General features: G+C 35.8%; 2 pseudogenes; both read right to left on the bottom strand.

The window, feature by feature from the left end:
• Positions 1-3113: 3113 nt before the first annotated feature.
• LOC106843205 (UDP-glucuronosyltransferase 2B31-like) lies at positions 3114-32800 on the bottom strand (annotated as a pseudogene).
• Positions 32801-63069: 30269 nt separating this feature from the next.
• The window catches only part of LOC106843206 (adenylyltransferase and sulfurtransferase MOCS3-like), a 1943-nt pseudogene continuing 1813 nt past the window's right edge, over positions 63070-63199 (bottom strand).

Genomic DNA, 63199 nt, shown 5'->3' with positions numbered 1-63199 from the left:
TGATCTCTTTCCTTGTGATTTGTCTATTCAGATTGTCTGTTTCTTCTTGACTCAGCCTTGGGAGGTTGTAAGAGTCTATGAATTTATCCATTTCCTGTAAGTTATCCATTTTGGTGGCATATAGTTTTTCATAGTATTCTCTTATAATCCATTGTATTTCTGTGGAGTCTGTTGTTACTTCTCCACTTTCATTTCTTACTTTGTTTATCTGAGCTTTCTTTCTTCTTTTCTTTGTAATTCTGGCTAGGGGTTTGTCAATTTTATTTATCTTCTGCAAGAACCAGCTCTTTGTTTCATTGATCCTTTCTACTGCCTTTTTGTTCCAATAGCATTTATTTCTGCTCTGATTTTTGTTATTTCTCTCCTTCTTACTTTGGGCTTTGTTCTTCTTTCTTTAATTCAGTTAGGTGTAATTTGAGGTTGCTTATTTGGGATTTTTCTTGTTTGTTAAGGTGTGCCTGTATTTCAATGAATTTCCCTCTTAATAAAGCTTTTTCATATCTTATTCCAACTTGTGTTGTGAGTTTGTGGTTAAAGTTACAAGATTGTCTTGTTTTTCGTGTTTTTCTTCCCTTTATCCTAATGCTATAGTTGAATATTTGCTATCCTATTCTGATTCTGTCTGTTTGTCTCCTTACTCTGTGTTTTCTGACCCCTTTCTCCCTTTTTTTCTTTTTTCATGTATGAGGGCCTTCTTGAGGATTCTTGTAGGGGCTGTCTTGTGGCTACAAAGTCCCTTATCTTTTGTTTGGGAAAGATTTAATTTCTCCCTTATATCTGAAGGATATTTTTGCTCGATAGAATACTATTGGTGAAGATTCTTGTCTTTTAAAGTTTTGAATATGTTCCATTCTCTCCTAGCTTGTAAGGTTTCTGCAAAAAAAATCCACTGAAAGCCTGATAGGAGTTCCTTTGTAGGTTATTTTCTTCTGCCTTGCTGCCCTAGTATTCTTTCTTTATCATTCATTTTTGCCTGTTTTACTACTATATGCCTTTCAGTAGATCTTTTTACATTGATAAATGTAGGAGATGTGGAAGACTTTTCAACACATATTTCCCTCTCTATCCCTAGATTAAGGAAGTTCTCTGCTATTATTTCTTTGAACACTCTTTCTACTCCATATTTCTTCTCTTCACCTTCTTGAATACCTATAATTCTTTTGTTGCATTTCCTCATTCAGTCAGATATTTATTGGAGACTTTCTTCATTACTTTTTAGTCTTAGTTCTCTCTCCTCTGTCTGTAGCATTTCAACCTTTCTATCTTCAATTTTGCTGATCTGCTCCTCTATGATGTCCACTCGAACATTCAGGGAATCTATATTTTGTGTTCTCTCTTCCATTTGTCTTTCATCTCTAATATTTCTGATCGATTCTTCTTTATAGTTTTAATCTCTTTGGTGCAGTAGCTGCTGAATTCATTGAATTGTTTCTCTACATTCTCTTTTACCTCATTGAGTTTTTTGATGATAGCTATTCTGAATTCATTATTGTTTAGCTTACATATTTCTGTGTCTTCAGGACTGAGTTATGGTTGTTTGTCATTTTCTCTCTGGTCTGGAGATTTGATGTAGTGTCTGATGTTGGAAGGTCCGATCCTTCTCATTCTGATATTATTTGGTTGCAGTTAACACCTATCGCCACTGGGTGGGGTTTGAGACCAGGTATTCTGAACCTTCTGCTTTCTGCTGAGATCCAGGCAATGGAGCTGGTGGTCAGGCACCGGGCCGGTAGGGGAAGGGGCGTTTTCTCTGGCATGCAGTCCAGGATTTCTCCATCAGCTCTTGCTATGTGGTCTCCTGGGGTCTTGGCTTGATGAGGTCACACCCTGGGCAAGCTTTTGCCCCATTAGAGGGCTTCCTTCTAGGCTGCAAGGGCCCTAGGAAGTCCTTGGTAGTCCCATGGATGCACAGCCCCTCCCCTGCTCCTTCCTTCACATAACCTCCTGCAATAGCAGTCTTTAGGGGAGGGAGAAAAGTTCTCTCTTACCCCATTCCAGCTCCTCTGATGGGGGCTCCAGCTTCTTTGTCCTCTGTCGTGTGGGTGCATCTCTCTGTGAGCTTTTTGTGTTGTTAGGATGTCTTCTGTTGGAGAATGGATGCCTCTTTTTGTTGTATGTTGGAGGGGAGAGAGTCTTGGGCAAGTTCATTCTGCCATGATGTTGATGTCACCTCTATTTTTAAAATTTTAAAGTTTTTTTTTACATTTACTGTACTCTAATCTAAAAGCCATTTTTGCGAGAAGATGTCATGAGAATCTCATTGCTTAGTTGTCTTATTTATAATTGAGTAATCATGTCTGAATGATGTTCAAAGTCCCCCTAATCACACATTGAGCTTTTATTTGTATTTGGGTCTGTTTTGGATTCTAATCTCTTGATTCATCTGTGTATCCATGTCTGCACCAGGGCCACAGTGTTTTAATAACCATAGTCTGCTCTAGTGTGCATTCTTCACTTTCAATCTTTTTCTTATTTTTGTGCATTTAATATTTAATAACAACAGGATAACATTTTTGTGCCTTTTGAAAAATACTTTTAGGATTTTGAAATAAATGCAGTGAGCTCATAGAATTATTTGGAGAGAATGATTTAAATGTTGAGGTTACCCATCCAGGTATATGGTAGTTCTTTCCATTTTTCCATGTCTTTATGTTCTTAAGTAAATCTTTATATTTTTCTTTCAATGTATATTTCGCTTTTCTTGTTAGGATTATTGTTTATTTTATTATTTCTGTTGCTATTGTGGTAAATTCTACACTATTTTATGACATTTTTCCCCTGACACTTAGGAAATCTATTAATTTTTTAGTATTGATCTTATATTTGGCAATCTTATAGGACTTAACGTATGATAATTTTTCAGTTGTTACATATGATTTTTCTCAGCAGACACCATATTACCCATAATTGATGACAGACTCTCATTCTGTGTTCTAAATTGTATTATTTTTACATATTTTTTTTATTGAATTGGCCAGGACTCCCAGTATAATACTGAATAGTTTAGAATGACAACTAAACATTCTTGCCCAGTTCTTGACTTTCATGATAATCCTTCATGGGGTGGGGGGGGGTGGGGGGTGGGGGGTGGGGGGGGCGTAACTTAGCAAAAATCAGAATTCGTGTATGTGGTTAAATAGATCAAATAGTATTTATGGGCTTGTATTGAAAAAGAAGTATCCCCTGACTATCAGCCTTCTTTAACCATTTCAGTTTTTGTTTCTTCTGATGGTTATCAATCTCTAAATAATACACTTATGTAGCTGTTTCTAGGTTTATCAAGTTTAAATAATGTATGCGTGTTTAGTTCATTTACCCAATTCTTATAAAACTTTTTGACTCCCTCCAAATCAGCCACATTTTTAATCTCAATTCCTCCTCTGAGGAACTGCAACCACTATCTCTTTTTCTTTAGAGACAGCTTGACTGTCTCTTCATTTTGTAAGATGAGAACATTATTTCTTCTGTCCTTCCCTCTACCTCCACTAACCTCCTGCCTCCACCTACCAACTGTGAAATAATGTGGCTGCTTGTACACTGTCAAGGTTGATAACATTTGTATTGTTTTGTAACCATAGTGAAAGCTTCTGTAATTTGTAGGTTGAGTTTTAACACAGTCAATAAATATCATTTTCTTTACTTTGTATTTGAAACTACCATTTGCTCCAAAGCCAAATAATACTATTTACTTTTTTATGTGTTCCACATCATGACACCCATGCTCCTGAATGGATTATATTCCTAGAGTAAATTTTAATTGAATTTCTTTCTCTTCAGACCCCATCTCCTTCCTTTCCATCCTTATTCCCCTTTCCCCTCTTGTAATTTTCTTCATCTTGTCCTCACTTTTTTTCAGTTTCTCAATCATCCTATCTTTCACTCATTCTTAACTAACGTCTTCTACCTGGAGCCATCTGTCTTCCTCCTCCTCCTACCTTGACTCAGCACAGCAAATCTATTGTGAATTCACTGTTTAGTGGTTCCAATTTCTTTTGTTCCTTGGTTTAGAGTTTTGTTTCATTGGAGTAAATTCTTCATGTAACTTCCTAAGAAAGTTTGGTAGTTGTGAGTGTTGTTCACCGTATATTCTTCTCTTCTACACATACCACCCACCTTCCAGGCAGATGATGGGATTATACTTTTCTGCTGCCTTGAAGTTAACTTCCTTTGTGCATTAAAACTGCCTATTTCCCTAAGTGAGAGTCATCAAATATGTTCCAGATAGTGGCAGTTCTGTCAGCCTGGTTTCTGAGATGAGGATAATTTGACACAGAACTCTCAATAGACTTCCAATGGACATTAACATGAGAGAGAAATAGACCATTATTATTTTAAGCTAGGAAGATTTTTGGCTTACTGTTGAAGCATAACCTAGCATATCCTGACTGATGTAGGAAGGATATGTGAGTTGATTTGATTCCTAGAACATTTGAAATTGTATTATTTTCTGATGCTTGATAGTTAATTTGGAGAAAGATAAAATTCTAAATTAAAAATAATTTTCCCCCAGAAATAAAGACATTGCTCTAATATCCTCCAGCATTCCTTGTTGCTGATGAGAAGACTGATGGCAGTTCAATTCCCATTTCTTTTCAGGTAATCTTTTTTTTTTTTCTCTCTTCTCAAATCTTTTAGAATCTTCCGTTTATCCTCATTTGAAATTTCACAGTAATGAATATTGTATTCTTCCATTTTGGCTCTTCATTGACCATTTCTTTTTGTGTGTGTGAGGAAGATTGGCCCTAAGCTAACATCTGTTGCCAACCTTCCTCTTTTTGCTTGGGGGAGATTGTCCCTGAGCTAAAATCTGTGCAAATATTCCTCTATTTTGTACATGTGATGCTGCCACAGCATGGCCTGATGAGTAATGTGTAGTCCACACCCAGGATCTGAACCTGAAAATCCTGGGCTGCTGAAATGGAGCGCATGCACTTAACCACTACATCAGCAGGCTGGCCCTGCCATTTCTTTTTAAAGATCACATATGTGTCTGTACTCTAGAAAACCTTATTGCATTATTTTGCTAATAATTTTCTCTTGAACTTTTCAGTTATTTTTTTCTTCGGTTTATCTTAGTTGGACCCTAGATTAATACTCTCTTTATTTCATTTCTCATTTTCTGTTGTCTTTGTCTTTTATTTCTACATTCTAAGAGATTTCCTTTATGTTATGTTCTAAAATGTCTTGATTTATGTATTTTAATTTCAGCAACTATATTTTTATCTTCTAAGAATGTCTCTTTTAACTAGTTATTCTCAGCTGAAATTGAGAGAAGGGCTTGCAAGTTAGTAGTTTGTTTCTGGAACTGATCCCATGAAACCGGAGTGTGAGACAACAAAATTGACATAAGGAAGGAGGAAAAACCAGGACCAGGGTGCACTGTCAAGCTCATCACTGCTGTGGATAGTTGGTCTATATCCTGCTAGGACCACCTGAAGGAGTACCTAGGCGAGAATGTATTTACTGGCTTTTGTCTCCTTTGGTCAAGGTTTATACCTGATGCTAACTCCCTGCACTAACAGATGTTCATATGGTGAGAGTCAATACAGCTTCTCACAGATGTTCCACACAGTAACATCAGAGAAACTCAGGGGCAGAAAGCACGATTATGCAGTGTCTGGCTATCTCTTCAAGGAAGCTGATTGACAATGCAATGGCTGAAGGAAATGGTGAGGGAACAGTGAAGATGTGAGGTGGGGCAAAATAAGTGATCATTATATTCCACCTTTTGCAATGCTCTTATCGCCTGGTACCTTCTAAGTCCAGTCACAGAGTTTTCAGTATAGTGGCCAAATTCAGCCTTTGCAAAGGAGAGTTAGTAAAAACAGTGTTTTGACTCCACTACTACAACTGGTCCTGGGGGAATAATTAGAATTTATCATCTTCCTCCTATACTAGAAATTCTATATTTTCCTCTCTCTGGACCAGAAATTTGGCTGGTCTAAATTGCTAGTCTCATGGGATGACGTGAACCTTCATCCCCAAGAAGGCTTACCCTTCTTGGGTCATGGTTGCTACAAGTATACTCTTAGAGTTATCATTAGGCACTGAGTTGCCACCCCTGTGGATTTTAGGCATCCCTCTGCATCTCCTGGGTCTTGGAAAAATCCCTTTCTTCTCTGTTGTGTAACCATGATCCTAGCCCCTTATTGTAATCAGAGTCAGTTGTCCCTACTAATAGTAACTATTTTCTTTGCCTACTGTCCCATGACATGAGGAGTCCAAAATGACCACGTGGTAGTCATAGCTTTAAGTTCAGTGGAAACCTTACTGTGAACCCTGATAGAAATGTTTCCACTACTACCCCCAGAAGCAGAACCCAGATGAATGGGGGGATTCAAGATTTTCAGGCTCATTCCCCACCCCAGGTCTCAGAGTCCCATTCTTTTTCTATCTAACTTTGGCACCGGAGCCCTATTGAGGTTGTGTGTTGAGTGTCCTTTGTAGCTCTGTTATCTTTGCAAGTAAATTCTAAACCTGGTTTGCTGCTGCTGCAGAAGAAAAGAGTCTCTTTAAACACCGCCAAGGAGAACTTCTGACTTTCACAGCATATTTTGATTTGATATTTGTTTAAACTGAGCCTATTTTCTTTTTAAAAGACATCTAAAACTGTTAACACAAGCCATTTAATCTGTAACCTATATAATTACCATTGTCCCCATACCTAAGTCAATACATTACCTTCCCCACGTACCTCACCCTGATTCCTTGCTCCCTTGTGTGTCATATAAATTGTGATTTTACTGAATTCTAGGAGTTATCACTGTCACACACATCATGAGCAATGAAATTGTTCTTGCCAGGTAATCAGTGAATTATCCAATTCCAAAGTCTTATCTTGCAGGTCTACCTTTTAGAGCTAGTTCTGGTACAAACTGTCTCGGTTTGTGTTCACCTAAAAAAACAGAACCTGAGATAAGGACCAGATAAGGATCAGTTTATTTTGAGAAATTCCTAGGGTACAGGAGTAGGGGACAGGGAAGGGTGAAACAGGAAGAAAGTACAAGTATGTTACTAAATTATTCATCACTGTGAGCAAGTGGGACTTAAGCCCACTGGGACCCAGTAAGAAGCTGTCTGGAATATACCCACAAGTGACCACTTGAAGGATGAGAGAGAGCTCCTATTGAACATACTGCTAGATTATGCATGTATGAGTGTATGAGTGCTAGATGAGTTCCTTCAGCAGTTCCATGCACTGGCGTCAAAGAAACCCTAGTGCAGAGAGTGAGAGATCTATGCTGTCAGATTATAACTGTAGAAGCTCCTTGCCACAGCAAAAACTAGAGAAAAAAATGGCCTGAAAATGTTTGAGATGGGACATAAGAGGTGTGAAATATACAAGAGCCCTCTTTTTTCTCTTGTTTCATTTTTACAGTATGTTATTCTTTATATGATGAAATATTTTTGACTACCTCTGAGGTTACTAATAGAGTTAAATATTTATATTTTAAAATTCTTTTTTGTTCACTATGTCTGTTTATTCGGAGGGGGGGTGGTGGTGGTGGTGGTGGTGGTGTGCTTATCGTGTCCTTACTCTGACATTTTATCTTTCCCCAAATATTTGCAGATCTTGGTTGTCTGTTAATATTTAAGAATGAGGCAATAGAACGACTCACTGGGATCTCTTTGTACCTGTGAAGGACTTATTAAGTGTCTGGCTTTCACTTTTATGCTGAGTAACTATTACTAGACATTACTTAAGAGGATCCATGAATGTCAGAATGAGAAGAGCTTTACTTGGGTGTGTCACATCAATTCCAGTTACTTTGTTTTACCCTGGACATTTTATTTCAATTTACTTAAAAAAAGAACTCTAGTTTTTGGGGGGGTCAAGGGAGTAGGTAGGGTTTAGGGACCACAGCATAGGGGTCTAGCTTCAGGCTTTCTATTCTCTCACTAATTTTTTTTCTGAATTGGGATTCAATCCAGGATTATGTGTTATATTTAGTTGTCATATCTCCTTAGTCTCCTTTAATCTTGGATAATCCCTAGGTCTTTTTTTGGTCTTTATTAATTTTGACACTTTTGATGAATTATTGGTCAGTTATTTTGTAGAATGACCCTCAACATAGATTTGCTTGATGTTTCCTTACGATTAAATTCCAATTAGACATTTTTAGCAAGAATACTGCAGAAGTGATGTGCTCTTCTCAGTGCATCATTTTCAGGAAGTGTGTGATATTAATGTATCTCATTAATGATGGTATTAACTTTGATCACTTGGTTAAGATGATGTCTGCTGGTTTCTATACTGTAAAGTTATGATTTTTCCTTTTGAAATTAAATATCTTGTGAGGAGATACTTTGAGACTATGTAAACATCCTGTTTGTCATCATGCTTTTGCCCTCTTGTTTTAGTATCCACTGGTAGAAAATTCTTGCTTGAAAAAAATATTACTGTGGTGTTGGCCTAATGGTGATTTCTATATCCATAATTTCTTTTATAATTATTAATTGGAATTCTACTGTAAGGAAGAACATCCCCTTTCCTCCATTTATTTTTGTTTCTATCAGTATAGATTTATGGTTATTTTATTTATTCTATGGGTTATAATCCATAACTATCAGCATTAATATTCTTGCTCAGATTGTTCCAGATTTAATTCATTAGAATTCCCATCAGTTGCCCCCCCCATATCCTTTTGACATGTTACCATCATTTTGTGTACTTCTTTAATTTCTCATGCTACAAGATGTTTCATGCTCTCTTGTACCTTTCTTGCCCCAGGACTAAAATCAATCATTTGGTCAAGAAGCCACGGTTTCTTTTATTAAGGAATGGTATTTAGAAACTAAGATCTGGATACTAGGTATGCTCATTGCTACTGGGATGCCATTGCTTCTAGGTCTTCTTAGCAGAGAGAGTTGAGAAATATGTGTATACATAATTTTTATTGGCCACTTATAATAAAAACATTTGACCATTCTAACAAAAGGCAGAAAAAGGAGAATGCAGTAAGCAAAAGTATGAAATCTTAAGTTGTTACAGATAAGTGCAAAATAATAATTTAATACATTCATTTTCATTTTCTGCAGTATTATTTACATTAATTTAAATATGCATTAAACTCACCTGTTAAGAGACAGAGATTCTCAGTTTTTTAATCCAGTTATTTTTGTTTAAAAGAGAAGTAATTAATACAAAGTGACATAGCATTGTTTTATATGTGTATATCTATATATATGTGTGTGTGTGTAGCCAATACTAACTAAATGAAAACTGATGTAAAACTTAATATAAAGATAGAAGAAAAGATGCGAAGTATGAAATGTGATAAAGAGAAACATTTCTGTGGATAGAAGTAATTCAGTAAGAATTAACAAATAAGAAAAATTGTGACGTTTTAATATACCTCAGAAACTAATAGATCAAGCAAACAAAAATTAGTATGAAAGTTGATTGTTTTGGCAAAAAAAGTTGAAACTTGATTATTTTGGCAACAAAAGTAATAAGATTCATCTGTTGAATCCTACAGCTCCAAATACATATATATATTCTTTTTAAGTGCACATGAAACATTTTATAAAATTGACCTTTGGCAAGGTCATAGATGAAATTTCAACAAATTCTGAAGTATTTCTATGAGACATCTCTGTCTATGGTGCAATAAAATTAAAAAATCATTAATTAAAAGGTTAAGTAAAGGGGAATGCCCTTCCTCTAAACATACACATTTAAGAGTTGCATTCAGTGTCGTGGACTGAGGTGATCATAAATGACTCAACCCCTTCCCACTTTTGCTCCAGGCACATATACATCCTGAAGAAAAGACAACATAGAACAACATACACAGCCAAGTATAAAATCAATAAAGGATATCCACCAATTGTTAGCATAAGGAATTTTGTGAGTAGATGCTTATAGAAACTATAAAAAAATCCACACAGTGCAGTGACTTTAGGCTAAAAAAAAGTTAAATTGTAATGGAACTGGTGATCCAGTAGGCTGCAGCAGAGGCATTCAGGTATCATTCTGAAGGGATGCTTTCACAATACAGGACATGCGGAATGCTTACAGAATTCAATGCCTATTGAAGATTAACTCATGCAAACCACACGAGGAAATAACTGACTATTCAGTATAGGATGATTTGTACCCAAGGATTGTAGTTAGAGAAAAAATCAGAATGAGATTTTAAAGTAAGCATGTTTGAAATGTTCACTAGTAGTTAACATAAGAATAAAATGGAGTGAGAATGATGAATATAGAAAACCATTTAGAAATTCTAGAAATCAGAAATTCATTGATTATATGAAATATAACTGATTGTATGCATTAAAATGGAACTGAATGGATGAATAAAAGAATGTACAAGATCAGTTGTAGAGAGAATTAGTGAATTTTCTGACTGAGATTTGACTCATAGAGCCCCCTAGACCTAAAGGCTTTAGGAATTTCCAGTAAAGTGATTAAAATATGAATATTGTTTACCAATATCTTACATTTGGATCCCTCCTGATTATCTGTTATACTTCTAAAGCTCTATTGTTTCTAATTGTTTTCCTGGCTTTAAACACCCATCCTATGCTCCATGGCAGTATTTGAGATCTGATTTAATGTGTTTACCTCAATTTTTTTGCATGTTATCATGACTCTTGCAACCTGCATGTCCTCATGGTTGATCAACCCAGCTCCAAAGTTTATCTTCTTTGATGTAGGATTTCTGATTAATTTTTCCCAGTTTATCTGACTTTCATTGATCTTGTTTCTTTGCCAGTTACTCTGAGCCACTGTCATCCATGACTCCGAGATTCTAGATTTTTTACCAATAACACCTTTACCCTATGTAACTTCTCTATACCACAGAAGAATCAGTGTAAAAACACCACAGTGGAGAAGGAGTGGGGCAGTACATACAAAAAACCCCTGAATGGACAAAAACCAAAGAGATGGCTAATTAATAATTAGGGATTTGCCAATGAATAAAATACAGTTCCATATATTTTGGATTGGTGAAATTAATCTCCACTGTAGTAGAGGCAGCAAATAACTTGTCACTCTAGTGCTGGTTTGATGGGTGTTTGAGTAGAGTGGCAATGGGTGCAGAGATGAAGGCTAGAAGTGGGCCCAACAGAATAGACTCCCTCTAACCAAGACTGAGTTAGCTGCTACTGAAACGAAGAATCCAGCCTGCTAGTATGTCTGTTCTGATTATACATTTGGAGACCAGAGAAGTGACCACTAGTGGGGCTGCAGATCCAATGGGCCTACTCTAACATCACCTTTGTCAGGACCTCTATATACCCCCACTTTCAGAAACTTCAGTTTTAAAAGAAATCTATACCTCCATTCATCTGAATTTTACTATGTTGCAGTGCCAAAAGGTACAAAAACCTTTGGGATGCTGACAAATGAGAAATTTAAAATATTTGTCTGCTGTACCAGTTTTCAATCTGCTGTCTCTCAGCTCCAAATTCAGCTTTGTGATAATTGCCTCTAGACCCTATAAACATTTCTGCTTCCCCAGCTGGCTGAATATTAAGCTTCATCAACAGAGGACACTGGAGTGACTCTGCAAGGCAGTAGTGTCAGGGAGACATATCTCTTTAAAGGCCACACTCTTCTTTATTATTATTCTGTAATTTCTGTGATTATTGTTGGCTTTTAAGAACTTAATATATTAAATAATATACTTTAGAATACTAGAGAATATACTTAAAAATATGAGAAGAAAACTGATAGTATACTTGTATTATTTATCTTTTAATAAACATTGAATTCTACATGGGAATTAATTCAGAAAACTTCTAGTTATACAGTTAAGTCCCTGACATAGGTGGACTCAGTTTCATGTGTTATTTTCAAGATTAAGTTCATAACCATTTGATTTTTGTATCCAACCTCTGTGGTACTTGCATATTCTTGCCTTTAAGCAGTATATTTGAAACAATTAGCAAAGAGTTTATAAAAATAAAGAAAGTTACATCAATTTTATCATTCTATGTGACTACTGGGAGTTCTTGTGTTTAAGTTTTTTTTGACTACTGAGACATTTGAAAACTTCTACAATCAGTCTTGAAGAAACAAATGCATGAACAGTATTGCAATGTTTGGGATTGAATATATAATGGGATTTTAGGACTCCGCTGGATGTATTTTTATGTTTACATCTTTTCTTAACCATGTGTATATATACATGAATTTTTTCTTATTGAAATATAATTGATATACAATATCCTATTAGTTTCAGGTGTGCATCCTAGTGATTCCATATTTATGTACATTACAGAATGATTGCCGTGATAAGCCTAGTTACCATTTCTTACTATACAAAGTTGTTACAGTATTACTGACTATATTCTGTATACTGTACATTACCATGATTTATTTATTTTATAACTGGAAATTTGTACCCCTTAATCTCCTTCACCTGTTTTGACCATATCCCCCATCTGTTAGCAACCAGGTTTTTCTCTGTATCTATGAATCTGTTTTGTTTTCTCTGTTTGTTTGTTTTGTTTTTTAGATTCCACATATAAGTGAAATCATGTGGCATTTGTCTTTCCCTAGCTGACTTATTTCATTTAGCATAATACTCTCTAGGTCCATGTTGTGGCAAATGTCAAGATTTCATTTTTTTTACAGCTGAATAATAACCCACACCACATCTTCTTTATCCATTCATCTATTGATGGACACTTAGGTTGCTTCCACATCTTGACTATTGTAAATAAGGCTACAGTGAACAAAGGGGATGCATATATCTTTTTGATATAGTGTTTTCATTTCCTTTGGCTATATATCCAGAAGTGGAATAACTGTATCATATAGTAGTTCTAATTTTTAATATTTTGAGGAATCTCCATATTGTTTTCCATAGTGGCTGCACCAGTTTACCTTTCCATCAATGGTGAATGAGGATTCCCTTTTCCCCACATCCTCACTAACACTTGATATTTCTTGTCTTTTTGATAATAGCCATTCTGACAGGCATGAGGTAGTACATCACTCTGGTTTTGATTTGCATTTCTCTGATTATTAGTGATGTTGCTCAACAGAGAATCAGCTTTTATGTTTATTGATATTTTCTATTTTATTTTAGTCTCAATTTTACTTTTTCCCACTCTGATCTTTATTATTTCCTTCCTTCTAACTTTGGGCTTTGTTTGTTCTTTTTTTCTAGTTCCTTTAGGTGTAAAGTTAGATTATTTATTTGCAATGTCTCTTGTTTCTTGAGATAGGCCTGTATCTTTCTAAACTTACCACTTAGAACTGCTTTGCTATGTCTCATAGATTTTGGAAAGTTGTGTTTCCATTTTCCTTTGTCTCAAAGTAGTTTTTGATTTCCTTTTTTATTTCTTCATTGACTATTGGTTGTTTAATAGCATATTGTTTAGTCTTCATGTGTTTGTGTTATTTCCAGTTTTCTTCTTGTAATTGATTTCTAACTTCATAGTGTTGTGGTTGAAAAAGATGCTTGATATGATTTCAATCTTCTTAAATTTATTGAATCTTGTTTTCTGTCCTAACATGTGATCTATCATGCAGACTGTTGCATGTGCATTTGAAAAGAATATGTATTTTGTAGTTTGAGGATGGAATGTTTTGTAAATGTGTATTAAGTCCAGCTGGTCTATTGTGTCATTTAAGGCCAATGTTTCCTTATTGATTTTCTGTCTGAATGAGCTATCCATTGATGTAAGTGGGGTGATAAATTTCCTATTATTGTATTACTGTCAATTTTTCCCTTTATGTCTGTTAGTATTTGCTTTATATATTTAAGTGTTCCTATAGTGGGTGCATAAATCGTTATCTATGTTATATTCTCTTGGTGAATTGACCTGTTTATAATTATTTTGTGCGCTTCTTTGTCTTTTGTTTCAGACTTTGTTTTAAAGTCTATTTTGTCTGATATGAGTATTGCTATTCCTGCTGTCTATTTATTTCCATTTGCATGGAATATCTTTTTGCATCCCTTCATTTTCAATCTGTGTGTATCTTTAGATCTGAAGTGAGTCTCCTGCAGGTGGCATATAGATGAGTCTTAGGTTTTTCATCCGTTCACCCACCCTTTATCTTTTGATTGGAGCATTTAGTCTATTTTCATTTAAAGTAATTATTGATAAGTATGTGCTTATTGCCATTTTGTTAGTTGTTTTCTGGTTGTTTTTGTAGTTCTTCTCTGTTCCTTTCTTCTTCACTGGTCTCTTTCCTTGTGGTTTGATGCATTTCTTTAGTGTTATGTTGGGTTCCTTTCTATTTATTTATTTTTGGATCTATTGTAGGTTTTTGTTTTATAGATACCATGAGGTCCATATATATCAACTTATATATACAGCAGTCAGTCTATTTCAAGATGATAGTGCTTAAGTTCAAATGCATTCTAAAAACAATATTTTTACTCCCCTCTGACATTTTGTTTTTGATGTCAATTTTCTATCTTTTTATTTTGTGTATCCCTTAACTACTTATTGTAGTTAGAGTTGATTTTACTTTTATCTTTTAACTTTCATACTAGCTTTTTAAGTGGCTGATCTATACATTTATACATATTTTCCTTTACCAGTATAATTTTTTCCTTCATATATTTTCTTATTTCTGGACTTATTTCTTACATCTAGTCTTATTTCTTATTTCTAGAAGACTCTCTAACATTTCTTATACAGCTGGCTTAGTACTGATGATCTCCTTTAGTTTGTGCTTGTCTGGGAAACTCTTTATCTCTCCTTCAATTCTGAATGATAATCTTACCAGGTAGCGTATTCTTGATTGTAAGTCTTTTCCTTTTAGCACTTTAAATATATCATGCCATTCCTTACTGGCTTGCAAAGTTTCTGCTAAAAAGTCAGCCGATAGTCTTATGGGGGTTTCCTTTTATGTTACTTGCTGTTTTTCTCTAGCTGCCTTTATGATTCTTTATCTTTAACTTTTGCCACTTTAAATATAACATGTCTTAGTGTGGGCCTCTTTGTGTTCATCTTGTTTGGGACTCTCTATGCTTACTGGACCTAGATGTTTCTTTCCTTCTCCAGGTAAGGGAAGTTTTCCATTATTTCTTCAAGTAAATTTTCTGCCTCTTTCTCTCTTCTTCTATGGGACCCCTATAACATAAATGTTAGTATGCTTGATTTTGTCCTTGAGATCTCTTAAACTATCCTCATTTTTAAAAATTCTTTTTCTGTTTGCTGTTCTGATGGGGTAATTTCCACTATTTTCTCTTTCAGATTGCTAATTCATTCTTCTGTACCATCTATTCTGGTGTTGATTCTCTCCAGTGAATTTTTCATTTCAGTTATTGTATTCTTCAGCTCTGTTTGGTTCTTTCTAATATTTTCTAACGCTTTGTTGAAGTTCTCACTGTATTCCTCCATTCTTTTCCTAAGTTCAGTGAGCATTTTTATGACTATCCACTTTGAAGGCTGTATCAGGCAAATAACTTATCTCTGTCTCATTAGGGTTTTCTTCTGAGGTTTTATGTTTTTTCATTTGGAACATACTCCTCCATCTCCTCATTTTGTTGACTTTCTGTGTTTGTTTCTATGAATTAGACATAACTGCCTCCTATCCTAGTCTTGAAAGAGTGACTTTGTGTGGAAGCATCCCCTGTGTAGACTGCATGTGCTGGGTAGTTTTGGCAGGACAGCTGGAGTGGGTGCAGTCCTGGGGGGGGACAGCCTAGGGCATGCCATGCTGGGACCATGTTGTGGGGAGAGCTGGAGCTGGTGTGGGTCTGGTGCCTGAGGCACATTGTGGTGGCCTTAGCAGGCTCATTAGAGCATCTGGACCATGCTCCCAACTGTGCTATCAAGGTGGAGTGGTAACACAAAAAATGGCACTCTTCAGTTCCTCCAACCCCAAAGAGAGGTCCAGCAGAATTCTCTGCCTGTTTACCAGACACTCTAGGATTAGTACATGGATTTTCTTCCCATAAAAAGTGCTCTTTAGGCTACTATTTTTTGCTGTGCCCTAAGGCAGGCAAATCTGTGTGCAGGGCCCTCAGTGATATCCCTCCCTGCTGCAGGTTGCTCCATTTGGGGTGGAGTTCCTGTTGATACTGTGTCTCTGGCTTTCCTACTCATCTCTATATGGTCTCGCTATCACTTGTTGTATGGAAGCTGTTTAATCAGCCCTCAGTTCTTCTTCAGGAGGAATTGCTAATTTGCAGGTGGAGATTTGGTGTGTCTGTGGGAGGGAGTAAGTTCTGGGTCTTCCTATGCTACCACCTTGGACCCTCCAACAAATATATATTGCTGTATGTGAAATGACTTTCCAAAATTAAAAGAAATGAAAGGATTCTTTGGTCAACTATGATTGGACGTAGATTTATGAATCTGGCTATATGCTCTAAGAATTGCAAAGAACATCATTTTTGACAAAGTCATTAATGAATTCGCAGAATTTACTTCATTAAGAAAACAGAAATAGTTTGGAATTTGGCTCAGGTAGTGTATGTAGAGCTTCATTATGCTTCAGACTAATGTATATGTTTAAGGTTCCCCCTTCCCCCTACCCCTTGCTGTTTTCAAAAAAGTACATTACAGTAATGAAAGCATTAATGCGTTTATTTTTTTCTCGTTTGTACATTATGATTTATTTTTTACTTTATAGTGGCATGATTATTTAAAGTTTAATAAAAGAAAATATTCATTGTCTATTTCTTTTCTGGATGTTATTATTTTAATAGTTTCATTAGCGATTATTGCTGAAAATAATTTTGTTATATAGAAATCTCTTCTATGCGTCACAAGTGCTAAGTGTGCCTTGTTTCCATCCAACTGTTTAAACATATCTTTTGTCAGGTAGAAGAACTGTGCTTAACTTTCTTTCTTTCTTCTCTGTGATTTGCTTTGTAGGTTGTTTTTTGACTCCAAAGGCTCTGATTACCAATATTTAAGGGCAAGCTTTGGCGATCTTTTTGCTATTTCAAATACTTTCTCATGCATAAGATTTAAAATTTGCTGCACACGATGTTTGGCTCTTTATTTCATCTGCAATTTATTCTTCTATGTTATTTGAGGGAAGAATCAATAAAAAGATTATATAAGTTTCTGGTTTTGCTATCCTCAGTATCACGGGTATTAAAAGAGTTGCAAGTATCTGACATGACAAAGTAAGGCCAAGAAATGGGAGATCTTATTGTGGGAGGAGGGAAATCTAACACTGTAATCCAGCGGGACTGGACTAAAGTTACTGGGCCCCACCTATCATTCCTACTCTCTCCTTTTATTTTGTGTCTTACTATCCAATTATAAAAGGTCGTTCAATAAAGCAAGAATGGTAATTCAAGCATATCCAAGACTTTGTGTGACAATATCTTTAGTCATTTTAACCAAAGATTTTACTGGTTTCATAGCTTTAGGTAAGAAACCCCAGTTAGGGCCATTGAGAATTTGTGAAACAAAGAAAAGTTACACAAAGGAATGTTTTGTGCTTCATGAGGTTGTAAACTGTAAATCCCCATGCCCCACAAAGGACTTACCTAAACACTGTCTTAAAAGACTGGACCAAATGACTGGACCAAACTTTAACTTGACTTCCACCTGTACTAGGTCATGGCTTGTGTCTCTAAAGATGACCCCAGCCCCTATGCTGAGTCTTTGCTCAAGAAAATGTGATCCTGCCAAACCACAAAATGTACATTGTCCAACTCACCTCACCAAACCACTTTCAGTAATTTTCCACTTACCCCTTTCTGTAATTTTCCATTTCTACACATCCTCCTAGTCTCTTCTTTGTTCTCTCCTTTTCATTTCCCCATAGTCCCCTTTTGTTACCTATCTGTTCTCCCTTTAAAAACCTCAGTCACCTTTGTCTTGGCTGTAGGTATTTGGCTCATTTTACTCGCATGGGCTACTCAATCCAAGGGCTTTATAGGCTGGTCACGATGAATCATTGATAAACACGTAGCATTCTCTTTATAGCTGAAGAAAAATCAAATAGACATCAATTTATAGAACAAACTAGAAAAGATAAATATGTGAGATTCTTGTGCAGATAGGAAAAATGAGTGCCACATAAAGGTGGCAGAAAAACATTATTTTCTTCAGAGATGATTATAGAGATCTTAGTTTATGGGCTAGAATTTATTGAATGCTTAGGATTTCGAGTTATGAAAAAAGAATTTGGAAGAGGACAAGTATTTCTAGCCTAGAGAATAGAATGAGTTAAGTCCCAAAGCAAAAGAAAAGAAAGGAAAAGAAAAGAAAAGAAAAAGAAATACAACATTTGGGCATGCAAAGCTTGAATTATCCAGTAAGGAATTGTTAATAGACCTAGTGAACAAGTTTTAAAACACCGTTATAATCCAGGGATAGGAGGCAAGTCCACGATGAGGTTCCTGGACATGTCCAGGCAGGGCTGATGAGGAGTTAGTATTGACCAGGAATTGGTATTGACCTTGTATCAGTGAATTAGTGGTTAAAAATGTGGACATGGATTGCCCTGGTTTGAATCCTGACTCTGACACTTTCTGTTGTCTGCTTTTTTATCCTTTCTGTTACTCAAGTTTTATTGTTAAATGGACCTTTCTCACTGGATTATTGTGAGGAATAATGTATTGATTCTTTAGAGTTATTCATACCATATAGTAGCCTCTGTTTGCTATTATTATTGTTGTTTTTCTTGTTAGGATTGTCATTTTAGAATCTGGAAAGTGCTCAACATTTTACCCTCAGGCATTGCAGTGCATTTGTTTCTAATGTTGAAATGATTGTGAACTAACAGACAAGGAAGAAGGATGAATAAAGAGATATGGCTTATGAACTCTAAATCACGAAGTGCTGTATAGTACAGCACTGTCGCAATAACGTTGGAGGTAACATGTCTCCCTGTTCTGTAAAAAACACAGTGGCAGCACTAGGTTTTTGAGAGGAGGGCAGTCATCCTAAAACAGTTTTATAATATGAGAGGGAAAGGCTATAATGTAGAAGTTACATAATACATGCAAAGAACTTAGACAATATGTAGCATATCATAAATATCTAATATGTATCAGCTAATAAAGAAACAATCTTCATTTTTTGACACCAGCTTTACATTACTAAAAATTTAAAAAGTATAAGAAGACATTGATACTAAAGAGATGTACTTTTACATAAAACCATCAAATGATACATTCTTTAAAAGAAAAAAAAGAAAATGTGCTTCTCATGGTGCTCATTTAGGATGAATAATAGTAGTGCTAAAATTAAAATTAAATAGCAATACTTTTAAAACACAAATGTCCACTGTGCCATTATTACCAATATTTTCTTACACAAAATGTTTTATTTCCAAAGTAATTATGAAGCAAAAGGGGGAAAGTATACACATAATAATTATGATAATAATAGTAACAGTATAACTGAAATTAATGCGTATCCTGAAATAATTTGGAAACTAAATATGTCTGGCTTCAGAAAATTTGGCTTTTAAAAAGGAATATTCCAGTACATCTCTTCCAAGTCATTTACTTATTGATTTTACAATTCTTTCAAATAAGACAGAAACAAGCACAACCCAAACAACTAAGACTATGCCTACATTTATAAGTAGTATCCACACAGTTTTAACTGGGTAAGTTTGAAAGTCCAAGTTGTTTACCATTTATCAGGGATGAGGTCAAAACATTAGCATAGAAAATTTTAGAAGTGTTAAATGTAATGAGAATTTGAGATTGAATTATTTTCATATTATTTACTGAAAATAAATCATTTTAGAAGAGTTTAAAACATTTGATGAGTTCCTATCCTGAAAGAAAGCCATAACTGCAGATTAGTACTCTTATAACATTCATGGTTCCCTACCTCAACTTTGTTCTCAACGTTTCCTCTTAATCCTTGGGTCACTATTTCAGTGATTCTTCTCATTGTATTAATTGGCTATTTCACAATTTCTCCACTATCTTTAAACATCTGACAAACCTTTCTCCTAAAACCACTAAAAAAACTTAATGTGACACTCACAATGGGTTATTGATGACTGTCTTCAAAGGATTGAATAAATGTTACTCATCATTGTGTTTATGTCTAGACCCATTGCTGCCCCCACAGCCTTCATATAAGAACCTCTCTAGAAGTAATATCTAGTAAAAAAAATTATTATACTCATGAACAATCATTAATGATTCACTTCAATGCACTGAGCAAATCTATACTTGACATTGTCTTCAATGCAACAGCTGCTGCCTTGGCCTCCGTGTGAGCAATGTTATCGTGTTGATCCACAAACAAAGGAACGCCCACCATAGGGATACCATGGCAGATTGCCTTATAGATGCTATTGGTTCCACCAAGGGATACCATGGCAGATTGCCTTATAGATGCTATTGGTTCCACCGTGAGTTATAAAGGCTTTGGTTTTTGGATGACCTGGGATTGAGTGAATTTTGGGAAAACTATTAATTACAAGTTTTAGAAATAAAATGAGAAATGGGTATTATAAGACACTGAAAGAGGTAATGTTTTTAAGATAGATTATTATATACTTGAAACTGCATTTAAATTGCTTTCAGAACTCAGAGCAATAAATACCTAAATTTGCTGGAGAGGTAAGTGAAGACTACATGAAAGAAGTGGTGTGTCACTTGAACTTCAAAAATGAATACAAGATTGGCAGGTGAACAAATTGAAAGAATATTCAGAATAAAAGAAATAACATGTGCAAGAAAAGAAGGGGGCACGTTAGAAACATAGTCTCTTAAAGAAATAGTGAAGTTATTGAGTCTGATATGAAGGGTGCCAAGACAGCAGGAAGGGTGATATTATTGATCCTGGAACCAGAGGAAAGAAAAGCTACATTTTATCATGAAATGTATTATCACTTCATTGTAGATGTTTTTTTGTATAAAAAATGAAGAATCACTGGTAATAAAAGAGAGCTATTATTTTTCAGTAGCATTTGAAATATCCCTACAAGTAGGGGAAAAGATAGATGTAAGGAGAGAATTCAGAGATAGAGCAACAATCCAGGAAGTTATTGAAAAATTCACTGGAAGTAATTACACCTGAAATAAAGATATTTTCATTCTGGCCATAAGGAATGTGTCTTTGTATAACAAAATGCTGACTGTTATATTTTATCCTTTTTTTCCCCAGGTCTGGAAATAAATATAAAGAACTTAAGTTTTATTTTTGAGTATTTCAATAATAAGTGCTCATTAAATTTGTTTCCTGTTGAACTATTGTCACTCTGCTTAGCTGTTACTCATGTTTTTAGTATTTGTCCTCCTGAGTCTTACCAAGAAGGTCATTCTGGGGGATCCACTGATGAAGCTGAAGTATTGGATCCTAAGGTGTCTGGTTTCTCACCATCAAATCTCCATAGAACCTGTTAGAGTAAAGAAAATATCTTTTTCCATGAGTCAAATTTCAAAGTTATAGCAGTTAGAATTCCAAAGAGATTAAAAGACATCTAGTTAAATGCCTTCAACATGGTGGATGAGGAAATGAGGACAAGAGATGTTAGATAATGAGAACCATGAAAACACTGATGTAAGAGGAATACTCAGATGTACTTATTATGTTCGACCAGGTTTGAAATGCAATCATGGCATTTTACACGTAGCACAGAGAAATCGTAGTGACATAGATAATCAATGACAACTTCAAATATTTAGGAAATTGTTAGGCAGTCATGATGCTAGTGTTAAAAACAGTGGCAAATTACTAATAATCTGCACATTTATTTTGCTTTATGTACTTGTTCTCATTTTCTAAATTTAATATTAACCTTTTTATTTCCTTCTGACTGTTATTGAAGCAAGTTTACTTATAGCCACTTGGTCCTTAAGTTATTATATTAGACTTTTACATATTTTAATTATAAAAGGCTAGTCTGTGCAATCAGACACTAGTGAAAAATAAGTATTTCCACTTATTAATACTTTATTAATGATTAATTCATTCTGCTTAGGAAGTAAGTATAACTTCTTTTAGATTATAAATTATTAAGCACTACCTCCAAGAAAAATTCAGTTGGTAATATTTGACATGAATCCAGAGTATTATTACTGTTGCTAGGTTTGGAAATTGTTTAAATTTAGAATAGGAGAGCTTGCGGGTAATTTATAAATAATGATATGGCTGTTGAAAAAATTCCAAAATTATGATGCTAAAATTTATTCAACTGACACTTAACACTTCAACAATGAAGCACAAAGCACTGACAGCATTTATTAATATGGTTTATATGCCCAGTACCAAAAGAAGCTACCAATTTTGGCATTCCCAAGAAATCCTCATAAACTGGATTACAATTTACTAGTGTTTACATTCTATTTGCTATGTGAATGTAAAGTAACTTTAGGTTCTCAGAAAAAAAATAGCATAGATGATTAGGATAAGACTATATCAGATAGAAAACTAAAAAGTAGTTCACAAATGTACAAAGACCCCAGGTGTATTTTATATATTACAAAAACTTACAACTATATTTTATGGAGATGGAGGCATCTGAACCTTTTCCATGACAGTCTTTCTTCTACCTGACTCCTTATATTCCCTTCTCCTTCCTCAGTCAGGATGAGTAGTTAATTTAATAGGTTAGGAGCAGAGTCTATTAGGGACCAGATTTTATAATGCACAGAGTTCACCTTAAGGGCGGGACCCATATTCACCATTTCACTTTTATCTTTGTGCTTCAGACTTTCCCAGGGCCCAATCAAACAGAGCAAGTCTATTTTTCTCTTTCTCTAAATTGTCATGGCTGGCTTAGGTGCCTGGAGGCAGCTTGGTGAGCTCTGGCCATCCTTATTCTCAGTAGAAGCCTGAAAATTATGAAATTTAGGGTAAGTAAAAGAGGTTAGGATTGCATGGCAAGTGCAAATTGCATGATACATTCAGACATTTATCAATGCTGCTTAGCGTTATTGTCCTAGTACAGTTACTTTTAAAATTTAACTCCTTTCTGAGAACTTCTGTAGTGTGTACAGTGCCCTCAGCAATCCTGCAAGGAAAAGGAACAAATTATAGGGCAGAATATGGTGATTTCTGTACCTACCCACAATACCATTATAATACCAAAACTTCACACTACACCTCTTAAATATATTTCTTTTTTATCACAATGTTAATGCCAAAGTTATTGTCAATCAAAAATACCCTTTGTACTACTTTAGCACCTGCTATGCATATTTTGGTTTTTAAACTGATGTCTGAGATATGTTAGAATGATCATAACAGTTTACCTTTCTTGCAGGAAATGTTTGTCATCAGACTCTTTACAGAGTTTAGCAGACTCATTAAGTTGTTGTCCTCTAGAAGGTACTTTATGTACCTTTTGTGGAATCTGGGCAAGGGCTGATGAAATCACAGTGGCCCTTTCTTCTGTCATGTTACTGACTATTGACCCCAGAGTAAATAGCACAGTACCATTTTCTCCAGAACTCTGGGCAAACTGTTCCATTTCCTGTGAAGAAAGAATTTACACTATCACAAAAGAACAACAGCATAGCAAACTTATTGAAAGGACTGCTATAAACAGCTAAAGAGAGAAAATCAAATATAAATAGGAATTATTAAAGCAGTGACTGTTTTATTTTTATTGTGGTAAAATACACATAACATAGAATTTACCTACTTAACCATTCCTAAGTGTACATTTCAGCAGTGTTAATCTGGAGAACTCTTTCGTCTTGTAAAACTGGGAGTCTATGCTCATTAAAAACCTCTTCATTTCCCCTTTCCTCAACCCCTGGCAATCATCATTCTACTTTTTGTTTCTATTAATTTGGCTAGTCTAGATACCACATATAAAGTAAAGTGTACGGTGTTTGTCATTTTGTGACTGACATTTCACTTAGCATAAAGTTCATCTATGTTGTAACATGTCAGAATTTCCTTCCTTTTAAAGGCTGAGTAATGTTCTGTTGTTTGTATATGTCACATTTTATTTATTGCTTTATCTGTTGATGGCCACTTGGGTTGCTTCAATCTCTTGGCTCTTGTGAATAGTGGTGCCATGAACATGAGTGTGCAAATATCTCATTGGAATCCTAATTGCAATCTTGGGATATATACCCAGAAGTGGAATGCCTGGTGTGGGGGACTGGAATTGGCCACCCCAAGATATGTTTGTTTGGCATGAGGATTATTTTGGGCCGGTTACTTTTAAAAAACTGCAGACATGAGAGAAACTCTGACAAGTAGGATTTACCCTTTGTTAAGAGACATTTACATTTGTAAAGAAAATCTTCATCTATAAAGGTGTCTCTCTCTCCTGTACCAGGAAGAAGGGGGGACGACCTTATCTCTAGAAACTCTTATCAATACAGAAGGCAAGGACTTAAATCTGCATAATAACCTTACTCTTGTTTACTGTGCTTTTCTGATAATCTCCCATAACTGACTCCCCCCACCCCCCAACATCCTCCTTTGCCTTTAGCTGAGGAGGGTATTTAAGATGAGAACCTCTACCATTTTGGCAAGTTGCTCAGCTTGCCTGAGTCTCTCCCATGTACACATGTTATAAAGCTTTGTTTAATTTTCTCCTGTTATTCTATCTCACGTGAGTTTAATTTGTAGTCTGGCCAGAAGGACCTAGATTGGGTAAAGGAAATGTCTTCTTCCTCTACACTGGCTCATATGATAATACTATTTTTAATTTTTTGAGGAAACTCCACATTGTTTTTAGTAATGGCTGTTTTTTAACAGACCTAATCTCTTAGGTTCTTGGGAAGGAGACGTGATACAAGGTTAATTTCCTCTATTATGCATATTTGTGCAAATGTGTGTGTGTGTATGAGCAAGCAATGAAATAGAGACAGCACACAGTAGTGTAGTGAGGGGGAGGTACTGTTAGACAATAATATACCCAGACTCTTCACCAATAATGTTAGTAATTACTAATGTAGATTTTTGGAAGGAGGCTATACCACAGGATCTTAACTCATCTTTAATTCTTTATCATTACAATTATACTAAATCATTTTTGTTTTTTCTAGGCAGGATTTCTAGAAAATTATTTTGTTTTAGCCATTGGTCTTTCATTTCTCTATCAGCTCTAAGAAATAGTTATTATTAGGATGACTTTATGTCTATCATTCTGTCAGCTCCATACTCCTTTATACGTTACCTTAAATTTTATCAAAATCTCCCAAGCTGTCTCCTTAAATTACTAATTGCTAACATTAAGGAGTCTGGTATTGTAATTTGGAATTTCTGTGAAATAGTTCTATGAGTCCTATTTATAATCCAGAAATATACTTCTGTAGTTACATATTTGAGTGACCATGTTGCTGGGTTTGTTGACATATGACATCTTTTGCCCTGAAATAATATTGTATAATAGATGTCCTAGTAGAATGTGCTATGTATTAACTGGCTGTGAGGGGCCCTCATCTTCACCTCCCCGAGTCCCTCAGAGAGTGGCTGCCTCACAGAAGGAGAGGCACAGCAGGGCTTTCTGCAGCAGAGAGCTGGTCACCCTCCTGAGTAGCTCAGTTCAAACTATATAAAGCTCCTGGTGAATCTGTGTTTGCCTGGAATTGCTTCAGAATTATTTTGCTTTGTGGTTCCTGATCTTTGCCAATTTAAAAACTTTTATTACCTGCTATGTTAGAATAATCCCACATTGCTCAATGTACTCTCCTACCAAAATAAGAATGTAGAGGAGCAAAAGTTTCTTGTGTATCTGGTCAAAACCGTATTCTCATCTTTTTTTTTTTTTCTTCCAGTCCTTCTGTTTTAAGTCCATATTTGTCCTTTTCTCTCTGGAACATAATGACATAACCTTCCAACATAAAAAGTATACTTTCTGATCCTAATAACTGTCATAAAACTTTTTTTCAAAAGTATTTTTATAGAAAAAAGGAAACAGGACAAAGTCTGCAAACTTTGATTTTGCAGACTTTGTTGCAAAAAAAAGAAAAGAAAAAAGTTACCTGTTTTTCGATGTTTTGTATCATTGGCTTGCTGCCCAAAGCTTCTTCATCCGTGATGTGTACGATGGTTCCCTACAATATGTAATAATACATCCTGTTTACAGATTCATCTCTGATGTGAATTGGTCATTGTCATTCTGTGACATCATTATGAAAATAATATAAGCTTACTGCAAGAAAGTTTGCAAAAGTATGAAAAATTATAAGAAAGGAAATAAAATTTACTTATCTTCTCTATCCAGGGATATCTCTGGTTAAAATTTGTATGCATTTTTTATTGAAATATTTTTGAAATATATCATTGTGTAATTTAAGGTGCACAACATGTTGACTTGATACATTTATACATTGTAATATGATTGCCATTGTAGTGATAGTTAGCACCTCTATCACACCACATAATTATCTTTTTTTTTGTGGTTGAAATAATTAAGGTCTAGTCTTTTCTCAAGTTTGATGATTATAATACAACATTGTTGTTATATTCACTGTACTGTGCATTAGCTCTCTAAGACTTCTTTACTACAAGTTGCAAGTTTGTACCTTTAAACAATATTTCTCCACCACTCATCCCCTGGTAACCACCATATTACTCTCTGTTTTTATGAGTTTAGCTTTTTTAGATTCCATATATAAGGGACATCATACAGTATTTGTATTTCTCTGTCTTTTAAAAAAGATAAACAAAATTGGGAAACCTTCAGTTAGACTAAGAAAAAAGGAGTCTCAAATAAATAAAACTAGAAATGAAAAAGGAGACATTCATCTAATAATACAGAAATACATAGACTCATGAGAGACTACTATGAACAATTATATGCCAAAAAATTGGATAATTTAGAAGAAATGAATAAATTCCTAGAAACACACAACCTACCAAGACTGAATCATGAAGAAGTAGAAAATCTGAACAGATCATTAATGAGTAAAGAGACTGAGTCAATAATCAAAAACCTCCCAAGATAGAAAACCCCAGGAACAGGCAGCTTCACTGGCAAATTCTACCAAACATTTACAGAAGAATTAACCCCAATCTTTCTCAAATTGCTCCAAAAAATTGAAAAGGAGGGAGCACTTCCAAGCTTATTCTATGAAGCCAGCATTACCCTAATACCAAAGCCAAATAAGGACACTACAAGAAAAGAAATCTATAGACCAATATCCCCGATGAATATAGATGCAAAAATTCTCAACAAAGTATCAGCAAACCAAAATCAAGAGCACATTAAAAGAATTAGACAGCGTGACCAAGTAGGATTTATCCCTGGGATGCAAGGATGGTTCAATATATGCAAATCAAAAATGTAATACATCACATTAATAGAATGAAAGATAAAGATAACATGATCCTCTTAATAAAGGCAAAAAAATCCTTTGACAAAATACAACATCCTTTCATGATAAAAACACTTAACACATTGGATACAGAAGGAAAATACCTCAACATAATAAAAGTTGTATATAACATGCACACAACTAACATTATGGTAAATGGTGAAAAATTGAAAGCTTTTCTTCTGAAATCAGGAAGAAGACAAGGATGCCCACTCTCACACTCTAATTCCATACAGTAGTGGGAGTGCTGGTTGGAGCATCTAGACAAGATAAAGAAAAAAAAAAAGGCATCCAAATCAGAAAGAAAGAAGCAAAATTTTGGCTTTTTGGAGACACTATGATTTCATTTATAGAAAATCCCAAAGACTCACCCAAAAACTTTTAGAACTAATCACAAATTCAGTAAAGTTGCCAGATATAAAATCTACATACAGAAATCCATTACATTTATAAACACTTGGTAGTGAAACATCTGAAAAAGAAATAAAACTCCCATTCACAATAGCATCAAAAACAATAAAATACCTAGGTATAAATTTAACCAAGGGAGTGAAAGATCTGTACAACAACAAATAAAAGACTTTGTTGAAACAAATAGAGGAAGACACAAATGGAAAGATATCCTGTCTTCATGAATCAGAATTAATATTGTTAAAATGTCCATTCTACTCGAAGCCATTTATAGATTCAATGCAATCCTTATCAAAATTCCAATGGCATTCTTTACAGAAATAGATCAAAAAATCCTAAAATTTTCATGGAACCACGAAAACCACAAATAGTCAAAGCTACTCTAAGAAAGAAGAACAAGCGGCTGCCCCGTGGCCGAGTGGTTAAGTTTGCGTGCTCTGCTGCAGTGACCCAGGGTTTCGCTGGTTCGGATCCTGGGCGCAGACATGGCACCACTCATCAAGCCATGCTGAAGCAGCATCCCATGTGCCACAACTAGAAGGACCCACAACTAAAATATACAACTATATACTGGGGGGATTGGGGGAGAAAAAGCAGTAAGAGAAAAAAAGGAAAAAAAAAAAAGAAGAAGAACAAAGCCAGAGGCATCACGCTTTCTGATTTCAAACTATACTACAAAGTTGCAATAATTAAAACGGTATGATTACTGGCATAAAAATAGACATATAGACCAATGGAACAGAATACAGAGTCCAGAATTATATGGTCAACTAACATTTGACAAGGAAGCCAAGACCATGCAATGGGGAAAGGATAATCTCTTCAACAGATGGCGTTGGGAAAACTGGATAAATACATGCAGAAAAATGAATGGACCCCTATCTTACACCACTCACAAAAATTAACTCGAAATAGGTGAAAGACTTAACTGTAAAGCCTGATACCATAACATTCTTAAAAGAAAACACAGGGAAGAAGCTCCTAGACATTGGTATTGGCAATGATTTTTTTCAATACGACACCAAAACCACAAGCAACAAAAGCAAAAATCAATTGGGACTACATCAAACTTAAAAACTTCTACAAAACCAAAGAAAGAAACAACAAAAGCAAACCTACAGAATGCAACCTACAGAATGAGAGAATATTATTCAAACCATATACAGATTAAGGGGTTATTATCTAAAATTATGTAGAACTCATACAACTCAATAACAAAAAACAAATTATCCAATTAAAAAATGGAAAGAGGAAATAAATAGATATTTTTCCAAAGAAGATATTCAAATGGCCAACAGGTACATGAAAAGATGCTCAATATCACTAATCACCAGGGAAATGCAAATCAAAACCAAAATGAGATATCGCCACTCACCTGTTTGAATGGCAACCATCAAGAAGACAAAAGTGTTGGAGATAATGTGGAGTCCTCAGGGCATAATTCTGGGTCCTTATTTTCTCTCTGGTCTGGAGTTTTTATGAATTGTTTGATGCTAGAATGGTTTTTGCACACGCTATTATTTGGTTGCAGTTACAGCCTCATGCCACTAGATGGAGGTCAAGAGCTGCGTATTCTGAGCCCTCTGCCTTCACCTGAGATGGCGGGCATAGCGCCAACTGGGGGAGGAAGGGGCACCTTCTCTCGCGCCCAGACCCGGTTTCCCAATCAGCTTTCGCTATCTGCTCTCCTGGGGTCTTGGCTTGCTGAGGTCACCCCACGTGAAAGCTTTCCCCCGTTAGAGGGCTTCCATCTGGGCTGCATGGCTGTGGGAGTCCTGGGTGATCCTGCAGATGTGTGGTCCCTCCCCCACTCCTTCCCTCTGGAGCCTCCTGTGGCAGCGATCCCAGTCTCTAGGGGAGGGAGCGAAGATCTCTCTTACCCTGTTCTAGCTCCTCTGAGGGGAGCTCCAGCCTCTCCGTCCTCTGTCATTTGGCTACTGTGGGTCTCTGAGGATTGCCGTGCTATTACGATATTGTTCTGTTGGAACATGGTTGCTCTATTTTGTTGTGTGTTGGAGGGGAGAGAGTCCTGGGCAAGCTCACTCCTCCATGATGCTGAAGTCCCATGTAATCAAACATTTTAAATGAAGAATGCAGAATCGTTCCTAATGAAAATACAAGGTAAACAAAACACAACAAATAAGAAAGAATAGGTTACCTTAGACAGGGGTTTTCAGGTTTGCAGTGGAGTCCACCACCAATTTCAAAATGTGGTAAGAGTGCCTGGGGAAATTCAAATCCCGATAGATTCGAATGAGTCATGTTTCAGCTTTCCTCATTAACACAGATAACGTAGTGGGTCTTCCTGAAGGGAAAAGCAAAACAAAACAAATGTTAGATGAAGTGAAATATTGTCATGAACATACCAGGTAATTTTCTGAAAGGAGCTTGGAAAGTTGTAGCCAAAGATATTTGTAAGTGTTCTTTCATAAAGCAAATATAAAAATGTGTGTATGTGTATAATATATATATATATATAAAATTTAAATGTATAACGTATATGTTGTGTATGTCTGTATAGGTCTATATGTAGATCTATATATATATATGAAAAGTAAAGAGGGAGAAATGTGAGAGGAACCTTCGACCATTTCTAATGTCATATAAGTACATTCATATATGAAAAGTAAAGAGGGAGAAATGTGAGAGGAACCTTCGACCATTTCTAATGTCATATAAGTACATTCATATATGAAAAGTAAAGAGGGAGAAATGTGAGAGGAACCTTCGACCATTTCTAATGTCATATAAGTACATTCACAATTATAGACAATTATTAAATATAATTCACATGGAGAAAGGAGCCAAGAACATGAAATGGAGAAAGGAAAGTCTCTTCAATGAATGATGTTGGTAAAACTGGACAGCCACATGCAAAAGAATGAAAGTAGACCATTATCTTGCACCATACACAAAACTTAACTCAGAATGTATTAATGACTTGAATGTAAGATCTGAAATCATAAAACTCCTAGAAGAAAATATAGACAGTACACTTTTTGACATCAGTCTTGGCAGCATCTTTTTGAATACGATATCTACTCAGGCAAGGGAAACAAAAGGAAATATAACCAAATGTGTCTACATCAGACTAACAAGCTTCTGCAAGGCAAAAGAAACCATGAACAAGATGCAAAGACAACCCATCAACTGGGAGAAAATATTTGCAAATCATACATTCTACGCGGAGTTAATTTTGAAAATATATAAAGAACTCATACAACTCAACAAGAAAAAAAATGGACAAAGGATATGAACAGACATTTCTCCAAAGAAGATATACAGATGGCCAAAAGACACAGGAAAAGACATTCAACATCACTAATTATTAGGAAAATGCAAATCAAAACTACCAGGAGCTATCACCTTACACCTATCAGAATGGTTATAATTACCAAGACAAGAAATAATAAATGTTGGAGAGGATATGGAGAAAAGCAAACCCTCATAGACTGCTGATAGGAAGGCAACTGGTTCAGCTACTTTGGAAAACAGTATGGAGATTTCTCAAAAAATTAAAAATAGAAATATACAATCCAGCTATCCCACTACTGGGTATTTCCCCAAAGAACTTGAAATCAACAATCCAGAGAGATTTATGCACCCCTATGTTCATTGCAGCATTATTCACAATAGCCAAAATGTGGTAGCAACCTTTCTATGGATGAATGGATAAAGAAGATGTTGTATAAATATATTTGTCTGACTTATTTCACTTAGCATAAGACCCTCAAGCTCCACCCATGTTTTTGCAAATGGCATGATTTTGTCTTTTTTTAACATTTGGGTAGTATTCCATTGTATATATACCACATCTTCTTTATCCATTCATCCTTGATGGGCACTTAGTTTGCTTCCAAGTGTTGGCTATTGCGAATAATGCTGCAATGAACATAGGGGTGCATAGATCTTTTCAAATTAGTGTTTTCATGATCTTTGGATAAGTACTCAGAAGTGGAATAGCTAGATCATATGGTATTTCTATTTTTAATTTTTTGAGGAATTGCCACACTGTTTTCCATGCTGGCTGCCCCAGTTTGCATTCCCACCAGTAGTGACTGAGGAATGCACTAATCAAGTGGATAAAATTTCCTAAATCTTACGTTGATACTTGTGCTAGAAATATATGCATACCTCCTAAATTTATGTCTTCATTCATCAAGACGTTTTGTGAGGTTTCTAGTGACTCAAGTTCAAAAAAAGTTTAGTAAGATGGATATGTAATTGCTTAGAGAAGTCCTAAGTGCTTCAATTGGAGGTTTATATCTTCCTGATGTGTCCTGCACTAGTAACGGGCCAAAGGGTTCTAACCGACGCTACAATATAAGCCTTTCCTAATATTTATGAGATTGACAGATCATTTTATATTTTCATTTCACCATTCCACTGATAAAAGATAAATTCCTTTGACTTTATATTTATACAAACTCACCTTCCAAGCCAGTAGGAAAATTAGGACTTCACACTGCAAACTAAAAACTTGACTGACTTAGTGCTTTGCTGTAAAACTGACCCCAGTTTTTCTCATTAAATGTTTGGAACCAAAAAGTCAAAATAAATCACTTATATCAAATTTTTTACCCTCTCCTTGAATGTCATTTGATATCTTAATTCTGATGTAACAACAGGTACGTAGGACAGTGGGAATGGAAGTCCTCCACTGTACTTTTCAATCATATAGCATGGAGAGAAGTGGAGATGGTACACCAAAGCTATTTTAAGCAGTTCAGCTAGCAGCTCACCACAGGATCCAATGGCATCTGCAAGAATGACATCAAACTTTGATTCTTGTAGTTTTGTTATACGTTTCTTACTCAACATGACATTTTTACAGGAGTTTTCAAAAATATTAGAATATTCCCAAAATAATTTTCCCATTATTGGAAAATGCATCCAAAATGTATCCTTGGGGACATGTATCTATTTCCTGACTCATTGCATGAAAGCATTCTCCAAATAATCTTCAGTGAAAGATGTAGAAAATATCTCACATTTAATACCAGATGGGTTTTTGAGATCAAGAAGAAGGGATGATCTCAGAGCAGTACCTCCTGACCCCTTCTGACAAGTTCATCCAGAATTGCCTTTAAGTTGATCCAATGACTATATTCCATTGACCACACCAACACCTTTCCACTACTCCCAGGAGTAAAGTAACAATTGAGCTGTAGCAGCGGTAGAAGTGAGATCCTGTTCAGAGATATCCTGGTCATATGCAATACTTCCTTTAACTTGCTGTTCCCTCCTGCCATTGTTTATGCTTATATCCAAGGTACAATGATTCAGGAAGTTAAAATATAACTCCTGTACCTCAAAGTAAATATATTATATGAACAGACAGAGGCTGTGGGAAGCAGATGAAAAGGCAAAGTGTAGAAGACTTCATGATTACACAGTGTGTTTAATATTGTTTTATGACTACCAATTTTATCACCCAGCTAGGAGTCAATGACCTTACACATGCAAATCAACTATATTATGTAAGACATAAGATTAGTGTAAAGACATGGTAAGTGGGAGGTTCTTGTGTCTGCAGTCTCCTTGACACAGAAGTAGAGATAAGGTGACATCAGCAAGATGGAGGGTTAGGAGGTCCCAACACTAGTGTTCCCTACAAAAACAACAAAAACAATAAGTAGACAACTACAAACCAATGAAAATTAATTTGAGAAAGCTCTGGACCACAATGAAGAAGCAGCAAAAATCCAATAGCGCTCAAAAACTGAGGATGGCCATGTAGAAACATGTAGGAAGCATTCTACCTGCATCATCGCATCCTCAAGTCCAGAGCAGCTTGGCACCAGGAGGGATTCCCCTCAGAGGAATTTCACCCCGTGGTGAAAGAAGAGCTGGAGAACCCCAATAAGCTTCACTGCCATAGACGTTGCAGCCTTTGCTGCTGAGGGCTTCCACAGTTTTCATCAACACTGATTTCAGCTGCAGAGCTCCACAGAGTCCCCACTGCTGTGTCTACGCCCTGGGACTGGAACTATTACTGTGGTGAGACCTGCACATTGGGGCCCCATCACTGCTCTGTCCTGCTCTCCTGGATTGGGATGTCACAGCAACTTACCATCTATGAGACTGGAGCTGCTTCTGCTCTGTTCCCTGCCCTTGGGTCCCAACATGGTGCTTTGACTTGCTATAACTGGGCCATGTGCTACTGCTTTGTACCCTACCCTGTATTCCAAGCAGTGGCTTTGACTGGATTACCTGGCCTGAACTGCTGCTGCTCTAAATCTCGTCCCCAGATCATAGTCACAACTTTAATCTGTCATTGCTGGGCCCACAGTACTGCTAATCTGTTCCTCACACTTGGGTCCTAATTCAGGGCTTTGGCACATGATTATGGGCCATGCTGCTGCTGCTCTGCACCTCACCCCTGGCTCCTGACACATGGCTTTAACAGGCCGCTAGCCAAAACATGCTGCTGCTGCTCTGTGACTTCCCCTGGGGCCAGAGTTGGAAATTTACCCACCATCCCCAGGCTGTGCTGTGACAGCAACCTGACCCCTGGACCCAAGCCTCCACTGCACCCTGTCATCTCAGGACTTATGCCACTGCTAAATCCTCCTGGGCCCAAGTCACTGGGCAAATCTCAGACACAGACCCAAGTTCCATGGGAGATTTGTATATGCTTGCACCTTAGACATTGGCACTACTGTTTCAGCAAATGCACCTGTGCCCCAGGGCTAAGGCAGTGTGGTAATTCCATGTGAGCCTGATCCCAGGATATTGGCTCTGCAGCCACTCTGAGTGCCAGTGCACCAAACCTGGTGTCAAGAGGGATCTCCTTGGTTGGAACTATCTGCCATGAGCCGAAAAGTAGAACAGTAGGACCCCAGCAGTATTCACCTCCAAGGACCCCAATATTCCTGGCTGCCACTTACATCTGCGGGACCTCTGTAGTCTTTGTCACAGAAGACCCTTGCAGTCTTTGCAGACATTGACCTATGCTGATGGAACTGCACAGAGACAATGTCGCTGTGCACTCCCAGGAACAAAGACTTTACAGCCTACTCACCCAGCACCCTCACAGCTACCTTTAAGTGAAAGTCTTTTCCCAACAAAGTGAGTCCAAAAAGTCTGGAAAAGACGACTGCCACCTCTGGTGCACAGGCATCAACACAAGCCATCAGAAACACAAAAAAGCAAGGAAACAAGACACCACCAAAGGAACACAATTTTCCTGTAATTGACTCCAAGGAAATGGAGATCTGCAAATTCCTAGAAAAATAATTCAAAATAATTATTTTAGGGAAGCTCAGTGAGATTTAAGAGAACATAGACAATTCAATGAAATCAGGAAAGCGATGCATGAACAAAACAAGAAGTTGAACAATGAAATAGAGATCATAAAAACAACTAAACAGAAATTCTGGATCAGAAGAAGTAAAATTATCCTTGCAGATGATATCTTATTATATATAGAAAATCCTAAAGACTTCACTGCTATAACTAATAAATGAATTTAGTAAAGTTGCAGGATACGAAACCAACATGCAAAATTCAGTTGTATTTGTACATACTAGCAATGAACCATCTGGACCCCCATCTTACACCATACACACAAATTAACTCAAAATGGATTAAAGACTTCAGTGTAAGACCTGAAACTATAAAACTTCTAAGAGAAAACATTGGGAAAAGACTTTTTGACACTGCTCTTGGCAATTATCTTGGATAAGATATCAAAAGCACAGGACACAAAAGCTAAATTAAACAAGTGGGACTACATCAAACTAAAGAGCTTCTGCACAGAAAGGGAAGTAATCAATAAATTGAAATAGCAATCTACAAATGGGAGAAAATATTTGCAAATTATATTTCAGATGAAGGATTAATATCCAAAATATACAAAGAATTCATACAACACATTAGCAAAAGAAGTAAATAATCTAATTAAAAATGGGAAAAGGACCTCAATAGACATTTTTCCAAGGAAGATATACAAAATTCCAACAGGTACATGAAAAGGTGTTTAACGTCACTAATCATCAGGGAAATCCAAATCAAAACCACAATGAGATATCTCACACCTGTTAGTATGGCTCTGATCAAAAAGATGAGATAACAAATATCAGTGAGAACATGGAGAAAAGGGGACTCTTATACAGCTTTGGTGGGAATGTAAATGGGTACACTCATTATGGAAAACAGTATGGCAATTCCCCCAAAAATTAAAAGTTGAGCTACCATCTGATCTAGCAATCCCACTCATGGGTCTATATCCAAAGGAAATGAAATCGCTACTTCAAAGAGATATCTGCATTCCCAAGGTCATGCCGCATTATTCACAATAGCCAAGATATGGAAACAACCTAAATGTCCTTTGACAGATGAATGGATAAAGAAAATGTGGTACAGATACAAAGGAATATTATTCATCCATAAAAAAGAAGGAAATTCTGCCATCTGCAACAACATGGATGAATTTGAAGGGAATTTTGCTAAAAGAATAAGCTAGATGGAGAAAGATAAATGGTATCACTTACGTGTGGAAACTTTAAAAAAAAAAAAGGCAATTTCTTAGAAACAGAGAATGGAATGGTGGTTGTTACGGGCTGTGGGGAGGGGAAATATGGAAATGTAGGTCAAAGGGTAAACCCCTCCAGTTATAAGAAGAATAAATTCTGAGGATCTAATGTACAGCATGATGACTATAATTTAGTTATTATAGACATAATAATTATATAGACTATAATATAGTTATTAATACAGTATTGCATAGTTGAAAGTTGTTGAGAATATATAGTAAGCATTTTCAGCAAAAAAAAAGAGATTTAACTGTATGATGTGATGGATGTGTTGATTATTTTGATGTTGTTAATCACTACTCAACGCATATATCAAATCATGTTGTACACTTTTATATATATACAATTATATTTGTCAATTATTCCTGAATAAAGTTGAGAAAAAAAGAACTAGAGATAAAGTTATTATACAGCTGTATCACCATTTCTTAGATATCAGTATTCAGAGATTTTTGTCTTGTTATTCTAAAAGTTTGACTTTTTGGCTTGGAATTCACATATCCTACAATTGACCAGTTTAAAGTGTACAATTCAGTATTTCATAGTATATTCACAGAATTGTTCAAGCACAACAACCATCAACAGTACAGCATGTTCACCATCCCTTAAAGAAAACCTGTACCCTTTAGCCATTAGCCCCCAACTTCTGCATTCCCTCAGCCACAGGCAATGACTAATCTACTTTCCATCTCTACAAATCTACCTGTTCTAGGCATTTCATGTAAATGAAATCATACAATATGTACTGTTTTGTGACTGGCTTTTTTAGCTTAGCAAAATGTTTTAAAGTTTCATCCATTTTGTAGCTTGTATCAGGACTTCATTTCTTTTCATTTCCAAATAATATTCCATAGTATGGATATACCACATTTTGTTTATTCATCAGTTGATGAACATCTGTTTTTTTGCCCCAATTTCTGGCTATTGTTAATAATGTTGTTTATTAACATTATGTACAAGCTTTGTGTTGACATGTTATTCTTTTTCACGGTATATACCTAGAAGTGGAATTGCTGGTTTTTATGGTAACTCTATGTTTAAGCTTAGAGGAATTTGCAAATGTTTTCCAAAGTGGCTACCATCTTTCATTCCCATCCGTAGATTATGAGGATTTTAATTTCCCCACATCTTTGCCAACACTAATTATTGTTTGTCTTTTTGTTTGTAGCTGTACAACTGGGAGTGAAGTTGTATGTCTCTGTGGTTTTGACTTATGTTTTCCTGATACCTAATTGATGTTGAGCACTTTTTTATGTGCTTATCGACCATTCGTATATCTTCCATGGAGAAATGTCTCTTAGATACTTTGACCATTTTTTGATTGGGTTATTTGTCTTTTTGTTATTGACTTGTAGAATTTCTTTATATGTTCTCAACACAAGCACATTATCAGATATGATTTGCAAATATATTCTCCAATTCTCTGGGTTGTCTTTCTCTTTGTTTTTTTTTTAAAATTTATTTCCTTTTTAAAATTTTTATTTATGTATTTACTTTTTACTAGGAAAGATTCACCCTGAAGTAAGATCTGTTGCCAATCTTCCGCTCTCTCTCTCTCTTTTTTCATCCCCAAAGCCCCAGTACATAGTTGTATATTATAGTTGTAAGTCCTTCTAGTTCTTCTGTGTAAGCTGCTGCTGCCACATGGTTACTGACAGATGAGTCATGTGGTTCCACGTCTGAGAATGGAACTTCAGCCACCGAAGCAGAGTGTGCCTAACTTATATAAAATCTATTCCATTGATCTATATGTCTATCCCTATGCCTGTACCACACTCTCTTGATTACTGTAGATTTATAGTTGGCTTTGAAATCAGGAAGTGATTTAAACCTTCTTTAATAACCTTTCATAATGTTTTATAGTTTTCACAGCATAAGTTTTTAATTTCTTTTAAAAAATTTATTCCTATGCCACAGCTAGAAGGACCCACAACGAAGAATATACAACTATGTACCGGGGGGGCTTTGGGGAGAAAAAGGAAAAAAATAAAATCTTAAAAAAAAAAAATTATTCCTAAGCATTTTATTCTTTTTGGTGGTATTGTAAATGGAATTGTTTTCTTAATTTCATTTTGGAGTGGTCATTTCAAGCATATGGAAATACAACTGATTTCTGTATATTGATCTTGTATCCTGAAAACTTCCTTATTTTTTGTTTTTTCTTTTAGTGAGGAAGATTGGCCCTAAGCTAACATCTATTGCCAATCTCCTCTTTTTGCTTGAGGAAGACTGTCGCTGATATAACATCTGTGCCAATTTTCCTCTAGTTTGTATGCATGTTGCCCCCACAGTATGGCTTGATGAGCGGTGTATAGGTCTGTGCCTGGGTCTGAACCTGTGAAGCCTGGGCCACCAAAGTAGAGCACTCGAACTCAACCACTACAAGACTGGGCCAGCCCCACTTAATTTGTTTTTTGATCAAATATTATTTTAGTGGATTCCTTTATATTTTCTCTACATAATATCATGTCATCTGCCAATGGAGATAATTTTAATTCTTCTTTTCAAATGTGGATTCATTTTATTTCACGTTTTTGCTTAATGCTTTGGCTAGTACCTACAAACCATGACGAATAAAAACGAAAGGAGTGCCCCTCCGTGTCTTTTTCCTTATTTGAGAAAGCAAGCATTTAATCTTTCACCACTAAGTGGGATGTTAGCTGTGGGTTTTTTGTAGATGCCCTTTTTCAGTCATGGAAGGTTCACCTCTGTTCCTAGTCCTTATCATGAATGTTGTTGGATTTTGTAAAATAACAATAATGAATTTGTCTATATTTATTGAGATGATCATGCAGTTTTTGTTCTTTATCCTATTGCTATGGGGTGTTATATTAATAGCCTTTTCAGCTGTCAAAGCAACTTTGCATTCCTAAGATTAATTCCACTTTTTTGTGTATAATTCTTTTATATGTTTAAGGATTTGGTTTCCTAGCATTTTGTTGAGGATTTTTAAGTATATTTATAAGAGATAGTTGTCTACTGTTTTCTTGTGATGTCATTGTTTTGTTTTAGTATCATGTCTTATCAAATGTGTTTTTACTCGTATTATTTGAAGGATTTTTTTAAAGAATTGATATTAATTTTTCTTTAAGTTCTTGGTAGAATCAATCAGTGAATCCATTTGGGCCTGGATTTTCCTTTGTGGGTAGTTTTCTGATTACTAACTTGATCTCCTTTTTTGTTTGTTTTTATAGTTCTATTCAGGTATTGTTTCTTCTTGAGTCTATTTCACAGTTCATGTGTCTCATGATTCGTCTATTTCATTTAGTTATCTTATTCACTGCATACAGTTGCTGTTAGTATTCTCTTACGATCCTTTCATTTGACTAAGGTTGGTAGTAATATCTCCAATCCCATTTCTGATTTTAGAAACATGAGTCTTCTCTCTTTTTTTGGTGTCCATCTAGCTTTAGGTTTATTAATTTTGTTGATATTTTGAAAGAACCAAATTTTGGTATTGTTCTCTTGCTTTATTGTTTCTTATACTCTATTTTTGATATCTCAGCTCCAGCCTTTACCATTTCCTTCCTTCTACTAGCTTTGGTTTTAGTTTGGTTTTTATTTTCTAGTTGCTGTTTTTTTTAAATTTATTTTCCAGTTTTATTGAGACATTTGGCATGTAACATTTATTAGTTTAAGGTGTAATGCAAATAATTTGATATTATGTATTGTGAAATGATTACCACAATAAGTTTAGTTAACATCTATTATCTCGTATAGTTATAATTTTTTTTCTTCTGATGAGAACTTTTAAGATCTTCTCTCTTAGCAACTTTCAAATATATGATACGTATTGTTTACTGTAGCGATTATACTGTACATTACATCCCCAGAACTTATTTATGTTATAACTCGAAGTTTGTACCTTTTGACCTCCTTCATCCATTTCCTCCAACCCTCAGCCCCTGCCTCTGGCGACCATCAGTCTGATCTATTTCTATGAATTCAATGATTTTAGATTCCATGTACAAATGTGATGATAAGTATTTGTCTTCTCTGTATGACTTATTTTACTCAGCCTTATGCCCTCAAAAGTCCATCCATATTGTTGCACATGGCAGGATTTCTTTCTTTTTTATGGCTGAAAAATATTTTGTTGTACATATAGACACTACATTTCTTTATCGATCCATTGTTGATGGACAGTTAGGCTGTTTCCATGTCTTAGCTATTATAAATAATGCTGAAATGAATATGGGAGTGCAGATACCTCTTTGAGATAATAATTCCATTTCTTTCGGATATAATGTCAAAAGTGGGATGGCTGGATCATATGATAGATCTATTTTTAATTTGGGGGGAAAACTCCATACTCTTTTCCATAGTGGATGCACCCATCTGTAGTCCCACCATCAGAGTAGAAAGGTCACATTTTCTCTACATCCTTACCAACACTTATTATCTCTTGTCTTTTTGATGACAGCCAGGTGTGAGGTGATGTCTCATTGTGGTTTTGTTTTGCATTTCCCTGATGATTAGTGATGTTGAGCATCTTTTCATGTATCTGTTTCCATTTGTATATCTTCTTTGAAAAAATGTCTTTTCAGTTCCTCTGTCCATTATTTTAACTGGATTGTTTGTTATTTTGCTATTGGGTAGTATGACTTCTTCATATATTTTGGATATTAACCTCTTATCAGCTATGTAATTTGAAAATAGTTTCTCCCATTCAGTAGATCGCCTTTTCATTTTGTTGATGGTTTCCTTTGCTGCACAGAAGCTTTTTAGTTTGTTGTAGTCCCTCTTGTTTAATTTTGCCTTTGTTGCCTTTGCTTTTCATGTCATATTCCAAAAATCATGGCCAAGACTGATGTCAAGGAGCTTACCCACTATGTTTTCTTCTACATGATTTTTAATTTCAGCTCTTACATTCAATTCTTTAATCCTTTTATTATTATTATTTTTTTATTGAGTTATTGATAGGTTACAATCTTGTGAAATTTCAGTTGTACATTAATGTTTGTCAGTCATGTTGTAGGTGCAGCACTTCACCCTTTGTGCCCACCCCCCACCCCACCTTTCCCCTGGTATCCACTAAACTGTTCTTGGTCCATAGTTTTAAATTCCTCATATGAGTGGAGTCATACACAGATTATCTTTCTCTCCCTGGCTTATTTCACTTAACATAATTCTCTCAAGGTCCATCCATGTTATTGCAAATGGAATGATTTTGTTCTGTTTTGCAGCTGAGTAGTATTCCATTGTATATATGTACCACATCTTCTTTATCCATTCGTCTGTTGATGGGAACTTAGGTTGCTTCCACGTCTTGGCTATTGTAAACAGTGCTGCAATAAACATTGGGGTGCACAGGACTTTTGGGATTGCTGACTTCAGGCTCTTTGGATAAATACCCAGTAGTGGGATGGCTGGATCGTATGGTAGTTCTATTTTTAGTTTTTTGACGAATCTCCATACTGTTTTCCATAGTGGCTGCACCAGTTTGCATTCCCACCAGCAGTGTATGAGGGTTCCTTTTTCTCCGCAACCTCTCCAACATTCGTTGCTATTAGTTTTAGATATTTTTGTCATTCTAACGGGTGTAAGGTGATATCTTAGTGTAGTTTTGATTTGCATTTCCCTGATGATCAGCGATGATGAGCATCTTTTCATGTGCCTATTGGCCATCAGTATATCTTCTTTGGAGAAATGTCTGTTCATGTCTCCAGCCCATTTTTTGATTGGGTTGTTTGATATTTTGTGGTTGAGTTGCAAGAGTTCTTCATATATTAAGGATATTAAGCCTTTGTCAGATATATGACTTGCAAATATTTTTTCCCAGTTAGTGGGTTGATTTTTGTTTCAATCCTGTTTTCATTTGCCTTGAAGAAGCTCTTTAATCTGATGAGGTCCCATTTGTTTATTCTTTCTATTGTTTCCCTTCTCTGAGAAGGCATGGTGTCCGAAAAGATCCTTTTAATGCTGATGTCAAAGAGTGTACTGCCTACGTTTTCTTCCAGAAGCCTTATGGTTTCAGGTCTCACCTTTAGGTCTTTAATCCATTTTGAGTTTATTTTGGTGAATGGTGAAAAAGAGTGGTCAATTTTCATTCTTTTACATGTGGCTTTCCAGTTTTCCCAGCACCATTTGTTGAAAAGACTTTCTTTTCTCCATTGTATGCCCTCAGCTCCTTTGTCAAAGATAAGCTGTCCATAGATGTGTGGTTTTATTTCTGGGCTTTCAATTCTGTTCCATTGATCTGTGCACCGGTTTTTGTACCAGTTCCATGCTGTTTTGATTACTGTAGCTTTGTAGTATGTTTTGAAGTCAGGGATCGTGATGCCTCCCGTTTTGTTCTTTTTTCTCCAGATTGCTTTAGAAATTCGGGGTCTTTTGTTGCCCCATATGAATTTTAGGATTCTTTGTTCTAATTCTGTAAAGAATGTCATTGGGATTCTGATTGGGATGGCATTGAATCTGTAGATTGCTTTACGTAGAATGGACATTTTAACTATGTTTATTCTTCCAATCCATGTACATGGAATGTCTTTCCATCTCCTTATGTCGTCATCCAATTCTCTCAGAAAGGCCTTGTAATTTTCATTATATAGGTCCTTCACTTCCTTAGTTAAATTTACCCCAAGGTATTTTATTCTTTTTGTTGCGATTGTGAATGGTATTGTATTCTTGAGTTCTTTTTCTGTTAGTTTGTTATTGGAGTATAGAAATGCTACTGATTTATGCAAATTGATTTTGTACCCTGCAACTTTGCTGTAGTTGTTGATTACTTCTAAGAGTTTTCCAATGGATTCTTTGGGGTTTTCTATATATAAGATCATGTCGTCTGCAAACAGCGAGAGTTTCACTTCTTCCCTCCCTATTTGGATTCCTTTTATTCCTTTTTGTTGCCTGATTGCTCTGGCCAGGACCTCCAGTACTATGTTAAGTAAGAGTGGTGATAGAGGGCATCCTTGTCTCGTTCCTGTTTTCAGGGGGATGGCGTTCAGTTTTTGCCCATTGAGTATGATGTTGGCTATGGATTTGTCGTATATGGCCTTTATTATGTTGAGGTAGTTTCCTTCTATGCCCATTTTGTTCAGAGTTTTTATCATAAATGGCTGTTGGATCTTGTCAAATGCCTTCTCTGCATCTATTGAGATGATCATGTGGTTTTCATTCCTCAGTTTGTTGATGTGGTGTATCACATTGATTGATTTGCGGATGTTGAACCATCCCTGTGTCCCTGGTATGAATCCCACCTGATCCTGATGTATGATTCTTTTGATGAATTGCTGAATTCTGGTTGCCAAAATTTTGTTTAGAATTTTTGCATCTATGTTCATCAGTGATATTGGCCTGTAGTTCTCTTTTTTCGTGGTGTCCTTGTCAGGTTTTGGTATCAGCGTGATGTTGGCCTCATAGAATGTGTTAGGAAGTATTCCATCTTCCCTAATTTTTTGGAATAGCTTGAAAAGGATGGGTATTAAATCCTCTCTGAAAGTTTGGTAGAATTCCCCAGGAAAGCCATCTGGTCCTGGGGTTTTATTCTTTGGGATGTTTTTGATTGCTGTTTCAATCTCTTTCCTTGTGATTGGTCTGTTCAAATTGTCTGCCTCTTCTTGAGTGAGCTTTGGGAGATTGTAGGAATCCAAGAATTTATCCATTTCCTCTAGGTTATCCATTCTGTTGGCATATAGTTTTTTGTAGTATTCTCTTATAATCTGTTGTATTTCTGCAGAGTCTGTTGTTATTTCTCCTCGCTCATTTCTGATTTTGTTTATTTGAGCTTTCTCCCTTTTTTTGTTTGTAAGTCTGGCTAGTGGTTTGTCAATTTTATTTATCTTCTCAAAAAACCAGCTATTTGTCTCATTGATCCTTTCTACTGCCTTTTTCGTTTCAATAGTATTTATTTATGCTCTGATTTTTATTATTTCTCTCCTTCTGCTGACTTTGGGCTTCATTTGTTCTTTTTTCTCTAGTTCAGTTAGGTGTGCTTTAGGGTTGCTTATTTGGGATTTTTCTTGTTTGTTAAGATGTGCCTGTATTGTGATGAATTTTCCTCTTAATACAGCTTTTGCTGTATCCCATATGAGTTGGTATGGCATGCTATCATTTTCATTTGTTTCCAGGTATTTTTTTATTTCTTCTTTAATTTCTTCAGTGATCCATTTCTTGTTCAGTAGTGTGTTGTTTAGTCTCCACATCTTTGTGCCTTTCTCAACTTTTTTCTTGTAATTAATTTCTAGCCTTATAGTACTATGATCTGAGAAGATGCTTGTTATTATTTCAATTTTTTTAAATTTGTAGAGGCTTGCCTTGTTTCTCAACATATGGTCTATCCTAGAGAATGTTCCATGTGCACTTGATAAGAATGTGTATTCAGCTCCTTCAGGGTGGAGTGATCTATATATGTCTATTAAGTCCAATTGTTTTAGTTTTTCATTCAGCTTCACTATTTCCTTGTTGATTTTCTGTCTGGATGATCTGTCCATTGATGTGAGTGGGGTGTTGAGGTCCCCTACTATTATTGTGTTGTTTTTAACATCTTCCTTTAGGTCTGTTAATAGTTGCTTTATGAATCTTGGTGCTCCTGTGTTGGGTGCATAGATATTTATAAGCGTTATTTCTTCTTGATGAAGTGTCCCTTTGATCATTATATATTGTCCCTCTGTGTCTCTCTTTACCTGTCTTATTTTGAAATCCACTTGGTCTGATATGAGAATTGCAACACCTGCCTTTTTTTCCTTGCTATTTCCTTGAAGTATTGTCCTCCACCCCTTCACCCTGAGACTGTGTTTGTGCTTGGGGCTGAGGTGTGTTTCCTGGAGGCAACAAATTGTTGGATCTTGTTCTTTAATCCATTTTGCCACTCTGTGTCTTTTTTATTGGAGAGTTCAATCCATTCACATTGAGAGTGATTATTGATGCATGTGGACTTAATGCTGTCAATCTGTCGCTCATTATCTTGTTTTCCTGTGTTTCTTTTCCTGTGTGCTTTAGACTATCCATTTAATACTGAAATTTCTTATGCTGGGTTTCTTAGATTTTTCCTTATCTATGATTTGTGACTCTGTTCTGTACTTTATTTTAGTGTCTACCTTGAAGTTTGTATTTAGAATCTCATGTATAATATAGTCTATTCTCTGGTGGTCTCTTACTTACTCGACCAATACTGATTTAGACCCTTTGCTCTTCCCCTCCTAAATAATTATTTTCATTTTTTATTCCAACTCGTCTTATTAATTTGTAGTTAGAGTGCTAAGATCGTCCTTGTTTTGGTAGTTTCCTTATTTTTACCCTAATGCTATAGTTGAATATTTGCTATTCTGTTCTGGTTCTATCCATCGGTCTCCCTAGTCTGTGGCTTGTGTCCCCTTTCTCCCTTTTTTCTTTTTTCAAGTATGAGAGCCTTCTTGAGGATTTCTTGTAATGGAGGGCTTTTAGTTACAAATTCCCTTAACTTTTGTTTGTCTGGAAAAGATTTAGTTTCTCCCTCATATCTGAAGGAAATTCTTGCTGGATAGAGTATTCTTGGCTGAAGGTTTTTATCCTTTAAAGCTTTGAATATATCACTCCATTCTCTCCTAGCTTGTAGGGTTTCTGTAGAGAAATCCGCTGACAGTCTGATAGGGGCTCCTTTACAGGTTATTCTCTTTATTTTTCTTACTTCCCTGAGTATTCTTTCCTTATCATTCCTATTTGCCAACTTTACTATTATGTGCCTTGCGGTGGGTCTTTTTACATTGACAAATCTAGGAGATCTAAAACCCTCCTCTACACACATTTCTCTGTTGATCCCTAGATTTGGGAAGTTCTCTTCAATAATTTCGTTAAGCACACTTTCTGCTCCATTTCCCTTTTCCATATTCTCGGGAATTCCTATGATCCTTATGTTCTTACTCCTCATTGAATCCATTATCTCTCGGAGATTTTCCTCATTTTTTAAAATTCTTAGTTCTCTTTCTTCCTCTGTCTGGCACCATTCAGCCTGTCTGTCCTCGATTATGCTGATTTGCTCCTCTATATTGTCTACACGGGCATTCAGGGAATCTGTATTCTGTTTTATCTGGTCCATTGTGTTTTTCATCTCAAGTAATTCTGTTTGATTCTTCTTTATGATTTCAATCTCTTGTGAAGTAACTCCAGAACTCGGCTTGTTTCTCTATCTTTCTCTCTACCTCATTGAATTTTTTGATTATAGCTGCTCTGAATTCATTATCACTTAGTTTACCTAATTCCAAGTCCTCAGGACTTAATTCTGTGTTTTTATTGTTTTCCTTCTGGTCTGGGGCTTTTATAAATTGCTGGATGGTAGAGGAGCGGTTTTTTCTCATGGTGGTGGAATTCAGTTGCAGTTACAGCCTGTCGCCACTAGATGGGGGTCGAGAGCGGCATGTTAGCTCTCCGCCTTCGGGGCAAGATGGCTGCGCCCACTGGCTTCGCTGGGGGGGAGGGGCTGTTACTCACACACGCTGGTCTGGGTTCAGATCAGTTCTGTTCTTTGGTCTCCCAAGGCCCTTGATTTATAGGGTCCCCGCGGACGGAAGCTTTCCCCCCCGTCAGCGGGTCTCCACTGAATCAGCAGCAGGAGTCCTGGATGATCCCCCGGTCGCGCGGCCCCTCCCCCGCTCCTTCCCGACCCGCGCCGCAGCGATCGCAGACTCTAGGGGAGGGAGCGATGTTCTCTCCTACCGTTCCGGGGCCTCCGAGGGTGTAAGGAAGGTTATGATCTCCGCCTTCTTGGTATTGTAGGTCTCTAACGAGCTGGCATTATGTTTATTCTCTGAAATTCAGTTCTTCCAGTCTTTTGTTGTATTTTGGAAGGGAGAGAATCCCGGGTCAGCTCACCCCGCCATTTTGCTCTGCCCACCTTCTTTAATCCTTTTTGATTTGATTTTTGTGTACGGTGTAAAATAGGGGTCCAATTTCTGTTTTTGCATGTGGGTGTCCAGTTTTTCTTTTTCTTTTTCTTTTTTTTTTTTGAGGATGATTAGCCCTGAGCTAACATCTGCTGCCAATCCTCCTCTTTTTGCTGAGGAAGACTGGCCCTAAGCTAACATCTGTGACCATCTTCCTCCACTTTATATTCGGGATGCCTGCCACAAGCATGGCTTTCCAAGCGGTGCTATGTCCACACCTGGGATCCTAACCAATGAACACGGGGCCACCGAAGCGGAATGTGCGAACTTAACCTCTATGCCACCGGGGCTGCCCTGAGTCCAGTTTTCCGTACGCCATTTATTGAAGGGACTGTCCTTTCCCCATTGTATTGTCTTGACTACTTTGTTGTAAATTAGTTGATCATATAGGCATGGGTTTATTTCTGGGCTCTCTATTCTGGTCCTTTGATTTATATGTCTGTTTTTATGCCAATATCGTATTGCTTTGATTACTATAGCTTTGTAATATGGTTTGAAATCAGGAAGGGTGATACCACTGGCTTTGCACTTCTTTCTCAAGATTGATTTCACTATTTGGGGTCTTTCGTAGTTCAATACAAATTTTAGAATTGTTGTTCTATTTCTGTAAAAATGCATTGGAATTTTGATAGGGATTGCATTGTATCTGTAGATTGCTTTGGGTAATACATAAATTTTAACAATATTGATTCTCCCAATCCGTGAGGACAAAATATTTTTCCATATATTTGTGTCTTCTTCAGTTTCTTTCACCAATGTCTTATAGTTTTCAGTGTACAGATCTTTCACCATTGTAGTTAAATGTATTCTTAAATATTTTATTCTCTTTGATGCGACTGTACATGGGATTGCTTTCTTAATTTCTCTTTCTGATAGTCGATGTTAGTGTGTAGAAATGCAACTGATTTTTGTGTATTGATTTTGTATCCTGTAACTTTACTGAATTCTTTTATTATTTCTGATGATTTGTTTGGTGGAGCCTTTACAGTTTTCTATGTATAATATCATGTCAGCTGCAAATAGAGACAAGTATACTTCTTCTGCTCCAATTTGGGTGATTTTATTTCTTTTTTTTTTTGCCTATTGCTCTGGGAAGGACTTCCCGTAATATGTTGAATGAAAGTGGCAAGAGTGGGCATCCTTGTCTTATTCCTGATCTTAGAGGAAAAGCTTTCAGCTTTTCACCATTGGGTATGATATTGGCTGTCGTTTGTCATACACGGCCTTTATTATGTTTAGGTACTTTCCCTCTATACCCATTTTGTTGAGAGTTTTTGTCATAAACGGATGTCAAGTTTTGTTAAATGCCTTTTCTCAGTTGATTTTGATGATCACATTATTTTTACCTATAATTTTGTTAATGAAAATTATTATATTGATTGATTTGCAGATGTTGAACCAGCCCTGGAATAAATCCCACTTGATCATAGTGTATGATTCTTTTAATGTATTGTTGAATTCAGTTTGCGAACATTTTGCTGAGGATTTTTGCATCTATGTTCATCAGGGGTATTGGCCTGTAATTTTCTTTTCTATGGTGTCCTTGTCTGGTTTTGGTACCAGGTTAATGCTGACCTCATAAAATGAGTTTAAAAATGTTCCCTCCTCTTTTATTTTTTGGTTGAGTTTGAGGGGGACTATTTTTAATTCTTTAAATGTTGGTTTGAATTTACCAGTGAAGCCATCTGGTCCTAGACTTTTGTTTGTTAAGAGGTTTGATGACTGATTCAATGTCCTTGCTGATAATGGTCAGTTCTGATTTTCTATTTCTTCATGATTCAGTCTTGGTAGGTTTTATATTTCTAGGAAGTTTTCTATTTCTTCTAGGTTGTCCAAATTGTTGGCCTATAATTATTCATAGTAGTCTCTTATGATCTGTTCTATTTGTGTGGTATTGTAATATTTCATTTCTAATTTTATTTGAATCTTTTTTCTTCTTATAAGTCTATTTAAAGTTTGTCTATTTTGTTTATCTTTTCAGTGTAGACCACTGACACATCAACTGGGACTGTCTAATAGTTGACCCTTTGATGTCTGGGGGGCTGAAAACTCCACCTGTATATTATGCTAATGCCACTATTTTGTGAACATGTGTCCCATGAAGAGCTATGAAGCTTGACTACACTTGTGCCGATCATAGATTACCTCACTTTTCCTTACCTCCAATCATCTATCCCAATACTTTAGACTACCCTGCCCCTTTATCCCATAAATATTCCTAATCCCCATTTTCATGGAGGTGGATTTGAAACTTTTTCTCCCATCTTCTTGCTTGGCAGACTTGTAGTAAACCTTTTCTCTGATGCAAAACTCCTAGTCTTGGTGGTTGGTGTACTGTCTGGCGGGCAAAATGAACCTGGTTTGGTAAGAGTGCATCCTTTTACTTATTTTTTATTTTTATTTTTTGGCATTACCTAATAGTCTGTAGAGTGATGCTAACACAATGTCGTTTTCCTAGGACCTGGGGATGGGTGAATGGGAAATAACTGTCTCATGGGTATATACTTTCCTTTTGGGGTAATAGAATGCTCTGGATCTAGATAAGAGTAATAGTTGCACATTATTGTGAATGTATTAAATACCACTGAATTGTATACTTTATAATGGTTAAAGAGGTGAATTTTATGTTGTGTGAATTTTGCCTCAATGGTAAAAGGAGATATGGCTGCCTAGATTTGGCCCAGAGGCCATAGTTTGTCACTCCTTCATTTGTCCCCCCTAATTTAAATCCTACATATTTAATTCCTACATATTTAATAGGAAATGCTATTATTATTATCATTGACATTTGAAACGTGTTACATTTAAAATATGTTAAGTAATTTATCGGAAGACTAAAATCATTGTGGAAATTTTTCTATGCATTTAAATGATAATGGTTAAATTATATTTAATTATAAATGCAAATTATATTTCACTATATACAACACACTTCTTTTTAGCACTTTACAATGTTAACACATTCATCCTTTCCACAACCCCATGAGGTAGTTAATACCATTAGTTTATCTGCATTTCACTGATGGGGAAGCTGAGGCATAGGGAGGTTAAGTAACTTGTCCAACCCCACATAACTCTGTGGTGGTTTTGCAGGGACTTGAATCCAGGCTATCTAGTCCAGAGTGCCAGCTCTTAACCACCATGCTATGGTGAGTCCCATTTCTGGGTTAGAGTTATTTACAAAGAGTAACATTTATAGTTTCCCATTTATGTAGCTATATCTTAACTGTAATATTATTACAAAGCTATAATTAAAATTATGTAGAAATATTATTCCAGTTATCTATTATTGCATAAAAACTGCCCTTAAATATAGGGGCTTAGAAGTCATTTTACATTTTATATTTAGAATACTCATTTTATTATTATCTCTCATAGTTTTGGGTGTTGGCTGGGCTCAGCTAGGTGATTCTTGCACAAGGTTTCTCAGGCAGTTACAGTAATTTGGTGGCTGGGGCTGTAATCATCTGCAGGGTTGTTGGTTTGAGTAGACTCAAATTGCTGGAGGGCTGGAACAACTGGGACGTTTTAGGCATATCTGTGTAATCTCACCACCAAATGGTCTGTTTATAATGGAAATTTTGGGTATGATACAGTGCTCCACTGTGAGTAAAGAGAGGAGGAGTGAGAGAGAGAATGCGCGAGAGAGAATGAGACAGAAAGAGACAGAGAAATAAACAGAGAGAGAGAGAGAGACAACATGTTGGGTTTTGTAACTGAGCTTTGGAAGTTAAACTGCAACACTTAAACTAATTTGTGAGACAGAACAAAGCTTACTAAAGTTCAAGAGGGGAAATTACTTGATGTGGGTGGGGGGTGTCAAAGTATTTGTAGTCATGTCTCAAAATCACCACAAATATAAACTTTTGAAGTCAGCAGAGGTTCTTAAGCTTTTGTAAAATTCATTCAACATTGACATGAAAACTGCAGTAAAGTCATTAAATTTGTGTGAGTTAAGATTTTTACAACTATTGAAATTGTAAATACATGTTGTAATATATTTAGTTACAATATTTTAAATACAAAATGGGTGTCCTGAAAAGGCCCCAATTTGATTTATTAGATAGTAGACCAGATTTCCAGTCAATTCAATTGTCCCAAATAAAACTAATGCATTGATAACATGATACCAAAATCTTAGAACTTGTTATCTTGAATCAATATGTTTATTTCACCAATTATTTTTAAAATCACATAAGTAATAAATGAAAATATTATTGTGAAAGGTCAAATAATGAAGTTTGTCCTATAGGACTGTGAAAGTTCATACTTCTGGAAATCTCTTCTCCTATCACTTTTGTCCCATGCACATGCTGTTGTAGGCACATTGGCCTGCTAGGTTTATGTTGCCAAATGTGTTCCCACCTCAGCACCTTTGCACTTTGTGTCCCCTCTGCTCCTCTCTTAGAGCAGCATTCTCCATGACACCCTAAGTCTTGCTTCTAACTCTTCATGGGGGCTTTGGCTTCAGTGTCACATCTCAGTGAGGTTTTTCCTGGCCACACTTTGATACCACTTCTAAGCATTGCTTATGTTTTCTTTCATATTTGATTCCTAGAATTATAAATACATTTTGTAAAACATATCTTTAATTTGTTTGAAATATGTAAGAAAAATGTGCATATCCTAAGAGAACAGATCAAAATTTCATAATTAGCTAGAAAATTGTCACAAAGTGAATATAACAATGTGCCTGGTACCTAGATATTGATATAGATTTCCACAGGTTATAAAGAAGAACCTAATTTTGCTAACCATTTAGGTTGATTCAGTTATCTTGATTCAGTTTATCTTGATTCAGTTTTGGAAGGTTGCATAGTTCTAAGGGTTTATCGATTTCTTCTGAGTCTCCAATTATTTGGCATATAGCTTTTAGTAGTTCTTATAATCCTTTGTATTTCTGTGGTCTTGTTGTAATTTTCCTCTTTCATGTCTGATTTTATTTGTTTGAACGTTGTCTTTTTTTTCAGTGAGTCTAGCTGGAAGTTTGTCAATTTTCTTCATCTTTTCAAAGAATTAGGTCTTTGTTTCATTGGCTTTTTGCTATTGCTGTTCTTATTCTCTATTTCATTTTTTTCTCTTTGATTTTTATTATTTCTTTACTTCTACTGATTTGGCGCTTTGTTCTTCTTTTTCTGGTTCCTTTAGGTATATTGTTAGATTGTGTACTTGATATTTTTCTTCTTGCTTGAGGTTGGCCTCTACTGATATAAACTACCCTCTTAGTATGACTTTAGTCTACACCGTAAGTTTTCACATGTCATATTTAAATTTTTCTCTGGTGTTTTTGATTTCCTGTTTGATTTCTTCATTGACTCATCAATTATTGAGTAGCGTGCTATTTAGTCTCCACATGTTTGTATTTTTCCCAGTTTTCCTTTTAGAATGATTGTTAGTTTCATACTGTTGTGGTCCGAAAAGATATTTGATATAATTTCAATCTTATTAAATTTATTGAGACTTATTTGTGGCTTAATCTGTGATCAATCCTGGAGAATGTTCCATGTGCAATTGAAAAGAATGTGTATCCTGCAGTTTGTGGACGGAATATTCGGTTTCTGTCTATTATGTCCATCTGGTCCAGTGTTTCATTTAAGGCTAATGTTTCCTTATTGATTTTCTGTCTGGATTACCTATCCATTGATATAAGTGGGATATTAAGGGTTTCTAATATTATTTTATTACCATCAATTTCTCCCTTTATGTCTGTCAATATAGTCTTTACATATTTAGATACTCATATGTGGGTGCATAAATATTTACAAATTTTATATTTCTTTTTGGATTGGCACCTAATTATTATGAAATGTCCTTCTTTGTCTTTTGTTACAGTCTTTGTTTTGAAGTCGATTTTTTTATGATATGAATATTTCTTCTCCAGTTTTCTTTTCATTTCCATTTGCAAGGAAAATCTCTTTCCATCCCTTCACTTTCAGTGTGCTTGTGTCTTTAGATCCAACGTGAGTTCCTATAGGCAACATATCGATGGTTCTTGGTTTTTTTACCCATTCTGCCACCACATGTGTTTGGATTGGAGCATTTAGTCCATTTACATTTAAAGTAATTATTGATAGCTACGTACTGATTTCCATTTTGTTAATTGTTTTCTAGTTGTCTTTGTAATTCTTCTCTGTTCCTTTCTTCTTGGCTTTGTCTCTTCCTTTGTGTTTTGATGCATGTTTTTATTCTTGTGTTTGTGTTTCTTTCTATTTATATTTCTTGGAAGTATTGTAGGTTTCTTGTTTGTGGTTACCATAAGGTTCATATATATCAGCCTGTATACATAGCTGTCCATTTTCAGGTGTTAATTCCTGATTTTCAAATGCTTTCTGAAAGTACTACATTTTTCTTATCTTCCATGAAACAAGATTTGAAATCATCTTTTACCTCTTTTTGTTCTGTGTATCCCTCAACTACTTATTCTAGTTTTAGTGAATTTTACTACTTTTGCCTTTTAATGCTCATAATAGCTTTCATGTGTGGGTGTGAGGAAGATTTGCCTGGAGCTGACAGCCATTCCCAACCTTCCTCTTTCCTTCCTGCTTGAGGAATATTGCCCCTGTGCTAATATCAGTGGCAATCTTCCTTCATCTCGCATGTGGGACACTTCCAAAGCATGGCTTGATGAGCGATGCATAGATCAGTGTCCAGGATCTGACCCTGAGAACCCCAGCCTGCAGAAGTGAAGCACACGAAGTTCGCCTTAACCACTATGAAACCAGATTGCCCCCCATAATAGCTTTTTAAGTGGCTCATCCATTGCCTTTACTAAACGTTTGCCTTTAACACTGAGATTTTTTTTTTTTTGCTGTATTTTCTTATTTCTAGTGATTCCCTTCTTCAAAGAAGATGCTTTAACATTTTTTCTAAGTCTGGGTTAGTGTTGATGGTCTCCTTTTGCTATTACTTTTCTGAGAAACTATTTCTTCTTCAATTCTGAATGATAACATGGCTGGGTAGAGTATTCTTGGTTGTAAGTGTTTTCCTTCAGCACTTTAAATAAATTCTGCCACATCTTTCTTCCCTGAAAATTTTCAGCTGAACTATCAGCTTATACTGTCATGGGAGTTCCCTTGTATATAGCTTCTTATTTTTCCCTTGCTGCTCTTGAGATTCTTTCTTTAGTTTTTGCCATTTTAATTATAATATGTCTTTCTGTGGATCTCCATGGGCTCATCTTATTTTGGAACTCTATGTGCTTCCAGACCTAGATGCCCATTTCCTTGCTCTGGTTCAGGAAGTTTTCAGCAGTTAATTCTTCAAGTAGATTTTCTATCTCTTTCTCTCTTCTCCTTCTGTGAGACATATAATTCAAATGTTAAATGTTAGTATGCTTTATGTTGACACAGAGATCCCTTAAGCTACTCTCATTTTTTAAAATTCTCTTTTCTTTTTTCTGTCTACTTGGGTGATTTCCACTATTTTGTTTTGCAGATTGCTGTTCCATTCTTCTGTGTCATCTAATCTGCTATTGATTCCTTGTAGTGTATTTTTCCTTTCAATTATTGTATTCTTCAGCTCTGATTGGTTCTTTCTTATATTGTCTAACACTTTGTTGAAATTCTCACTGTGCTCCACAATTCTTGTCCTGAGTTTAGTGACCATTTTTATCACAATTCCTTTGAACTCTTTATCAAGTAAATTACTTATGTCTATTTCTTTAGGGTTTTTTTCCTGGAGGTCTATCCTGTTCTTTTTTTGGAACATATATCTTTGTCTCTTCATGTTGTTTGCCTTTCTATGATTGTTTCTATATATTAGGTGAAACAGCTCCCTCTCCTAGTCTTGAAGAGGTGGCCCTGTGTTGGAGTATCCCTGCTGTAGACTGCATGTGCCAGATGACTTTGGGAGGCAGGCTGGAGCTGGCAGGGTCACAGATCAGGGAATTCCTGAAGCACACTGAGTCTGGGCTGCCTTCACATGTCAGCTGGAGCTGGAGTGGGCACAGGCTGGAAGAGTCTTAGAGTACTGCACGTGGGCCATCTTGGCAGGATGGCTGTTGTATGATTGTGTGTGGTTGGGTGTTTCCTGGTGTGAGCCATACTGGGCTGCCTTTGGGGAATGCTTGGAACTGTTAGAGGCACCATGCACCAAGGCTGCAGCTGGGGATGGCTGGAGCCAGAGTGGGCAGGGTCAAGTTATTCCCAGTGTTCATCATGTGGGAGCCACTGCTGGGGAATGGTTTCATCAAAAGCAAGTGTGGGATGGGTGGTTCCCAGAGCCTGCCTGGCCAAGGCCCACCTTGTGAAATGGTTGGAGGCAGAGTGGGCACTGATTTAGTGAGTTGAGGGCTTGCCTTACTGAGACTTCCTTTATGGATGTGCTGAAGCTGGTGTGGACCAGGGTCTCATGGATCACTGTGGCGGCCTTAACAAGCTGGCTAGAGCATCTGGATCCCGCTCTCTCCTGTGTTGTCTGCTGGAGAGGAATGTAAAATATGGTGCTTGCTGACACCTCCCATCCTGGAGAGAGTTCCAGCAGCTCCTTGCCTGTTTTGCAGATATTCTGGGGCTGGGAAATTGGATTTACTTCCCATTTAGTCTGGATGCTCTCAATCACAGACATTTTGCTATTCTCCAGGTCAGGCAAGCCTGTGCAACTTTCCTATGATTTCCCTCCCTGCTGCCTGTCACCAAATTGGAGGTGGGAATCCCCTCAATGCTATGTCACCATCCTTCTATCCTTTTCTATGTCTTTTCTTTGTTTGCTGTGCACAGCTATTCAGTCAGATCTCAGTTCTTCTTCATCAGGAATTGTTATACACAAAGGTGTAGATTCAGTGTGTCTGTTGGATGAAGTGAGCGCAGGGTCTTCCTATGCTGCCATCTTTGACCACTCCTGTAGTCATACCTTAAATCACCATACATATAGCCTTTGAAGTAAGCCAGGGGTCCATAAGCAACTATAAGATTCATTAAATATCAACAGTAAAATCATTAAGAATTGTGTTAGATTTGTACAATTATTGAAATTTTTAATAAACATTGTATTATATTTATTCTAGATATTTGAAATATAAAATAGGTGTCCTAAATAGGGCTCCAATTCAATAAAATAGATACTATACCAGATTTCTGGTCAGTTAAAGTATTCTGAATGACACAACTGGATCAATAACATAATATCAGAATCTTGGAACTTATCTTGAATCATTCTATTTATTTATTTAATTAAGTTTTTAAACCATGTAATTAATATTTGAAAACAGTATCGTGAAAAGTCAGCAATGAAGACTTCCATAGATTAAACATTTAAATTCTCTTCATTGGAAATTATGTATTTTTCCAAATGATTTCCTTTGTGTATATACAGATTTACATAGATTTAATCTTATTTCCAAAGAAGAGCATAATGCTTATTTTTTTAAACTTGGATTTAGCTTTTTGTTTAGCAATGTGATGTGGACAGCATTCATCAATAATGCTTGTAATCTACCTGTAATTTCTGTATATCACATGACTTTATTAGGAGGTCAGTAGGTTTGTTGATGGACAGCTATTTAAGTGCTCGAGGCTACATCCTGCACATAATATGTGGATGCACAAGTTTTTCTGCAGACAGTTTTCTAGATGTAGAATCACAGGGTTAAACGGTATGTTTAAATTTTATTTGAAAGCGTTATTCCACATTATACTCCCTAAAAAATAATTTACTCAGATTCTTGTGTTTGATAAGTCATCTCTGGGAAAATAATTTATTGATTTAATTTATATTTCCTGAAGTGTCAGTGCTTTTGTGTTTGTTATACATGATAGGTCAATTTTCCTTCTGTGAATCACCTGTTCAATCCTCCATATTTTCATACTGGACTGTTTCTGTTTTGTTTGTGACATAAGATTTCTCATCATATAATGGATGCCAGTCTTCTTTCTGCTATATGTGTTGCAGGGTAGATTTGAGGAAAAACAAATTTGGCCAAGATTCATGATTGAACATTATTATTTACTGTGACACTTTATTTTTTATTAATGAATTTATTATGGCACTTTCTATTTTTAAAATGTGTCGATTTTGCAGAGGAGTCTCATGGGAAAAACTGTGATAAATTTATTGTATAATTCCCTCAGCATCAAAGTTTTAAGTTTTTTGAAAATGAATTCATGCCATAGACTGGGGAATATTTGTTTTGAGACTTTGATGATGGTCCCTTGACGAGGGAGTACAAATAAATGTTTCTTAACTTGGACCACTTTGATCATAAAGTGAATCCCTGGTGTTGGATCTAGGAAGGCCTTAAGAATCCTTGTGGTTTGATTTATACATTTTCAAAAATGTACATAATTTTTGTATTCTTTGCATTTTTGTTGATTATGGTGTGTCATAGTGTGGCTAGGTTTAAAAGAAAATGGTTATTATATTCATTTCTTTTCATGCCAAAGGATTTGATGGTTACACATTAGTTTAATGGGAGGGATGAGACAATAAGCTTCTGAGAAAAGAAATAAGGAATGAGATATGCTGATCTAGTGTGGTTACATAGAATAAGAATCATTATTTCAAACTGCCTTCAACAAACACACTGAATTGCTCACCATATCTGTAAGAAGGTAAGTCATGCAGTGCCTTGATTTGAAATAAGTGGACATATGTATGTACATACACACTTGGGAGAATGAAAATTCAATAATTTCTTTAGAGTACAGGTTTTAGCTTATGAAACTTACAATTGGGACCTAGCATCCATTATCAAAGGCTAAAATGAGCGTGAAAGCACCCAGATGAATGTTTTTAAGGGTCTATGAGGTAAAGAGGATAAGCTACTGAAATCAAAGTCTTTCTTAAATAGCTCAGTTGTATAATAGGAAGCATGTAGCAGTTGTTATATTTCTAAATCCACATACATTCCATTGGAAAAGGAGTTAAACTGCATGAAGGCAAACATCTTGCCATGTCTTTAGGCAAGGAGTCATGCTGAGGCTGGATGCACACTAAATCCAAGTAGCATTACTGGTCTCCCAAAAGGAAATTGAAGGCTGAATCATTTTATACAATTCTAACTATGGAATAGTTTCTTTAGCAAAAAGAAATCTTTATCTTTTATCTTTAGCAAAAGATAAAACTACCAAGTTATGCATCAAAATGAAGTTAAAATATTCTGAGCACTTGCACAATAATATCGATATTGTCAATAGACTACTTAATGTTTTCTGTCCGTATGCAATCTTTGAATAATTAAGCTCAAGGTTTTTTTGGCATAAGTTTTGAATTGGAATAATAAATTTCAGTATGTACTCATACACTTTTATTCCTAATTAACTTTTTTCCCAAGACTTTTTCTCTTTGAATGACATACTTCTAACTCTTAAAGAGAAAGTAAATTCCTTGAATACAAATTTTGATCTGAGAAGGGAAATTGTGAAACGTTATTTTGTCTCAAGAGGAAGGAACGCTTACATCATATAGTCTTTCTGGAATAAATTTGAGGACTCCTATCTATGAGGCATTGTAGCTTCAGGCCTCAGCTATAACTACTCCCTTTTTCCTTCTTTCCTGTTTTAGCAAACTTCCAGCAACGAAACAGACAACATTTTGTGGTCACAAATACAGCAGTTGCTACACAGGCCAGCAGGAACCCAATCACATCCAAAGAGTGGTACTGGAACCAGGTGAGGTCGTGGGAGGCTGGTTGCAGGTGTTTGACTCCTTTGTGGTGCATGACCAACTCGATCCAGAAGACAGCTCGATGTACAGGTTTCACTGGCTGATTGTGGTGAATTTTTGACAATTTCATAGCATTTTATGTATATCCAAGGGAGAAACACAAAGATAGCACAACTGAAATGAAGTTATATGACCTATGCATATCATTCCTGTGTAAGGCATTTGAAATGTGTCATACATATGTTGTAAAATCAATGTTGTACAATTGCAGAAGTAATAGTAAATATTTATTTGGGTCCTCATAGATGGTTTGGCTTTTCAATTAGAATTTTATGAATGATAAATATTTTAGAAAGTAAAGTTAAGTTGGTATAATGTAATCTTTTCTTGCAGAGGAAATGATATGAGACATTGTAAGAGGTATATATGAGATGGTGGAAATGCAGTTGTAGGATGGTCCTTACAAAATATTTAAAGAAGAATTGCATCATCCTGGGTGAATTGCTTCCTCACCAGTCCCTGTGCTTCTACTCTTCTCTTCTACGTTATGTTCTTTATTTTTCTTCCTCCAACCAGAATCACTTTTGAAATAGACATCCAATTACGACAGTCTTCTGCTCAAAATTTCTGTCTGGCTTCTCCTCCCTTTTAGAATAAATTCCAAATCTGGTGGTTGCCCTACAGGATCCTATGTGTTCATATCCCTGGCAGCCTCATTATCATTTTATTCCATGCAGATCCTGTTGTAGGTACCCTGGCCTTCTAGCTCATTCTGGAAGTTACCTAAAGTGTTCTCACCTCCTCATCTTTGTAAACTTAGTCTTCTCTGTCTCTCTCCTGGACAACTTTTCCCTGCAACACCTCAAGGCTTGCTTCCACCTCCTTACAGTAGAGGTAGTAACATCTCAGAGAGGCTTTTCCTGGCCATGCTATTATAGCATCCCCCACATTTCTTTGTGGGGTTTATTTTTATATTTTTTCTTTTTGTGCTATTTGATTCCTTGGAATTTCTAAATACAGTACATTTTGTAAAATATTCCTTTTAAGTACGAGATACATAAGAAAAATGCATATATCCTAAATGAGCAGCTCAAAATTTCAAAATTAGCTAGAAAATTGTTTTGAAATGCACACACCAATGTCCCAACTTGCAGGTATTGATACAGGATTCCACAGATACATAGAACCACCCCAGTTTCCTGGGCTCTTCCACTACTCCTTTTCCGGAATTAACTATACCTTAAGTTTAAATACCATAGTTAAGTTGTCTTGTTTACCTATTGGAATTATAGTATGTACTTATTTGTTTTTGTCTTTTTTTTTTTAGCAGTTTTTGATTGATTAGTTGGCTGTATTATATTTGATTGCATGACAACACCAGAAATTATCTCTTCATTTATTGATTGATGAACATTTGGATTGTTATTAATTTACTGGCCATTACTACTAATGCTGTCATAAGCATTCTTGTATATGTCTTTTAATTTACATATTTATGCATGCCTGTTGCATAATACCTAGAAGTGGATTTGAGGAGAAATTGCATGTGTGCTTATGATTTATTTGTTGACTCTGAATTATTTAGAAAGTTACTGCTTAATTTCCAAAATTTAGAGATTTTTTAGTTATCTTTCTTTTGATAATTTCTAAACTTCTAGTCCAGACAATATACTCCATATGATATGAAAATTTTCAAGTACTGCATTTTGGTTTATGCCACAGCACATATGGTCAATTCCATTAAAAATTCTATATGCTATTTAAAATTGTGTTTTCATCATTGTCATATAAATAACATAGGTTACATTTTACATGTATGTTCTTCATAACTTTTTTAATGTGTTCTTCATATTTATTCATTATTTTGTCATCTTCTTCTATGTTAATGAGAAACGTCCTTAAAAATGTCCTATTATGACTATAGATTTGTTTGTTTTCAATTTTTTTTGTCTACTTTTACTTTGTTTACTTGGAGGATTTATATGTAGATGTTACCAATTAATAATTTGACTTCTTTTGAAAGAGTAACCTATTTGCCATCATAAAGTATTTATCTTTATTTTTACTAGTGCTCCTAGTCTGCTGAGTCTGATAGTAGTACAGGTACAGCATCTTTCTATGGTTACTGTTGGAATAGATCTCTTCCTTCCTTTATACTAACTATCATCTTATATACTTCTGTGTAAGCCTGTTTTGTAAACAGTACACATAGTTAGTTTTTGAAATCTAGTCTGATAATCTTTGTTTAAATGATTTAGTCTGTTTAGATTTGCTGTAAGTAGTGGCATCTTTACATTTCCATCTACTACCTTGTCTTGCATTTTCTTATCTATTTGTCCAACCTGCTTTATATTTCTTTTTCTATTTTTTCTTGCCCCATTTAAAAGTATTTTTAAATTCAATTGTACTACTGTTTTCTTCTTGATAATACATATTTAAAATATTCCTAGGGGATACCCTCCTTATCAAGTTATAATGCTGATAGTAGTAATAAAAACTGAATTGATGGTCTCCATGCTAGGCACTACACATTCCACACTATTTTCCTTTGGAATATGAAAAAAGTTAACTATTAAAGATTTATTTTATTAAAATTAAAATGTTTTCTGCTTGAAAGCGCACCAATCAGTGAGAAATCAACCCCCGGAATCAGAGAATATATGTGCAAATCAAATGTCTGATAATGCACTTGTCTCCGTAAAATATTCTTACAGTCCAATAATGAGAAGAAAAATAACCCAATTAAAAATTGGCAAAGGATTGAAATAGACCTTTCTCTAAGTAAGATAGATGAATGAATATAATGAAAAATCCTCAGCAAAATACCAGCCACTGAATCCAGCAGCACATAAAAAATTACACAGCATTTTCAAATGGGATTTATCCCAGAAATGCAAGGGTGGTTCAACATAAAAAAATGCATATAATAATCCACATAAAGAAAATGAAGAGAAAAAAACCACATGGTCATCTCAATAAACATAGAAAAACATTTAACAAAATCCAACATCCTGTCATTGTGAAAATAGTCAACAAAGTAGAATTAGAGGCAAGTTCTTCAACATGATAAGGGTATGTACGAGAGCCCATAGCTAACATCATACTTAATTAGAAAATACTGAACGCTTCCCCCTTACGATGAGGAATGAAAAAAAGATGTCTACTTTCATCACTTCTACTCTACACTGTACTGGAAGTTCTTGCCAGAGCAATTAGACAAGAGAAAGAAATAAAAGTCATCCAGATTGGAAACAAGAAGTAAAACTATTTCTGTTCACAAATGATAAGGACTAATCTATATAAAATCCTGAAGGAGCCACAAACAAAAGTATTACAGCTAATAAAGTTATTCAGAAAATTTTCCAGATATGATATTAATGCACAAAAGTCCATGTATTTCTCTACACTAGCAATGAAAAATGCAAAAAGAACATAATTCTATTTACAATAGCTTCTAAAATGATAAAATATTTAGGATTAAATTTAACTATGGTGGTGCAATTTTTGTATCCTAAAACTTAAATATATTGCTGAAAGCAATAAAAGAAGACAAATAAATTTAAAGACATCCTATATCCACAGACCTGAAGACTTAATATAGTAAAAATTGCAATAACCTCCAAACAATCCACAGATTCAATGCAACCCCTGCCAAAATTCCAATGACCTTTTTGCTAAAGTGGACAAATCAACCTTGAAATTCATATGGAATACCAAGGGGTCCTGAACAGAAAAGCCAATCTTGAAAAAGAAGAACAAAGTCCGTGAACTCATACTTCCTGACTTCAAAACCTACTTCAAGTCCACAAAAGTCAAGACTGCCTTGGACAGATGTCACTATCAATGAAACAGATGTGAGAATCCAGAAACATGCCTTCACCTTATGGTCAATTGATTTTTGACAGGAATGCCAAAACTATTCAATGGGGAAACAATTGCCTTTTAAAATATGGTTGTGGGAATATCAGATATCCATATCCAATGCGAAAAAATGAAGTTGGATTCTTACCTCAGTTACAAAAATTAACTCGATATGAATCTAAACCCAAATGTAGGAGACAAAATTACATAACTGTTAGCGGACAGTAGGAGTAAACCTGGATCTTGCCTTTGACAACGGTTTCTTGGCTATGACACAAAAGCACAAGCAACCAAAGTAGGAATAGTTATAATTAGACCTCATGAAAATTAAAAGCTTTAGTGCATCAAAGGACACTATCAAGAACGTGAAAAATCAACCCACAGAATTAGAGAATACATTTGCAAGTCATGTACCCGATAAGAGAATGTGTCATGAATACACAAGGAGCTCTTACAGCTCAACAACAAAAAGACAAAACAACTCAATTGAAAGGTGGGTAAAGATTCTGAACACACATTTCACCAAGGAAGATATAAAAATTGTCAATAAGCAAATGAAAAGGGGCTCAATATCATTAGGCCTCACTGAAATGTAACTCAAAACCACAAAGAGTTATCACTTTGCAACTACTAGGATTGCTAAAATCAAAAAAGTGGAAACAGGTAAGTTTTGGAAAAGAAGTGAAGAAATTAGAAATCTCATATGTTGCTGCTAAGAACATAAAATGGTACGACCACTTTGGAATACAGTCTGACAGTCCTCACATGTTAAACCTACTATTATCATGTAACC

Source organism: Equus asinus, chromosome 3 (genome assembly GCF_041296235.1).
Source record: "Equus asinus isolate D_3611 breed Donkey chromosome 3, EquAss-T2T_v2, whole genome shotgun sequence".
Taxonomy (NCBI): Eukaryota; Metazoa; Chordata; class Mammalia; order Perissodactyla; family Equidae; genus Equus; species Equus asinus.
The sequence above is the reverse complement of the archived record's forward strand: the minus strand, read 5'-3'. Positions and strand labels throughout refer to the sequence as shown.